Raw genomic sequence first — 57,336 nt, forward strand, 5'->3', positions numbered from 1 at the left:
CTTAGACAAAACTCTAACTGACTTCAAAGGAAGTTTTTCTTAAGGAAATACAGATCAGACCCATAGAAAGACTAGGCAAAAACTGGGGACCACACATTAGGTTAAGGATGGTTAGGAGGGATGATTGGAATGGACAATAAGCTTACAAGGATTCCTGGAAGAAACAAGTTTAAAGTGATATTTGGATGGGAAAAGAAGGCTCTTGGTGGATGAAATCTGAGACGCTGCTTCAAGAGAAGGGAACAGCATGAATAAGACTAGAGGATAGGGGTAGGAAAAAGATGAAAGGGGTAGTGGATACTGGGAGGGGGTGCAGAAGGAATTAGAGCAGATAAGTTGGTGGATGGATGAAATCATGAATATGAAGATCCTTCAGTTTGTGTAAATACAGTCGGCCAAATTCACCTTTGGCATAAGTGGGTATTACTTAACTGAAGTCAATAGAATAAGCAGCCTGTTTAAGCTAGTGGATAATTTGGCCCGGGTGTCTTGTACTTGATCTCTGTTGGTGTATGTCTAAGATAACTAGCTATACTTGGAGCTTGCTGTAACTTATTTGACAATGGCATCTTCAACACATTGCTTTGTTGTTGTTGTTGTTTTTAAATATTTATTATATAATATTTACAGTGCAGTTGATTTTTCTGAGCTAAACTGAAGGAGGATTTGGTATCTAGTAGGTATCCAGGCTCTATTTATCTGGGTCATTTTGCTTCATACTTTTAGTTTCAAAGTTTTGGTGCATACTATAAATTGAAAGCTGAAGAACTGGAATCTGTCGGCTGGTAATGTTCCACGTGCTTTATTACCATTTGTTAGTAGACTTTCTGTTTCTGCTTTCTGAGCCTGCAGATTTCACAAGTATGATTCTGTCCCATATCATGTGGTTGAGTCCAGTTGAACTCTTGACAGGTGGATCCTATGGCGCAGTTAAATGTGAAATATTACTTTTTTAGTTCTCTCAGTTGCGCAGTCATATTCTGAGCATCTTTGTTTGAAAGGACTCGTATAACTGTAGCAACACAATAAAAGTGGAAACCCACGTGTATCAAACCCTTATTTTCATTCACTTACATTTCTCAAAATATTTGTTGTATTTAAATTTCTCATACTTGGTTTCACCCTAAAAGGGAGTTTATACATTTTTTTTTCCCCATAAAAGCCTGTCAGCAGTATTTCAGTTCTGAGTAAACTGTTTGTGCGAATCAGGAGCGAAATATTTCATCAGTTGAAATTTTTTTCAGAATCTGTTTTCGTGCTCAGGTAACAAAGAAATGGCTTTGTTTTAAACCTTGTCCCCTCTGAATGAGAAATGCAAATTTGTGCTTGTTTTAAAAAAATTGTTTTGAAATAAAAAGATGTGAATATTTGAAAATCCTGTGCTGACCACTCACAATGTATAGCTTTTCTCTGACTTAAGCATGCACCAAAGTATGACATTCCAAATGTTCCCAAGGCAGATGCTTGTTTTTGCAATTATTCTCACTAACAATTCTAGCTGATTTCACAAGTGGAAAAGGGGTGGTTTGGAACTGACAGTTTTTCAGATCTGTAGATATTTCTTGGCCTCATACAAGTTTCATTCATTCATTTATAAAGAGTTTTCCCCTTTGACTCAGAGTGAACTCTGCTTGACAATAGCTCTTTTAAATTTTCAAATAATAATTTATAAAATGTTAAAACTGATAATTTAACAAACTAATTTATTTAGCAGGTGTGCATCTGAGGATTAATTTTTGCAATAATTAAGCCATCTTTCACTGTGATTTCTGGGATGACTCAAATTATAAGTGCTACAGGATGTTGTGGTTGACAAGACATTTGCTGGCTGTTTTTAAGAACTGATAAGGTTTGAATATGCCTCATCTGATCTGGCCTGCAAGGCTTGGCCTGGTTAATACTTGGACTGGGGACCTCAAAGAGAAGTCTTTGAAACGTGTATCTTTTGTGCACCATATTATTAATCATAGCCATAGGACTACTACTGACAGAAAAAGAAGATTCTCATTTAGTTCAATATGTAGCCCTTCTGCTTCTAGATGTGAAGGTCTCTGGTTCAATTTCTTGCTGCAATGGATTCCTCACAAATAAGGATAATCCTTCATTTGATGTTTGCTCACTTGGAATCCTTTCAGTATTCTGTCCTGTCCACATCAGGCTTTGCAACTCTTTTTTTTTTCCTTGCCAGAATTCACTTAATCATTAGCTGTTTTTATTAGTCATGGTTGAAGCAAAACATTTAAGAATATGCTGTGAGAAATAAATCTGCGTTGGCATAAGATGGTATAAAGGCTGGATCTCCCATTTCTGATTTACGTCATTCTTAGTGGTTTATGACTTTCCTGAATTACTGCCTTTTGAGTTGAAATTCCTCGTGATTATTCTTGGGGCCCCTAAGTGAAATAGTGTTTTAGAAAGTTTGGAGAAACGCCCTTTTTGAGGACCAGTCATTAAAATAAATGCAAATGTATCTTCTGACAAAATATTTATTGAAATGCATTATAAAAAGGACATTTATACAGATTTTTTTTTAAAGCCACAAAGTATGTTAAAGTGACAGTAAGGATGAGGCTTTAATTGCACAAAAATCAAGAAATTCAGAGATCAAGTTTCCACAGCAACCTTAGCTCTGACCATTTCTATCATCTTGCCATGAAAGACCTTATTGTAAAGCATACATGCAACAATGAGCAATGTGAATATTCAGCAAGTACAATATAATGAAAAGGAACTACTGTTGCTCCAGTAAAACTCGGTAACTATGTTGAAATGTATTTACCTACATTGTTAATTGCTGTAGGATTTCGGTGCCTCACATTATTTATAAATATAATAAACCATCCTATCTGATACTATTTTAGCCTAGTTGCCAATCTTTATTGGTTGGTAAATTTATCCAGTGCACCTTTCAAGAATTCATGAAAATTTAAAATTTTTCTTGCATTTGAATGCACTTTTCTATATAACCTTCAATATGCATGTATAGCATTTAGTATTGCATATATATTTTGTGGATCGTATAATAAAAAGATCCTATTACGGGACCAAATTATGGCCTCCTGTTCTTCCAGGTATGGAAAACCCTTAATGCAGCAGAATCAGTCAATAGAGTGCTGCTGCTTGAGGAGGGAATGGTAGGATTGTGGGAGCCTGTGCAGAGGATTCATGCCATGCAAGCTGAAGAGCACAGCTCCTTATGCTTCACTGCAGAAAGGAAGATTTAGGGTGCAGTTTCAGGGCTGGAGGATGTGCACCTGTGTGGAACTACTGCTCTCTTTTTAACTTGATGTAGCACACACTGTGGCTATCAGTATGAATATCAAGTTTTTCTTTGGGGGAAAAACAAGCCCAGACACACACACCCTCTGAGAGATTTTTGTCTCAACTGCCCTATTGTTGACACACAAGGTAATTAACAGTTCACCCTCCTAAACACTTAGCCACTATGAACAGCCTGTTAATTTGATTGTGGTATGCTCCCCCCTTATTTCAGTGAATGGAAGATCTCCCTTATTAGTATAAAAACTTAAAAGATTTATTGTTTTGGAAAGGGATGGGCAGTGATTTTAAAATTTCAACTGATTAAACACAAACGAATACATTTTTTAAAAACAAATCCTAGTATATTTAAAGACTTAAATGTACTGATTGTGTTGTATAAATGTGTACATAGTGTATGTAATAAAAATCCTTAGGTCTTATATAGCACTTTACATCCCTTGATCTGGGAAATACTATCGTCGTAATTATACAGATGGAAATTGACGGATAGGGCGGTGACTTGCTTACATCCTAAAGGCACAAACTGGTTCAGTGCTAAACTAGAGATACAACACAGAAATGGAGTAGAAAAGAGTTGTGTATTGGTCTGCTTCCTGCGCGGAAGAAGGCAAGGATACGTGGCATGGGTTTTATCCAGGCTGCAACTTTATTAGTCAAATTACAGCCAAGGTTCCCATTGAGGACAGCACAGTGCAGTCACTTGCATCCCATTGATCCTTTGCCAATTCTTGGGGTGCTCCCACCACAGAGGGAGCCAATCATTGCAATAGGAGGTTCTCTGGGCACCTCTACCTGCCCACTAACATTCCGCATACCCCTGAACCTGCTGGCTTGCCTTGGTATGCTCATTCTCCATGACAGCGACTACAAGACGGGTACCAGGCACATGTTCACCATATGCTCCGTAATAATGGTGATGGCGTTGCTGGCCGTCGTTAGCCTCTTCACTGTGGTCTGGAACAACGCAGAACTCAGGGTGCCTAGTCCACAGGGGCAGAATGAGCTGTCCTCCCTGGAGCTCTGATCACGTGCCTGGCACGACTGGCACCCCCCGCCACCCAGTACAGTCCCCAAAAGCTTAACACTTTGAATACCATGACTCTGGGCTAGAGGAGAGGACTCTAAGTGAAAGAGACTCTGTGGCAAAGACAGCTGCTCTGAGGACTGGTCTTTGGGTGTTGGGGCTGGTCCTGTATGTTCCAACTTTCACTTAGAAAAACGTATTTTGTCACACAAAACTTGTATAAATCACAAGCAGCCTGGTGTGCCCCCAGCAAGCATCGTTTGTTCCTACCCACATTGGAGTGCCTGCATCCAAAACTTCCTAACCCGGGCTTTCAAACCCTGGGAGCCCCCCGCATCCTCTGTTCTGTAGCTGCCACGTTTGGAGGTGGCGGGGAAAGGCCAGGTGGTGGGAGCACATGTCACAGTTGCTTGGCTCCTAGCTTTTGCTGGGGGGGCGAACAAGGAAAGAGACCTTCGCATGTTGGAGGTATTGACCCCAGTTACTGCATGAGCCAAACTCCAAGCCCCTTTCACTCCATTTTTTTTTTGAATAAAAAAGAAATAAAACTCTTTCCTTGGGGGTGGGGAGGAACAAAAAAACCCCATTCCTCCCCTTTTCGAGGGTTGAGGTGAGAGGGGGCCTTGACCCCAGCCAGCAGTGCCATAAAGCACATTGGTGGGCTAGTGTCCCAGCCCCTGGTTTGCATTTGGCCCCAGGGGGTTAAAAGTGTTGCCCCTATCCCTTAAAGAGATCCCCTCGGGATGCCCCCTATGTTACCTTTTTGGATCTGGAGCCTAAATCAGTGAGTTCCTACCTGGGCACCTGCCAGAAGCCGGTGCCAGCATCACCTTAGCTGCCTCCACCCCACCCCTCACTTCCAGGCTACCTGGAAGTTTGGCAAACCTAATACCAAGATCATCCAGGAACAAATCGGTACCTATATCAGAGAGGTGTATTCAATCCTCCCCAGTTTGAGCGTGGAGCTGATTCCCAAGAGAAGAATGGTTTATTGTAATTGAACTGCATTTAAAACATGGGCTGTAAAGAGTGTTTTGAAGTAGGAGAGTGAGGAAACCTCACATGTTTATACCCAGACTGTTCTAGGCATAAGTGGTGGTATAGAAAGCACCTTATTGTTGGGAGGAGTGAGTAGAGAAAAATGGACCAAACAGGAGTAACACTTGGATGGAGGGGGCATAGGGAGAGATGAGGGTAGAGATTTAGGCAATGGCATGCCTTAGAGAGAAGAATCTTGTATTTTATGTGGAAGAGAAGAATCTTGAAATAGATGTTGGGAAGCCAGCAAAGAGATTTGAGATGGTAATAGTCATATTTGGAGCAGCAGAAAAGAGAAAGGATGTTGGCAGCAAGTTGGATAACTTGGAGAGGAGAAGTGATAGAAGAGAAGTTTCTTTCCTTGCATTCCAACTGCAGAACATAAGAATATATATCCCAATTCTGAAAAGTGAGGCCAGTTATAATACAAAGGGTAGAATATGGATCTGTTTGCAACCCTACTCTGTGACAGTGACTGTATCTTTTTGGCATCCATTTGGCTAACTAGCAGTTTACACTTTTTAATAGTTCTTCTAACATGTCTGTGGCCAGGTCTGCACTACAGACTTACCTCGGTATAACTATGTCGCTCAGAGGTGTGAAAAATCCACACCCCTGAGCGACAGAGGCATACCGACCTAGCCACCAGTGCAGACAGTGCTATGTCAGCGGGAGAGCTTCTCCTGTCAAAATAGCTACCACCGCTTGCGGTGGTGGATTAACTATGCCGATGGGAGAAGCTCTCCCATCAACATAGGAGCGTTTTCCCTGTGTGGAAACATCTGGTACTCCAGGTATAGTTGCAAGAAAAGCTGCTGAGAGGGGAGGGCAGACACATGTACTCAGGAGTTTAAAAAGTTTAACCAATGTTGTTTTACTAATTCAGAAGCCAGCTGGGGTGAAAAGTGCCATGTTGCCATGTTTCTTCCCCTCTCTTCCACACACAGTGCCATGACTTTGAAGCCATGCTTCTGGGCAATTTAAATAAATAAAACAGTTGTGTATTGTATTTAATTCTAACAATGTCAATCATCTTTCTAGTTAATACATTTTAAAACGTAACTTACAACATCTCTTATCTTTGTTATATCTCTTTACCCTTCTTTGCTTTCCTCCATTTTCTTTTCTGTAACAGATTATTGTGTATCTTTTCTTTTTTCACACATCTGTCACTCCTTTCCCTCCTTTCTAATCACACCCCATTATTTATGTCACTGTCCCCACATTCTATTCACACTTCTCACTTATATTTTCTCCTTTCTTTCTTCTTCCCAACCACAGAAATTTCTCAGTTCCTCATTTCTTTTTTGTAACTTTTCCCATCATTTTTTCCCACTCAGCCACCCACACTGGTGCTTGGAAATATTACCAGATGTCTCCTAGTCAGAGAGGACTAAACAATGCCAGGCTAAGATATAAGATGGAAGATGAGTGGCCCTGCTCTTTATGCCCAAGTCAGAAAATAACCCTCACTTGCCAGATGGAAGGAAAGGGGAGGGTGCTGAGATTTCTGTGAGGTTGCTGTCTCTGAACCCTGCTCAGAAGCGCTCTCTCTTGGTCTACTAGATGTCTGATAAAATTTGAAACACCTCCCACATCCCTCTCCTTGCTGGTCAGTCTTAGGTCGAAACGATGCAGCATAGGATAGCAGTTGGAGGACTGCCAAGTAACTGCAAAATACAAATGTGTCCACGCAAACCTTACTCATTCTGCAATGAATTTACTCCACTTTCAGAGTGGATTGTCTACTTCATAATAATTGGCCAGTTAATTTGCAAGAAGGGATTGCATTGTGTTGATGCACATCATTTTAATTAGAAAAAAACAAACCCCATAAAAACCTCTGCATGTAGACAAGTCTTTAATCTGTTTCCCTCTGGAACTTCCTGGCTGTTGAGGAGACAGACCTCTCACTACTTCTGTCATTGATCATCTGCCCCAGTGAATATCTCCAGTGCCTGCCTCTGCTGTGGTTCATAGCTTTCACAAGCAGCCACAGAGTGAAATAGACCGGATTCTTGTCAGTTCCATTGTTGCTGTCAGGGTTCAAAATACCAGGGGTGAAAACAGACAAAATTCTGCTGCAGCTTGGTAAAATCAGTATTGTTAGCCCTTCAAAAATGAGATTGGCTTAAAAATCATGATTTAAAAAAAGAAGAAAAGAAAAAAAGAAAGAAAGAGACAGAAACCCCCAACATGTTCTGTTTTTTGTGCCTTTAGGTGAATTTGGATAACGTTTTCAAGCTCCTCTCTCCAGTCACGAGGGCTAGAAACTTTTTTAAAAATGGAAGTTGAGCGTTCTCATGTAATCACATGCTTCCAGGAGCTGAGACTTAAAAAAACCAAAACACCACACCAAATATCATGACAGTTGGCAACATTGTGACTTACTTGCCATAAGGAAGTAGAATTTTCAGGCTCTGCCAATAGATTCCATGGCTTGTACAGTGGAGAGTTCTGGGCTCCCTGTGATGAAATTAATTCTTTTTGTATTTGAAAACTCATTTTGGAAAGTGCCTTGTGCCAAACACAAGGCACTTTGCAATATGAACTACAGTGCACATCCAGTGTGTTGGCATAATGGGACACAAGTGGTGTCATAGAAACATCGCCAGTGTAGTCAGTGCCGTAGAGGGGATTAGGAGGAGGCATGGAAACATTTTGCCAAATGCAAAATTTTAAATTTGTTTTGAAATTATTTGGTGCATGGAGATTGGAACAAAGAGAGTGGGCATGGAGAAGTAGGGGTGGGAGAAAGAGGAGGAGAAGGGCAGGAGAGGGTTTTATTGTTTATGTAGGGAGATCCAGGACTTTCTGATGTCCTTTGGGTCATGTTATTCTTGTGGGAGTTAGCACATCCAAGAATTATCTAACTTACCACAGTGGTATGTAGAAAATTCCCAGGTCTGGGGTAGTGGATCATCTGGATAATCTGTGGTCCAGATATAAAGGATGTGTGACATCAGAGGGAGAGGAGAGAAAGATTTGAAAGGTCTTAGGTTTGAAAATAAAGAGAGGATGTCAAGATTGATGAGAACAAAAGTGCAGTTTTTTGGGGGGGGGGGGGGGGGGGGTTAAACTGACCTCATGCTTATCCCGAAAAATCTGTTGGTAGTCCCAAAATTAGAGCTGCAATGTAGATAAAATCTTCACTTTTCAAATTCAGCTGGGTAACTACTCTGAGCAAATATGGGGCTTTCGGTTCCTTTGCAGTTACTGGTGTGCCCCCATGCCCCAATGCATGGATATGCATATGTCATGTACTGTGTTGTGGATGATTTGTAGGAAAGACGATCTACAAAATGCAGTTGTATTTGCTTGCTTCATTCATGTGAGTTGGCAGTATTGAAATATAGAAAAATGGAGATCAGGCAAGATATTGAAAACCTTAGAAAAAGATGAGGCAACTACTATGTGCTATAGAAACTGAAACAAAGGTGGTAAGTTTAATGTCAAGCTCCCTACTTTTGACACTGTCACCCTGTGATAATTTTCAGATTGCCTATGATGAGCTCTTTGTGCAGTCATGATGTTTAACATCACCATGCAGTATATATCAAAATGCAAAATCAAATATATTTTACTGCATTGCACTCAGTTACTGTTTCTTTTGAGAAAATCATAAATTTTTGGCAAAATGTGAACATGTGATTAGTATCCCTCTTTGTTTTACTTCCTCTGTGTGGAGAAAACTCACTGCTTTGTGATAAGTGTTGTTCATCAGTTTTTGTTCACAGCATGGTAATGAGTATACATTAACTGTAACACCTACAGTATATTGGCAGCCAAAGATCAGAGTGTGAAATCTTTGAGAAAATGGAATACTTGTTAGGGGCACCTCTCCAGCAGTCAAGACATTTTTAAGAAAGCCTACTAGATGGGTTTCATTAATTAGGTAATTATTATGCGATTCAGGGAGAAATCTGTCATTTTTACCCCTGAAATGGCAGAAGCATTTTCCAGTATCTTATATTTCTCTGCAGAAGCTCCTGTGTCCCACACTACCCTGCTTGTATAATTCAAGAGTGTTTCCATATACAGAGAAAGAAAATTGATATATTAGATGCTGTTATCTCAGGAATAGTATGAGTTTTTTCACTTGAAATTTTTCTTGTATAACATACAAATCATAACAAACACTTTTTTCTGGTGAAGCATCCTTTTTTCATTTCAAAGAGAAAAACCACTGTCAGCACCACAAAAAAGTGTTTCTTTGGGTGGAATTTTTAAAAATCATGTAAGATATCTAGACAATTTTATACTGTAGGAATTAAGGGGGGAAGTTTCTTTTTAAAATAAATGCCTTAACCGTAACTTCCTCCATGAGATGTTGGTGAATATTTAAAAGAATATATAAATAGTACAGTTTAAGATATTGTAAATTGAAATTCAGATTGTGATGTTAGGAAACCAAGAACACCTGAGCAAAAGCAGACGTCTTGCCTCTTTATGGTGCGAGCAATGAAAGCTTTTACACTGAACACTTTATCATGTGAATAAGAAATAAAGCATTCTCATGGTGAATCCAGTGAATATTTTGAAAGAAGAACTGATTTAATAGGGTAAATGCTTTAGTGCATTTGTGTTCTTTCAGTCTTTTCTGTGGAAGATCAAGTCAAGAATTATAGGCCACAGCTGTGTTCTTCCATTTAGAACTTGTATAGGGTATCAGCTGAGCCAATTAAAAAATGGTGACCACAGCCTTATTCACTTTGAAAGGCAGATCCCTACACTTGATCAAGAAGTGCTGCCTTGCAATCATATTCTCCCATTCAGTTTCAGTGGGTGGCATTAGATCTGATTAAGAAATACTGTCCTACAGTTGCATTCTCTCTCCTCTCTTGTGCATACTATGAAAGGGAAAGCCTCAGAAGACATATTCAAGGCTTTTATTTAAATTAAAAAAAAGGGGGTGGGGGAAGCATTCTTGCAGCCTTTGTAAGTGGGTATGCAGATGACCTGACAGAGAAGTGCCATTTGGTCAGAAATATTAAATGAATGTCTTGAGAAAGGAAGAGCAGTGCTGGTTTGTGTTTCTGTCCCACTAGCTGCTTTGTTCCCCAGACTCCTAAGAAGGATCAGTGGCTCTGATTCCATATTCTCCTCTCTCAGTTCTAATAGACTCATAATAGATGTGTTCTCTCCCCCCCCCCTTTTTTTTTAAAGTGTATTTTATACTGATGCTTTCATTATTACCATAAATGTGATATGAACTGGTTGGCTTCTTGACACTGGTTCTGCAACCAAGTTTACTTAATAAGAATAGAATTTAAAAATAATTTGGTTAGAATTTCACATTATACTATTGCACACTTAACATACTCCAATTGAATTATAACAAGGGCAGTGTGTTTTAAGGGAATTACATGGCATTTGTGGTTGACTTCTAATTAGAGCAAAATCTGTCTTACTGAATATTGAACTGTGGTTATGAGAACAAATCATTTTTCATACACAGCTCTTGGGTAAATAAACCTTTTACATTATTATATGCTAGCCTGGGTGGGCTTAAGAACAAAATAATTTACACTTTCTCTAATGTGTATTTGCTTTGCTACACCTTTTTCCTTTAATATAAATCTGTCTTGGTAGATAAGATTTTTGGCTTCATTTGTTGGTGTGTTGTTTTTTTTTTTTTTTTTTTTTAATTTTGTTTTTTTTTTCATGGCACTTAAATTTATTCTGTTTCAGTGTCAGAGTTTCAAATTTAACCTGTGTTGTAGTTTGTCCTTTAACATGTTTCTGGTGGTTGGCAGCTAGACTAAATTACAGTTGGTTTTTTTTCTTCATCAATATATGATTTGCTGCTTTAAGAGGAATTGATTTGGTGCTGCACATAAGGAAAATGTCATTTCTTTTTTCAGTTCTTACAAAGGTCTTTGAAATGCTACTTCCCTCGATTATTGTACCCTCAGTTTGTGTATCAGGTCATGAATCTCTCAAATTCGTCTGTGCCTCCAAACATGGGGAGATCAAACTCGTGTGGAGTATCCTTTTGCTTGTTAGTATTTTTTGGCTTGTTTGATACATTACTTTTCAACCTAAAGAGACAGTTGTAGTTTTGACCTTTTACTTTGTTGGAAGGTTTCAAAGTTCTATTACATGAAGCTGCTTACAATTTAAACACGTTCAGTAGTATTTGATTGTGGTTTTTCAATATGTTCCCACTCAATTAAACTATATTGGCTCAAAGCCGCCTCCCCCTCCCCAAATATTGATGTGGCTGTTAAGCTTTGTTCTCCTTACTTGATAGTCTAGAAAGTAAAAAGGTTAGATCCTGCAACCATTATTCACTTGAGTAATATCTACTGATTCAGATAATCCTATTTACTCTAATAGGCTCAGAATGAATGTTTTAAATAATAATATAGCCATTTTGGCAATAGAGATGTCTTGAATGAAAGTGTTAATTTTATTTGGTGTAGTTTGTTACTAGCACCAAGTATGGTCCTGACTCCCGAGTCTGAAAACCTTTTCTTGTGCGAGGCACGTACTTTGTTTCTTAGTTTAAGTATTACTGAGTGCTGTCTATATAAATTGGTGGCTTTAATTTTTTTAATCTTCTCTACCTCTTAATTTAATTTTGGTTAAAAATGCCAGGCAATTGAAGGCTGATGAATAAGGAGTTGAATCCAATGTCTATTTGATTTCTATATTATTTTTTTTCTTTTCCTTTCTAGACCACAAATTTAGCTGAGAGGCTAGTGGCCTGCTTCTTAATGCCCACAGCATTTTGGGTGTTTTTATTTACTGTGGTTGTGATGTTCTACATTCCAATAATGTTTAGAAATGAGCTTTAAACAAAACCATTCTGAGGGATGTTTGATAAGTTTCAGACAAAATAAGAATTGGAAAATAAGAGTTCACAATGGAAATGCCAACACAGCTTTCAGTACAGAATAGTGTATGTTGCCAATCTCTTGAAACAGACCCTTCAACATCCATAGACGTCAAAGGAGGCTGAGCACTTTATAGGACTAGGCCCTGTACATTTTTTTTCTCCCCAGAATAGCAACCATCTCTTCCTGAAGGTGGCAGACATATAATAGCACTTAGAGATTTAGTTATACATTAGATAGAACAGGTGGAATCCATTCAGTCCTCTTGGAAATGTGTCAACACCAAAAATATCTCCATGACTGGGCAACACTAGCTGCTGTGGGATATTTATCAGGGGGTAGCCGTGTTAGTCTGTATCCACAAAAACAACAAGGAGTCCAGTGGCACGAAAGCTTATGCCCAAATAAATCTGTTAGTCTTTAAGGTGCCACCGGACTCCTTGTTGTTTTTGTGGGATATTTAGGGGTTTTTTACTGATTCATGAACAGTGAAAAATGAGATGTTCTATTTTGGAAACTGTGGTTAACTTAATGTGAGCCAGAGAAGTATTTAATGATAGATTAACTGAATTTTGATTGGTTGTCTGCTTCAAAACACACTCTTCACTGTTGTATAAATCAGGGGTTTGCAGACTGTGAGATAGTGTTTCCAGGTGGCCCAGCTTCCTCTGGTCCCTGGCTGAGTTCAGCGCAACCTGGGAATATGGATGGCAGCGGGCTTACTTAGCCTCTCTCTCCTTCACCTGGTCTCCAGCTTTGCCTTTTGTGGCTCTTGATTAACAGATATTGGGCTCTGATTTATTTTTATCTTTGAGGGGTGCTCTTCTTTCTGAACCCCCCACTTTTCCTAATGCAGGGGTAGAGAAGGAAGAAGAAAAGAATTTAGAGAGAAGCATTATTTGAATGATTTTGACTGTCATTCTATTGGACTGAGATAATTAGATTGATAGCTAAAAAATGCATCTATAATACTGAACCCAAACATAAGCAATTCACTGTTGCTCAGATATTCTCTGCCTCCCCACTCCCCTGGATTTTATGGGGAACTCATCACCTCTTGTCTGTCTCTGCTCTCTTGTTCCTTATATAGTCTCTTTCCCTTTTCAGCCTCATTTTGCCCACTCAAGCTTTTGGTGGTCTGTTGCTCCCTCCCCTTTGGGACTTTGACTTGAGGCAAGGTGCTTAGCTGCTTTCCTTCCCTTGTGAGTTTTCTTTGCCCCCCGCCCCCTTCCTCTAGAAGGGTCTCTTCTGTCACCCTTGTTTGCCATATTGTTCCCTGGAGATGTCTGTTTCACCCCTTCCCCTTGTGCCATTATAGCAGTTCTGAAGGTTTCCTCAAACCTCATGCTTTAACTCCCAGTAGCTGGCCTCATTGGCTCAAGAGTTGAGGTACCTGCTCAGAAGGCAGAGTTTCCTTCCCCTCCCATTGCTGCAGGCTCATTGGGGAAGAGAGGTTCTAGTGAAGTTGGGACTCTCCTGCTGTGGGGGAAGTGAAATTGTGAAGGCATTTTAACAAAACTGTGAACCCTATGGTTACCCAGCACATTTCAAGCCTGAGTTAATGTGGTGGCGGAAGGACCTGTCTGTTTTTCACACACACGTTCTGACTTGATGGAACATTACTCTTCTACTTGGTCACTGCATTGGTTGCCCATTAAATTCATCATCACAACATTAACTTTAAAGATGATACAACAGTGTAGCTCTCTTTATGCTGCCTGACTGACCTGCTGCCTTCCTGTATGCATGGTTGCCCTCTGAGATCTCTTGCACTACTGGCTTCCTGACAGCTCCCAGCTTTATATCGAAGTATTTGAGATGCCATGCTTCCCAGCTGCTACTGCACCTCTTGAATTTGGAATTCATTGCCTGTGGAAGTTTGACATGGTCTGTTTAATTCTGTTTTTCAATCCAAACTCAAATTTCACTGGTTTCTTTTGCGTACTCTGATTGACTGAGCTTTGCTTGTTAGACCTTGGTCTGCCCTTGTGAAAGGTGCTATATAAGCACAATTTCTGTTACTGCTTAGCTGAAACCCATGAAGTCAAACTATTAGTTGACAAACTGTAAACATACTTTACTCACCATAACTCCATCAGACTATGAGAATCCTCTTAATGCCAAACTTATACTGTCAGTGGTACTCAAATCTTATGAAATGTTTGATCTCTGAGAATGTTGGTTTGGCTTGTGATGTACAAAGCATGATTCCTTTCCATTAAACTGAATTAGACAGAATTTTTCCAGCTAAACATTCTTTCAGTGTCTTTGTGACCTGCAGTCTCATTTTTCCATTGACCTTAATTCTGAGTTGCAAAAACTTCTGTTTATTTTGTTTTAATGAGTGTAAGTTATGTAAATGCTTCAGGAATCGTTTGCAATATGTACAAACTTTGGAAATGGCTAATTAGAGGGGAAGGATGGCCTTGGAAAGTAGCAACTTTGGTACTTCATCTAACAGGTGACAAGCCTTCAACCTTTTATGAATGCTTCTTATTCACAGTTGTCCTAGAAATATATAAACTTAAAATTTATTTTACTGTTATTAGGAAACTTAGTGCTGGTGAAAAATGTCAATATGACCAATAGTTCTGAAGTCTTTTATCCCCCTTTTGGAACTGATCCTGTCATGTGTTGAGCACTCTCAGCTCCTGTTGAAATCAGAAAAAGTTGAGGACACTTAGCACCTTTGAATAGTTGCTCAGCACCTGATCGTATAGGATCTCAAATTCCCAAAACTGGCATAGCCTGGGAAACAGCGTTGCAAACTTCCCCCACTAATGCATCTGGAGAGAATACCTCTGTGGGTGAAAGGGTAATTCTGTTTTGATATCTGCTTAATCTTTGACTTCTTTGCTGACTCCCCTGTTGGCAGTTGTGGTTTTGTGAAGTGGAAATTTGTCCACTAGGAAGCACGCTGAGAATTATTTAATTTTATATTTTTGCTATTTAATATAAACAGTATTCCTATTAATATAAAATAAAAATATTTTAAAATCTATTTCAGGTTGGCAGCTGACGGGTTTTCTCAGTAGAAAGGAACCATTAACTTATTATTGAATGTGACTGCCAGGTCTTCAAGCTTCATGGAATTAGATGGTCATTATGTTTTTAGGCCGATTGTAAAGGATAATAAAAACAGACTGTTGAGTGAAAAGTAGCAGGTTGTGCTGGCTAGCCTTTTAACTCTGGGGAGAATAGTGAAGGTTGTTTATGTGTAGAAAAATGTATTCTTGCTTTCCTAATGTTCAGGATTTGAGGCATATGGTTTCATTTTTTGAGGGGGTGGGGGAGTTCTAAGATTGAAAATGGTATTAAGTGTTTTGAGAGGGAGGAGCTTGGGTAAAATTGTGGTAGGCCTTTTGCTTTTTTTTTTTTTTGAGCATGTCATTTATTTGGGCTTTGGAGAGGTTGAGATTTAAAGTCACTAAACATTTAATTTAGTCATTTATTTTGTGAAAATACAATGAACAGGAAATACTAAAAATTGTTCAGCTAAGCTTTAAAGAACTATAAGTTGTAATACAGATACAGAAGTGATTTAGCCTAGGAGGTAAATCTATGTAATCCTGCCAGTCATGGGTTAATCTGTAATCAGACCAAGATTGTAAGGAGGTCTGTTTATTTTAATTAGTTAAGAATAATGAGTACACCATGAACTGAATATCTGTCTCACAATTTTTTTTCTTTTGAGAAAATATGGCATTCATGATGAAATAAAGAATGAAAATAACTGGCAACTATTTTTTTAAAAGGGCAGGCTGAAAATATGAAACTATAAAACTCTGCTTTTCACCTTGCTTTTGTGTATGCTAAGATTTGCTCATACATTTTGTTTTTCTCCCTGGGCAGTGGGTTGAAGGGAAACCTAATACATGAGTTTGGAGTAATAGGAAAGAGAGAGCACATTTAGTGGGTGAGAAAATTTTCCTTTGGGTACGGTATACACTCGAAAATATGTTTAGTGAAACTCTGTCCCTGTGGTGCTGCCTTATGAACAGCTGCTTGTTATGGTGGGACTGTGACATCACAATCAAATCCCCTCTTTGCCTTTCCTCCTCTTATTTTTTCTCCAGTTTACCAGTCACCTGATGACAAATTAACTGAGTCAGTGAGCTCTAAAACTCTGACTGAGATCATCTGTTAAAATGACAGACACTACAGAATCAGATCTCAACTGATTTTAAATTGTTCAAGGAGACCAATTGCCTGTGGTGTCATATCTGAGACAAAGCTCTCAATCCCCGCCTTCTGCCTATATAATCACAAATATCTAGGTGTATTATTGAGGGGGATTGTCTTTCTCAGAGACATCTGGTATAAGCCTTCAGAGAGGATTCTAGCCAGACTAAGATGGACCCATAGTATGCAAGCTAGGAAAACCCTATGGTCAGGCAGTCTGTAACAACAACAAAAACAGGTCTGAACAAGTGAAATTGTATTACTTTCTGCCTACCAGACAATCTGCTGATAGGGACGCAAAAATTCTGTGTGCATTGACAGTCCAGCCTGCCAGACCTGAGGTTGAGATTGAAAACTGGCCTGCTGCCTCAGTTTCCTTGTAAATGCCACTGAGCAGCAATTGCATTTCATTTTATACTTCAGGACAGTGCAGTAAGCCATATACATTCTCGCTTAAGTGGGGCACAATGGCTGAACAGAGCAAAAGGAGGGAATTTAGCGAAGTGCCAGGCAAATCTCTGTTTTTCTACTTTTTGATGTTAATTAAAAAACTATGGGGGGGCCTCGGGTCAGGCATAGCAGTAGTTCACCCAGGATTTTTAAATGCGGATCAGATCAGGAGCCTGCCCTAGAGCGAAGAGATGTACAACATCCATATAATATAGTTTTTTTACAAGCTTTATACAAATAATAATACATGGGGATGATGATGTTGGAGAAAACATTTTGAAATCCAAGTTGTCCTTGGACAAGTTGTCTCAGTCATTTTCCTGTCATTTTCTTTTCCTTCATTTGCCAATTAACAACAGTATTTCTTTTTAAAAACTCTTAGAGGATGTAAAAGAAGGCAATGTGTGATTTTTTTTTCCCCCCCCCTTACGGGTTTTAAAAAGAAATACCATTATTAATTGGAAAATCAAGCAAAAAAAGATGGAAAAATGACTTAGATTACTGAGGATTTCTACTCTCTTGTTTTAATCTCTAATATGTTTCAAACAACATGTACTGAAGAAGCCTTTGAAACCCATCTCTGTTTGACTTTACATATGTCTAATACTGTAACTATGTCTAATATGGGTTGCCGGTTATTCATTGTGGCTGTGAAAATAATGAAACCACAATCTAATAGTCTTTGGAGGGGGATATTGTTGTTATGTATTATTATTTAAAAACAACATGAGTTATTGGTCCTGGCATGCTTATTTGGGTTATTAACTGACTGTTTATTTTATATGTTATGTCAGCTGTGATGTTATTTTAGGAGATTAGTTAATAGTCTTTCTAAGATTTTGCCAAGATGAATGAGAATTAAAATGAAGGAGGAAAAGCAGAAGAAAACTGGCCATAATTTACCAAATCCTCACTGTCTAGTATAATTCATCTTTTGTGTCTGTCGTGAGGAGATTCTTGAAGAGAATGTTGGCCTGCTTGTATGTATGAGGGCTGTTAAATTGATCTGTACTTCAGCAATCAGTTGAATGTGTGATCAGCACTGAGAGAATTCTCTGTGATCTAGCTATAAAACATACTTCTGCGATGGTTGTTTCTTATAACTCTTACATATACATATTTTAATACTACAGTAGGAAGTAATTATCTGTTATAACAGTTATTAAGGGATGAGTTAAGACACTTTCTGCAGTAGGTCAAAATGTGTGGCGTTCAAGGTTTTTTCGTTTTTTGTTGTTGTTATTTTTTTAAGTGTTTGTTTCCAGTATTGGAAAATAATTCAATCATCCTGTTAATAAATATTGATAAAACAGCCAGAGGGATTCTATTCAAATTATTCTTAGAAAAAGTGCCTGTGAAATCCGGAAGTATTTTTAACATAATGCCTGAGCCATGAGAATTAACTTCAGCTTTGAATGTATGCTTTTCACAGCAGATGCAATCATTGATATCTACATATGTATATATTTAAAAATCTATCTTCCATCTTTCATTCTTAAAACATCTGTATATTTTCTGTTGAAATATAGTAGGCCGTGATTAAAAAGTGCAGAGTATCAAGGAAAACGGCACACTGCAGAAATACAACATGGCTCGTTTTGTTTAATTTCTGTAGCATTTTACTATTGTTAAGGCTTTTTGTTCACCAGGATTTCCATCAAGAATTTAGGTCCTGACTTTGTAAACACTTACATGCATCCGACGAAGTGGGCATTCACCCATGAAAGCTTATGCTCCAATACATCGGTTAGTCTTAAAGGTGCCACTGGACTCTCTGTTGCTTTAAACACTTAGGGACATTCTTAATTTTATCAAACTCATATATTTGCAGGATCGGGGCATTAGTAAATGCAGAGGGAGGCAGAAAGTCATCTCTTTCAGTCTGAACCCCGAAAGTTTGGAGAATGTGGGAAAGTAAAAACTGGGGGGCAGCTCTTTAGCTGGTGTAAATTGGCATAGTTCCATTGACTTTTCTTTAGTGCAGTGACACCAATTTACACAACATGACATTCTGGCCCTGTCTGTTTTGGTAGTTACCATTTTGGTGTGTAAGGGAAGGAGATGTTAAGGGAAGAAAATGTGTAGAAAACTTAAAGCTCTTAGGGGTAGGGACTGTCTTTTTATTCTGTGTTTGGACAGCACCTACTACAATGGGGTCCTGGTCCATGAATGAGTCTCCTAGGTGTTACAATAATACAAATAACAATTATTAAAGAGTGGTGCGGTCTCTACACTGGGGAGCTTCTAGAGAAACCTTGTTTGTGAATCAGGATCTGTGATGATGTTGGCATAGGTTATGGAAATAGAAAACACTGTGAATTTATAGATTCTAAAACCTGGTTGCTCTTATTTTGAGAGGCGCAATTATTTCTTTGTATTGTACAGCTAGATTTAAAATAAAAAAATGTTCCAACTCAAAGCACTTTTCCGTATCAGATTCTGATCATTTATCTCTTTTGAAGTCACTCCAGGTTTATACAGGGTAACTAATAGCAGAATTTTGTGCCTTGACTTTTCGCCTTTAATCCCAGTGATGGAGATTATAGGAAACAAGTGAAATGTTTGTATTTAATGCTTACTGAGTATATCTGTATATACATCTCAAACATGCAGACTACTCTGACATGATTCTCAACTTGATGCTGATTTAAAAAACAAAACATCTTAGACTCCAATTAAAATTAATGGAAAAGGTTTTATTTATGCGAGTAAAAAACAGTTATAAGCTCTAAATTGCCGTAAAATGAGAATTACACAGCATTCCAATAACTCAATATAACATCCACAGTTGATGCACAGTTAACTTAAGCATTTTCAAGGACCTTTGGAACCTGTAATGGTGTTTTTTCACATTTTACACTTTCTTGGTAACCCTGTTAAAACAAAACTAAGGTACTGGTTCACTCCATGATCATATAGCATGCCATTGGGGCAACCCAGTTTCTCAACAGCCATCCTCAAAGTTGGTGAGTTCAAAGTTTGATCATTCCATTAAAATGTAGCTATTTTGTGAGCAAATCCTGAGGTCTTTATTCATTTTTTTACTTATCCATTACTCAGGTAAAAGTCAATGGGAGCTTGACTGAATAAGGACCTCCAAATTTGACTGTCGGTGTGTTAAGTATTTGAAACAGAAAATATTATTTTTAGGGTGAGTCAAAATTTTGAGCCAGTGAACCTTGAGGGGAGTCCCTTTCTAAACAAACTTCTAGACTTTTGTGATCTTTTCACTGCATTAAAGGTTGCTTCCCAGAACTCTGTAATTTGAGACTCTTATATAGAGAAAAATTACTTAGCTCATTAGTTCGAGTCAGAATAATTACTTGAAGGTTTAACAGGTGTAACCATCAAAACCTTGCTTAGCGGCCAAAGTTCTACCTCATGGCTCACTGAGTTCAACAGTCTTTGAGTTAAATGGAAAACAGAAAGTTAACATGGAGGCTGTGATACGAACGCAATAAAACCCGCATGAAATTCAAAAGTAAGGCTGATTAGTAAGGTTGAATTTTCTGTTACAAATATTACTTTTGTAAGAAAAGTATGTAATGTGGTATGGAGAAGGATAGTTAGTTTTTCCTTCACAGAATGGTAGAAAACTAATTAGAAGACTTGTAATATTGAGTCTGAGCACAAAAAATCAGACGGTATCCATGACCCTTTCCTCTCATAAGAGAGTTGTGTATACTTGATAGAATGTTATGTTGTGGGTTTTGTTTCCTCCCCCAAATCCCTTGTAGGGTAGTTACTGCACATGCGGTAGGATGGAGGAGCTAAAGTGAAGATATGAACCTGGCATTTTGTTATGAAGGGGGTGAGATGCATGATGAGCGGGATAACTGGTATGAGGGCGTTTGGTAGCAGTGAGCCACTTGCTTGGGATCTTTGAGTCTTACCTAGAAAGTAAGCTCCAACATGGCTGATGAATGTATTTATCTTGAAGGGTCACAGTCACAGAGAGAGGCATCCCCTGAGATAGCCAGGTTCCAGCCTATTAAAGGCCTAGAAGATCTGAAAGGTGGTGATTTCTCCAGCAAAAGAAAGGAGAAGGGACAAGTCTGCAGTTTGGTCTTCCGATTTGGGAACAAATTCAGCTCTGTTGTAAGCAATAAATGGGAGTTGTGCCTGTATCTATTTGGCTCTGTCTCTACTGCAACAAGAAGCAGCATGGAGAAGTAAGTCATCTAAAAATAATTAAACAGCCTCCAGCCTCATAAGGTAATATCATGAGTCGTTTCTGCCATGAAAAAAAGGCTTCAATGACCTAGCCCTATCACTTTCTTTCTCTTCCCCACAGGAAGTTGGCATGGATTGCTGTTGGTTTTATTGGCCCATCCTCTGACTGATCAGACTTGGAACTCTTCGGTCCCTCTGGTATTCTCCAGATCATAATGGACAGTTGAGTTAGACTCCGGCTATGGCAAAGTGAGTTAATCAGATATTGAATCAGCTAAAAGAACAGGCTCCTTTTTGTACGAATTTCTTCTCTAAAATGGAAGAGCAGTCTAGTTAATATTTAGTTCCAGGGACAATTCCAGGGCTACCTCCACCTTTTGGTACCTACATTTATTTCTCTACCTTCCAAAACCATTTTTAATCCTCGGTTTTGCATTATGGGATGCATCTTCGAGTGCAATATGCCAAGAGACGTGTATGATGGAGTACAGATAGTAGGCTCTTCAAGCTAAAGAACTTAATTAAAAAGTTCAGAAGTTGATACTGAACTAGTGGTAACATTTTGCATGGCCCTAAAGAAGATCTGAGTTTGATTTCAGGTCTGAATTTCCCTTTCGGAAGGTGTTCTGCAAGAGCAGTACATTCAGGCATCATTCACACTAGAAAGGGTTGATGATATAGCAATACTGGCAAGCCCTCCTAGTGGAAACGCATCTTATACCTGCAAAATTGTTCTTTTGCTGGCATAACTGATACCAGGTCCTGGAACAAAGTAAGCTTTGCTGGAAAACAGACTTTTTTGCCAGGATAACTGCATCTACACTGGAGCTTTTGCCATCCCCGCTTTGTCAGTTTGGGGTGTCTGTTATTTTGTTCACACTCAAATCACTATAGTTACGCTGGCAAAACTTTTAAGTGTAGACCAGGCTTCAGTCTGCATTTTCATTATGTTAACAGCAACTTCTGGCTAAGTGGGCAGCATTAATGGGCTCCAGTGGGGGTTTAAAGAAGGTGTGGAGAAAATCTTTGGGACTCTAAGGGATGAAGAGGCCCACCTCAAATAAATGGGGGGAAATACCCTTCTCCTCTATGTATGATACCTAGTAGCTTGAAATTAAATGAGGATTCAGATCCTGACAGTAGCATGATATACTTTTCCTTGTTCAGGAGGCTGTTGATAAGCTAGCTGACAAGTGGGGAAAAGTCAGGCTGGTACTTTGCATGGCCACAAATATTTTAAATCTGTGTAATTTCAGCATCAAAAACTCATAAGGTCAACAGAGCAGTGTCACGGCCATGGGGAAAAAGACTATAATCCTGGTAGAGAGGATTCAGCCACCCAGGGAATCTCTTAAAGAGTAACAGATGCCTTGTGGAAAAACCCTGATAATTACCCTTCAGAATAATTCTTCCTGTGTAACATGTCTTCTGGGATTTTTTTCTTCCCTCAGTAGGGATCTTAAACAAAAAAAACCAGGATCTTTGTTTTAAACATTCATCTGCTCCTACTGCTGTTTCCCCACATGAAGTCAGAATCCTTTGTTTGTGACGACATAATTACTTACAACGAAGTCAACTGTGATCGCACAGAAGTTTATGACTTCATGTGGCGATAAATAGCAGGAGCAGATCAATTCTTAAATATCCTCTTTTAATGCAAGTATTCCTATCTGTAAAGGAAATAAGAGAAATACATAATTTTTGTTGAGACCATTCTTATGTATCATAAGATTTCAGAGTCTTTATTTGAAAAATGGACATAGCTCTAAAAGGGTGTCTGGAACAATAGAGGTTGGTTAGCAGCGGGACAGCCATGCAAAATGTGGTGTGCTCAGCCTTTAAGAGGGCTATATTGAAATGGATTTGAGAGCTAAAGGAATCCCCCTTTTCTGTTTGCCTTTGTGTGATTATTTTCAGCCCATAAACTGTCAGCTAAGTTCCTGATGGATATCAACTTTGGCCCATAACAAAGCAGCTGTTTCAGCAGGAAAAGATGTGTTATGATATTGTAAACTTAGAAGACAAGGTTTCTAACATAAGCATTTATGAGCTTGTGTGACCTCTTGTTCCATGAAGACACTGGGATTTTTTTAAAGCTCCAAATTTATCCTAGCATAACAAAAACAGTTAGAATTGTTTAGTGCCTTCCTCACATATAAAATAATTTCAGAGACAGCAATCCTTTTGTTAAAGTACTCTCAGCTTCCAGAGTCTAAGGAAAAGAGAGATGCTTTTCATTTTTGTCCCTCATCCGACGCAATGCAGTCTGCTAAAAGCTTTCTATGGCTCATAAGCCTGTCATTTGCCTAAAGGGGCACACAGGTGATATTTTTACTAAAGTGGAAATTATCAGACTGTGGGGGTATTTAACTGAATTCAGCCCTTTTTGAGTCTGTATATTTCCTAGAATCTTATGACTTAATAATTTGTCTGATAGAAATACACTACCTGCATGAAATCAGTTAACAGTCAATTAACTTCACACCTGAAGAATGGAAGTTGAGAGTGAGGAAGAAGAGGTAAATGTGTTCTGTCACTTATCTTTTAGACTCCAAAAATCTGGTGGACTTTTCCCCCCCTGGTTTGTAGGTTCACAGGGTCTCAGTATCTCTGTTGAGAATCTCTGTTCATATTTCAGAATGGAATCAGAATGATTATTCAGGAGGCTCAGCAGTGGAAGTTATTTACCTCTGTCAGTGTGAGGCAGGTTTTATCTCTATATCTCCATCTATCCTTCTCAAAAATATCTGCACTTTGTAGGGAAGGAGCATTGTTCCCAGTGTCCAGCTGTGCCTTTCCAGCTAGAATTTGAGTCCATCCTTAGAGCCTTACTATGTCCTTTTCTTTAAGGAGTAGGGAATGTTTGGAATAACTGTGGGTTTGGGATTTTTTGACTCGGTTTAATATTGATTTGGAATTGAATGAAAAGCACCTGGAATTCCAGTACCTACCCGCATCCCCTTCACTTTTAGCTTCTTTCATCCTGGTTTGTATGAGTGGCTAAATTCTACAGAGGCCATATTACTAACCTGAAATTCTCAGGTGGAAGTCAAATTAAATAGGATTTATTATTTTTTTTACACTTCCACACTTTTTTTCCCCATTTTGCATTGGCCACCTTTATTTGAAAATTCTAAGATACCAGCTTTCAACCCAGAGCAAATTTTTACAGCACAATATGAACTCCCAGAAATTGTTTAACACTAACATGGTTATAATGAACTCCTCTGAGTTAATGAAACAGAGCTCATTGTGGAAATTGGCATTAAGGTTGAGTTTTAGTCCATCACTCTTGTGTTTATGGTTTCAGACTTAAGCTGACTCTTGAAAGCAGAAAGATGTGCATTAGGCCCCAAGGTTTGCTAAAGAGTTTTGTACATTGAAATTCAGAGGTAAGATAACACTTGCGTGAGTTTGTTGCAACTCAGAAAGAATAAATAGAGAGCACTACTCATCTTGAGAGCCTCTTTGTGTGTGTTATTAGCAAAGTATGTTTCAGAATGGCATAAGCTCAGCAAGTACTAGGGGTTTGAGTTTTATTTACCAGACTTTTTTGGTGTTTTTCTACTCTGAGTCACAGCAGCTATTTAATTCTCTGGTCTGATTGCCCTTCCCCTTTCAAAGATGCAATATATTCACAATCTTCTGATGCTTTTGCTAATGTGTTTTTTCTTTTCTTTTTCTTTTTTATTTCTTTGGCAGTTGTATTAATTTGCCTCCAGGCCATTTACTTAATAATTTGTCGTCTTGAATAGAGATAATCCAGCAACTTTCGAACATAGAGCAGACAGCTTTTGAGAAAATATGCTTTAGATACAGACTAAAAAATTGCTAGGACTGTTACTACTTGTTAGAGATGGGATTTGAAAGCTTAAGAATAGCAAGTAAGAGTCTAACTGGGAGAATGGATTTCTGTGCCAAGTGACTACTCCATGGATAGAGAGAAAAGCTGAAAAAAGTGCTTGGTTTTTAACTGAGCAGCCACGTACTATGGGCGCGGAGTCAGCAGATGATTCTGGTGGACAGTACGACAGTAATTTCAGAAAGATGGATCATAGAATCTGAACAGAGAGAAGTAAGGTAGTGCTAGCACTAGTTTGTCCGTTGGTATGTATAGCACTTCCTTCTCCTGAATGGAATGTTAGATTTACTTAACTGTTTATTAGTTTGTAATAGTCTCACTCTCTAGTGGCTTGAGAACAAAATAGAGGCTATAAATTCTACTGTAGTTGACTGCTGGGAGGGACTTTCCTTTAGAGATTTGTGACTTTTTGGAGCAGAAGGTTATGAGTTCTTTCCCCTTCTTCCATTTATGCAGCTAGCTGATGACCTTGTCTCTATCCATGTGGCCAGAGATTGTTACGGAGGAAGGGAGTGTGTTGCTCCTTACTTTGGTTGATTTAGACAATCATCTATCTCATTTCTGTCCCCTGTACCTGACTCTGAACCAGGTAGATGGCTTTTTTTTTCTTCTTTTTTTTTTAAGCTACTTGTCCAGAAGAACAGGTCAGACAAATGTCAGGATACTGAGGATTGCAGAAATGAGAACACACCTAATAATAATCCTGTGGTGTATTCTTGTTCATGCAGTTAAATTACACTTGGACATTAGGGGATGCAAGCAAGTTTAAGGCTGGAGGAGAAAAAAATGAAGCAGAATTGTAGTGCCCAAACTATAGTACTAAAAATAAATATAAATTAGTGCAATAGAAAGGGCTAATTTGCTATAAATACCAACAAGTGAACTGCATGCATGAACACACGCAAATGCCTTAAGCAAAATAATTCACTAAAGAACACAGTCTAGATCAATTTCACTTGTAAAATGACTAACAGAAACACCATCTCAGAGAGACTGGTGTTTTTAGGAAACACACTCCTGCAGCATTTTCCTATGAATAATTAAATAAAACCAAGCAGTCCGGTCAGCAGAGTTAAAACAATAAGAATATATTGGCTCACTTTCCTTCAAGAAAAGAAATATGTTACTCTATTGCATTTTACAGGAGGCTATCACAAAACTCATCCTTCCTGCTCTGTTTCATTTCCTTTGCAGCAGTGAACAAACAGAATGGGTATGCTTCTCAGTTTGCCAATTACCATTTTAACTGTGAGATGTTTGATACCTACATGCCCAGTTTTGACGGAATGATAGATTCAGAAGTTCAGTATCCATGTACAATCATAGACTCTCGGCCATTGTATGTGATCCTTGCAAAAGGATTGGTTAAACAATCAGCAGTTGAACAAAGTTTGTGAGCAATTGCACACAATTTTAGACATGTTTCTCTCTTTTCTCGCTATTGTCAGCTCCAGTTTGAGAACTTCTGAATGTATGCAGCAGAGAGAAAATTCTGCTGTAAGACTAAGGCTGTATGTTTGAAAAGTAGGCTCCTGTATCAAAATAAAGGGACAAATTAAAAAAATTTCCATCAAAATTTTAAAATTAGCTGGCCTAATTAGACTCAAATTGAGCCTTGTTTTTCTATTGTTGGTAGGATTCAAGGATGTTTCCCCTCCCTCCATTATTAATAAAAAAAAAAAAAGTTAGTATTATTGTAATTCCAGCTCATAGTAGACAGGTGTCTGCAACAGCAAAGCTGCCACTGTTCTTTTTTCCTCTTGCCAGTTTCAGTAGGTGGACTAAATCAATGAAAGGGCCATTGAAGGCGAACTTTCCACCCACCATTAAAGATGGTCTCCAGGTTGTGGATGAGGGACTTTGCTAGGTTGGTATGGAGGAACCTTGCTGCTCCCTGTGCTGTACCTTTCCCATGAATAAATGGAGAACTTTCCGTTTCCAGGGCTATCAGTTTCTGAATGTTTCTCTCACACACATGATTAGTTAAAAAAAAAAAAAAAAAAAAATGTCCATTGCAAAATCTCTATAGATTTTTTCAGTCTGTTTCCAAATATGTGACACAAACAGGAAAGGTACAGTACAAAGGATAATAATATATCCACATGTTCATTTATAAACACTTCTTACATCTAGTTGCTGAAAAATACTTCTCAGATAGTCAGTAAACATTGTTACAGCAAAACATGGCTAAATGGCTTCATGTTTTTGTATGCTTTAGTGTTACCAGTTAAAGAAACTTTGTTCATTTCCTGCCCTAAATGATCACAAAACGTTGCTGTCATGCTTTACCCAGAGGTGGGTGTATTTCAGTGGTGGGTGAAGTTTGTTTTGTCCTTTTAAAAATGCATGAGCAATATCCTGCTCACTCTACATGAACTGTCCAGGCTAGTAAGCGTTATGGACTGGACAGTAAAGGTGAGATCCTTCCCCCTACTCTAGCCCTTTACAGTGGAGTGGTGTGGTAGGAGTCCCTTGGTGCAGGCACTGTGGAAGACAGCTATCAGGCAGCCTCACAAAGAACGTCTCTCAAGCTCCAGCGTGGAGGGTGGAGTGTTGGGGGTAGCGGGGTATGTTGGGGCTGAGACACTACACTCAGTGCTACAGCACTGGGGAGGTAGGGAAGCCCAGGGAGGCTTCTGTAACTTAGACGGGACCCCAGGGTTGTCTAAATTACAAGCTTAGAGTGCTTTCCAACCCCTGGAACAGCTCAGGGTTAGTATAGAGCAGGGGTGGGAAAACTACGGCCCAGGGGCCACATCCGGCCCTTCAGACATTTTAATCCAGCCCTCGAGCTCCTGCTGGGAAGCAGGGTCCGGGGCTTGCCCTGCTCCAGCTCTCCAACTGGGGAGTGGGGTCGGGGGTTTGCCCCACTCCGCGCGTACTGTGGCTCTGCGCGGCTCCCGGACACAGTGGCATGTCCCCCCCCGGCTTCTACGCATAGGGGCAGCCAAGGTGCTCCGCATGCTGCCTCCTCCTAAGCGCCACCCCCGCAGCTCCCATTGGCCGGGAACTACGGCCAATGGGAGCTGCAGGGGCGGGACAGGGCAGTGTGCAGAGCCTTCTGGCTGCGCCTCCGTGTAGGAGCTGGAGGGGGGACATGCCACTGCTTCTGGGAGCTGCTTGAGGTAAGCGATGCCCGGAGACTGCACCCCTGACCCCCTCCCGTGCCCACACCCTCACCTGCAGCCCTGATCCCCCTCCTGCCCTCTGAACCCCTTGGTCCCAGCCTGGAGCACCCTCCTGCACCCCAAACCCTTCCCCAACCCCACCCCAGAGCCCGCACCCCGAGCTGGAGCTTTCCCCCTCCCCCCCCGCATCCCAACCCCCTGCCCCACTCCAGAGCCCCCTCCTGCACACTGAACTCCTCATTTCTGGCCCCACCACAGAGCCTGCACCCGGAGCCCTCACCCCCTCCCGCACCCCAACCCCAATTTTGTGAGCATTCATGGCCCGCCATACAATTCTATACCCAGATGTCGCCCTCGGGCCAAAAAGTTTGCCCACCCCTGGTATAGAGCAACTACAAAAGTGGCTTAAAGCCACCTTAGCCCCTGTTTCCCCGGGACTGTGGGTTTTATTCTACGCTTCTTAGTGATGCAGCACAGAATCTCACCCCAAGTAAATTACAGGGTTAGGAGGACCCATGTAAGTAAGGAAAGTGGATTTGGCACCATTTTTAAACACTATGGGATCCTTGTAGATTATAGTTGCTCAAGCAACAGTTCATTGAACCCTTGCTGGTGGTCCACCAGAGAGCTGGCTGGTTGCATGGTGTTGGCTCTTTCTTTCTTTCTTTCCATCTGTTTAATGTATTTTTAGCTGTATTTTAATGCAGTTTAGCACTTCCCCATGTATCATATCTCCATCCAGAGCAACCACTGCTTTTCAGCTATTCATGAGGTGGGAAAATAGCCCAAGCAGTCAGCAATTGGCAGAGGAGGTGTGTCTGTGAGATAATCTTTGTTAAAATGAGATCCACAGCATGGAAAAGTTTGAGATGTCCCATGCTAGATAAAAGGTGCCCGTAAAGGTAAGTTACTGTAATTTCAACAAAAAAGAGATAACCACTTAGAACAAAAAGCAAGTTAAGAAAACATGCTAGGATGTTAACTTTCCAGTATTAAACCCTGCCGTTATTCAGTTTATACTAGACCTACTTATTCAACCATATGAACTAATGTTTGATATGCATCCGAAGAAGTGGGCTGTAGCCCACGAAAGCTTATGCTCTAATAAATTTGTTAGTCTCTAAGGTGCCACAAGTACTCCTGTTCTTTTTGCGGATACAGACTAACACGGCTGCTACTCTGAAACCTGTTTGATAGTTGTGACATTTTAAATTACTTCAGCTCTCTACAGGCTTTGCAATAAGATTAATTATTTTTCCCTGGAACTATTTTCAGCTTCCAGTTTTCTTCTCTTTTTTGTGTTCCTTTAGCTCTTGCTCTTTCTTTTTCCCCATTACTTTGGTCCGTGTTGACTTCATCCTCTCCTCTGAAAAAGGAAGTAGCTGGCAGTTGTTTGTATAGTTGCATAAAAACAGAGACAGGCCGACCTCTGTCTTCAGTTGTGTGCATACAGCTCTTGCTAACTTCATTAATGAGAGTTACCTGCATGTGTCTGTGGGCAGAATAGGAGCCACAGACATTGGTGGGTTCCTTCATTACACTCGTTGCTGAGAAACTCGTACTTTGAGAACTCAGAGCTCAGGAGGAGCATGGCTAACATGAGTCACTAATCCATGATCTGCTCTGAAGAAGGGATTCAGCTGCTTCGAGGAAGCAGTTGAAGCTCAGGTTGTAGTATCTGGCAAGGCGACGTTGCTTTTGGAGATGGGGAGGGCATGTTTAGTGAGCAATGCAGACTATTCCGACACCCCAGCTGGCTATGCACACTGCTCTTTCTGCTTTTCAGTTTTGACATGAAAACCAATGTGGTGGAAGAGGGAAAGATTTCATCTGGTGACAGATGCCGAAGGAGGAGTAAACCTGAAAGATAATGTATGTTTAAGTAGTTTTGAGTAAATAAAAACTGTTCCTTTGTTGTCATTTCCAGAGTACTTCTATGTAATTGGGGTATGCTCCTAGGCCTGCACGCGCAAGAACATGTGCGGTATAAGGAGAAAGAGGTGGGAATATTACATGCAAAATTGAGGATATCTGTGTGCCATGAATAATTGAATCTAGCTCTCCAAATGCCTATTTTGCTAAGTGACCAAGATTTTAAAAGAATAAAATTCTTTTAATAGCAGGAAATCTTACTAGTCCACATAGGAGAAATAAAAGGAACTGATAAAGGCCTTGTAATTTGAACACTGACAGCATATTTTTATTGTTAAACCTGTAGAATGATGCTGTATCTTATTTGTGGCTGTTTTGTTTTGTTTTTGTTTAAAATGAACAACCTACTGGGATTTCTTGCTTTCTTGGAAAATTGAAGTAGTTTTTAAGCCTTTTAAGAATACTGTCTTTTTGAAGCTGGTGAAGCATTTCACTGCTGTTTATAAGAAGAAATTCTAGATACGGTTGTAGGGGCAGTTCTGGGTACCTTTTGTGAGACTTAAGGGTTAAATTCCCAACACTGTCGCATATGGCAGTGAGCAGAATTGCAGATGTTGATGATGCAACATAATTAGTATTCTTTTATGTAAATGAAGGTTGTCAATGTTAGCTGGAATCACCACTTAGTCTCACCAAGACTAGATAGGATTATTCCCCAATTTTCAGACAAGATTTGAGAGGGAACAGAGGGAAGGAAAGAAAGACAGAAAGAGAAATAAATGGTGGTGGTGGGGAACAGTTTGATCTTGTTATAAGTAGACCATTTCCATTCTTTGTTTTTCACTTTATTTCTGAAAGTGCCTTACCAGTTATTTGGCATGTGTGAATGAACTAGCATAGCCCAAGTAAAAGGCACAGTTAAATCCAGAGCAGTTTTAAACAGCCGGGGGGGGGGGGGGGGGGGGGGAGTTACTTTGATGTTTAAATATCTCTGTTGCAGAGACATAAAAATTCTAAAGATGCCACTTCTATTGCTATTTTCAAATAGAGGAGAACAAAAGACAGAGTGGAAAAGGTTTAACTTCCTCTAAAATCTTCCATCTTTAATATGGTGGTACTAATAAGAAGCTAGTAGTAAAGTTTAAATTAAACTTGCATAATAAATTTAAGAGAACCTAAGGCGTATTTTCATGGACTTGTCAAATGTGCAATCTGCATGCTATTTGTAGTTGGCTGTTTCAGTGCTCATCTTAAAACTCCTGGAAAGTATGCTATTTCCTTAGTTGCATTTCAATTGTATTCCCCATAAAATAGCATTCTGAATTTTGAAATAAGGCTTTCTGCATGCCAGTTCTGTAACTGTGTTTTGAATGGTATGATGACAATCTGTAACCATATTGTGCATATTGCTAATCTGGCTGGATATTATTACTTTGTGTTGTATTGGGGTACTGTGGTCACACAATATGTGTATGAGGTGAGATAGTCTTTTCTTAATTATTACAATAAAGAACAACCCTCTTTCTATCTTTACCTTTCCTCCTCCATTATGGACAGAATGCAGTTCACAATCTCCCGCACCCCCCATCTTTTTCCCATTACGCTTGTTTTATTTTAATATCATCTACATTTGACAACTCTCCATTTCTACATTTTTATTATGAAAAACATATAGGAAATAGAGAGGTTCCCCCCCCCCCCCAAACAGATACCTGCTGCATAGCCAAAATTAAAGTGGTCACAAGAGGTGTATAAGTTTGCTTAGTTTTCCTGTTGAGATTTTACTATGCCATATGGTAGGTCATCCACTATGAAAAACTTTTGAAGAGGCTATGTGTGTGATCAGCAGATTTATAGATAATCAGAAAAATGAAATTCTGGAGTACCCCTTTCCATTTGACATTTCTTCACAGCCAATTATTTGGGTTGTTAGGTGCATTAATGTCATGACTTCCAGCTAATTCTGTACCTTGTTATGAATATATTCTCTGCGGTAGCTCTTATTGAGGGGATTAATCGTGTTCTAAAGCAGCTCCACTATGTTTTGTTTTTTTTTTAGTTTGTTTACATGTATCACAGGAATATTCTCTTTCTAGGGCTTTGAAGCTGTGCTGCTTTATGTGATGAAGACCTAAGTAGTAATTAAATTCCTGAAGAACTGCCAAGTCTCCTATTGGCTGAAATGGGGATGTTCCAGGCTCTGGTCATTGAGTTGCGAAAAAAAGAATGTTTAAAGATGACACAGTGAGTAGTGAATTGTATATGTATGTATGTATGTATCTGGCTGACACGTCTTCATCCCGATTTTTTTCCATTTGTGTCCGATCACTGACTGGATTATACTAAAGAAACCATTTTACTAGCATGAAGAGCTCTCTGTGGTTGTGTTCTTTGTAGAACATAAATGAATCATTTATAAAACATATGGATGTAGAAGACACAAGTGGAAGCATGTGGTTCTTTAGAATTCCAGTATCCCTGCTTTGCACTTTCTTCATCTGGGATTTAAAAATAGAGTAAATTGGTTGTCTTTTCTTTTGTGTGCAGATATACTCAATTGTGCATTATGTCAGAATGCATAAGTGAAAAATCCTGGAATGTATTTTCTACCTGCAGTTTCTGTGCAAGGATGTAATCTGCAAACAACTTTTTAAAAACAAATGTATTGGCCTTAGTTTAGAAGTACAGAGGCAAATCTTTAGCTGATGTAAATTGTTGTAGCCCTATTGAAGTCAATACTGCTATGACAGTTGCACTAGCTGAGGATTTATCCCATTGTTTTTGTAAGGTGAGTCTGTGACCCATATTGCTTGCAAGTCTTCCTTTAAATTAAGTTTGCTGAGGAGAATTTGGTGAAAGAGCCAAAAACCAAACCCATATCTGCTCAAATACAATCACATACACAGGTTTCCATAATATGACTGCATAAACTACATGAGATCTATAAACGTGATGGTTGCATTTCATTTTTTTTGGTCATGGCTGAATTTTTATATTCAACTTTAGTGAAATATTTGAAACTCTTGCTCCTGCACCCTGCCCAGCTCAGAAAAAAAAATATTACATGGTGGGAAATGAGAGACTTCAAAAAACCAATAGTGTGATATACAGCCTTTACCTTTCAGGTTTTTTCAAATATAGTCCAGTTTGGTCATGACAACTATCTGGTATCTGTGTGGCTTTTATGGAAAAAAAGTTCATAATCTCAATCCAGTTCCTAGTGGACAGGTATGTCTGTCACAAAAAAACATCTTCAATATTGGCCTTAAATTAGTGCATCTTAAGAGTGCAGGCTCGCTAAGGCATGTTGTCAGCTTGCAGTGGCACCACTTGGGCTGTCGGCAGTAGGTGGATAGACAGCTTCATTCTTCGGAGTTTGTCAACCCAATATCTTTCACTGATACTAAAAATAGCTTTTAAAAATTGCTACCAGAGGTATTTCAGTCTGTGAAAGGAAATACTGTAATTGGAGTTGGCAAGACGTGACACATCTGTCTTTTTATGTCTTTTTTAATATCTTTACAAAAGACAAATGATTTTAAATTTGTACTATGGCTCTAAAATCCTTTTTCTTTTGTCTTGCAAGGTTAAAGCAGTGGAGACTTCTGTAAGACATGGATAGATGCAAACATGTTGGGCGGCTACGACTCGCCCAGGACCATTCTATCCTGAATCCCCAGAAGTGGCACTGCAAGGACTGCAACACCACGGAGTCTATATGGGCTTGTCTGAAATGCTCCCACGTGGCCTGTGGAAGATACATTGAGGAACATGCACTTAAACACTTTGAAGAGACCAAGCATCCCTTGGCTATGGAAGTTAATGATCTGTATGTGTTTTGTTACCTTTGTGAAGACTATGTCTTGAATGATAATCCTGAGGGTGATTTGAAATTGTTAAGAAGCTCTCTGTCTGCTATTAGAAGTCAGAAGCATGATCCATCAGCACGAAGTGGGAGGACATTGCGATCAATGGCTTTGGGGGAGGATGTGTATAGCCATCAAAGGACCCCTCAGGGACAGCCTCAGATGCTCACTGCTCTCTGGCACAGACGCCAATCTTTGCTAGCAAAAGCACTGCGGACCTGGTTTGATAAGAGTTCTAGAGGCCGGCTAAAACTAGAACAAAAGAAACAAATGGAGGAACTGGAGAGAAAGAAGGAAGCAGCCAGGCAGAGGCGGCAAGAGATGAAACGGCGACTTTTGGAGGAACTGGCAAACACTCCTCCTAGAAAGAGTGCGAGACTTCTGTCTCATGTTCACAGAGAGAATCTGATTCCAAGGAAGTTTAGAGAGATGGCAGCAAGTTCCCCTACCTCAAGGCGAGTGCAGAGCAGCAGATTCAGACAGTTTTATTCCATCCGGCGTAAGCCCCTAATGACTCCTGGTGTGACTGGCTTAAGGAATCTGGGAAACACATGCTACATGAACTCAATCCTTCAAGTGCTAAGTCACCTCCAGAAGTTCAGAGAATGTTTTTTGACACTTGACCTCTGTGAAACTGAAGAACTCTTAGCCAAAACCGTGAATGGAAAGTCTAGAATGTCTGGCAAGTTGGCAAATGGATCTGCTGCTAACGAGTCAGGGAGGAATGATAAAATGGGGTCATATGGCAGGCAAAGCTTGCCAGCTGGCTTAAACGGTGGGTCCTCAATAAGCAGGAGTTTAGAACTAATCCAGCCCAAGGAACCGAGTTCAAAGCACATTTCTCTCTGTCATGAACTGCACACCCTCTTCAGAGTCATGTGGTCTGGGAAGTGGGCATTAGTGTCTCCATTTGCCATGCTGCACTCCGTGTGGAGTTTGATTCCAGCATTTCGAGGTTACGATCAGCAGGACGCTCAGGAATTTCTCTGTGAGCTGTTGGACAAAGTGCAGCAGGAGCTGGAGTCGGAAGGAACGAAGCGCAGGATCCTCATCCCTTTCTCACAGAGGAAGCTCACCAAGCAGGTCCTGAAGGTGGTGAACACCATTTTTCACGGGCAGCTGCTCAGTCAGGTATGCACATAGCTCGTCACTGAAACCAGCTGCTGCTTTCAGTGCCAGGGAGCAGAGGTTCTGTTTTCTGTGGAACCACTGGATACTCAACAGGACTTAGGTAGGTGACCCTAATGAAGATGGAATTTATTACAGCACTGTAGTAGAGCTATTAGGGGGTCTGTTGCATTTCCAGCATATAACCCACATCTAAAGGTATCAGAACTTAGCTATATTTTATCACTTTAAGATGACAGTTGCACACAGAATAGACAAGTCCTCAGCCCTAGTGCAAGGTGGGTTTTGTTTTACACAATATCTTTATACTTAATTTGGCTTTTTTTGTTGTTGTTCTTTTTCTGTGCTCAAAAAAGGGGAGGGGAGTTGTGGGGAGAGGTCCAGAGAATCCAGTCTTCGTGTCTCATAAAGAATAAAGTTGGTTTTAAAATGAATATTTGCAGGCATTTTGAGACTGATCGCGAGAGGTGCTGAGCACCCATAACTCTTGTTGTTTTCTGTGAGAGTTGCAAGTGGTCTGCAACTCTCAATATCTGGTCCTTTGGGTATGTATTTTCCCCTTGAGTTTCTCACGTTATTCCCCAAGGGTCTGATAATAAGAGCTGCTGTGTGTCTGTGCAAGCCCTCAATTACCATTGACTTTGAAGGGCCCTGAAGGTGTTTAGCACCTTGCGAGAGACACTTTGCAGGACTGGGCCATAAAAATGAACACATGACACTATTACTATTACTACCATTTTTTCCCCAGTGCTGGTTATCGTGAATTAGCATTAATAGAAACTATGTGCATATTAAAGGAGAATATATATACCCTTTAGTCCTCTATTTAGATGTGGGCTTTGGGTTTTCTGGGAAACAAGGGTTAATTTAAAATCACTGTTCATTTTGAAAGGTGTCTACTGTGCACGTGTATCGGGGGTAGCCATGTTAGTCTGTATCCACAAAAACAACAAGGAGTCCGGTGGCACTTTAAAGACTAACAGATTTATTTGGGCATAAGCTTTCTGTTAGTCTTTAACAGAAGTGCCACCGGACTCCTTGTTGTTACTGAGCACATATTCTTCATATTTTTTTTTTTTTATTTTTTTTACTAAATGTTCTGTGTTCAGAAACATCATCCTAGTTGTTTAATACTGTTCAATACATGTCTAGAGTCATAGATGTAGCCAGAGTGTTAAGACTTTTATATTAACAACTCTTTATGGAGTTATATGCAATGTGTGTGATGGAATATATTTTGAGCCATTATAGTATGTTTGTTATGCTTCTCCTGCCAAGAGGTTTATTTTATGTATGTGACAATGCAACTCCCATTTACACATCATGTCTTTCATCCAAGATTCCCCCAGGGTGCTTTACAAACATTCTTTCATTAAGCCTCATCTGGGGCTGTACACTTTATGGATAGGTAAACTGAGGTACACAGCCATGTAGTGTCTTGCCTAAAGTCTCTCTCAGCAAGTGACGGAGCTGAAAATAAAACACCAAAGTCTTCCCTCTCAGTCCCTTGCTTTAACTACTAGTCATCACTTCCTCTGACAATTACATTTGCCCTTCAGTAAGTGAACATACCTCAAGATCAAGAAATCTTGTTTTTCATAAAGGTCATTTTCCAGCTCGGTAGACTGAGTAGAACCCAGAGTAACACCAAACCTGCATGAACATACTCTCCTCCCCTTTCTCTCTCTGCATGCCCCTGCCTGCTGCTGCCTTAGTTTTAGTTTTAACTTTGCTGCAATTTGTTATTGGTCAGCACCATTTTGCAGGCCATGAGGAACAGTGTGCATTTGAGCTCCCTCCTCCACACTCCCAGAGCAGAGCATGAGTGATTTCATAGGGCTAGTGCGTGAAACAGGAACTGAAACTGACCATAACAGCGAAAGTGAGTATAGATAGTATTCTCAAATACACAAGCGAACAAACTGAAGAAATGGTGAGAATTGGGCCCTAAATGTTAATATGAATTCTTCGTATTGTTATGAGCTGGGTGAAAGCTTATTATGGGTTGAGTTAAAACCCCTTTAAAATGATGAGTGACTGTGCCCTTCCCTTAAGTTAGTTATAAGAAACACTTGAGGGGCCACACCTAAAACAAGGCCTAATAGAATCTGCTCAGAAACTAACACCATGTGTGGGGGGTTCTACTGGGTATTGTGACCAGGAATAAAGGAGTGGGTGTGTGAGTGAGTGAGAGAGAGAGAGAGAGAGTGTGAGGGAAAGCAGAAGATATGGGTACTAAGAACAGAGAGAGAGGCAGAGGCAAAAAGCACGAAAGCCAAGAGGTAGCTGGCGAGCCCAGTGTGACCCTGGAAAAGCTAGAGAGCGCTCTTTTGGGTCTGTTGGCTAGAGAGGTTTGGGGCTGTAAGCTAAGGGCATGTCTTCACTAGCCAGCGCTTTAACGTGGCTGTGTAGTCACGGCACCATGCTGGGAGAGAGCTCTCTCGGCGCTATAAAAAAACCCACCTCCACGAGGGGAATAGCAACCGGTGCTGGGAGCGCAGCTTCCAGAGCTGGTGCACTGTCTACACTGCCACTTTACAGCATTGAAACTTGCAGCACTTGGGGGTGTTTTTTCACACCCCTGAGCGAGAAAGTTGCAGCGCTGTAAAGTGGCAATGTAGACAGGGCCTAAGAAACTTGGCTTGTTTTTGGTTCCTCCTGCATTTGGAGAAGCAGAACTTTGTATATTCTTTGTAAATAAACAAGAACGGATCAAAGAAATACCTGACTACCACTGATTTCTCCTCCTAATGGGAACATCTCCGGGGCCCTGAACTTCGATTAGCCACTTGGGTCAAAAAGGGGCGACAGTATTAGAAAATAGTTCAGAACTATTGAGACATGTGTTAGCAAGAGTCAGGCTAACTGTATGTATAATAATACTTTGCAGTTATATAGGACTTTTCAACTGAGGATCTCAAAGCACACTACAAAGATAAGTATCATCCCCATATACATCATGAAAGAGCCGTAGAGAGGTTTAATGACTTGATCAAAATCACACATTGAGTCATGGTCAATATTGGGAATAGAACCCATTTCTCTGGACTGCCAGCCCAATTTCCTGTCCACTGGACTGGATTGCCACACGGGCATAACCAAATGATTCTTTGGCCCACGTGAATATAAATGCCTATACTGTAGGTATGTGTACACATAACATCATTTGTATATAAACCTTTCCTTTCCAGGTCACCTGCATAACATGCAACTACAAATCCAACACCATTGAGCCCTTCTGGGATCTTTCCCTGGAATTCCCTGAACGCTATCACTCTATTGAGAAAGGGATTGTCCCCGTTAACCAGACAGAGTGCATGCTGACAGAAATGTTGGCCAAGTTCACAGAAACAGAAGCTCTGGAAGGGAGGATATATGCGTGTGACCAGTGCAACAGTAAGTGAAGTGCTGATGCTTTACCTGCAGCTTAGATACACTGTCCATTGTTCCTGGTAAGAGATGTTCATAGTGCACTTTTGTGTGTGTGTGAAAATCTATATGTTGGTACCTCGATGCATGTGTGAGAGAGGGGTGTGTTTGTTATGTTTAAAAAAAAAAAATAGCCACACCCTTCATCGCTACTCTGTTCTGGTGTAGGTTCTTCCTGTTGATAGCTTCTGCACCTTCTGTGTACGAGTTCAGAACTGATCAGGTGCTCCTTTTATCATTCCTTACATTCAGCAGCACAGATTGCTAAGAATATATTTTGACCCCATCTGGAACTGCTCCCTCCTACTATGACTTTCTTTAGTTGGTTGCTTCCTCTGCCCCATTTAAAACAGTCACAGTAATTTGGTGGAGGGGAGGGGAGATTGTGGAGGTGGGTACAAAAGGAAGTTTATCATCTTCTTTTCTTCCCTGTCATAGCAGAGATGAACAAACTATCCTGGCCAGGTGTGTTATCATTTGTCCTGCAGGATGTGAATTTTAGTGCAGTCTTGGTGAGTTGCAGTGTAGGCTTAGCATCATGTTTCCTTCAGGCACTGTAGACTTGAGCATTTTTGTCTCTGCAGCTGTAGCTTTCAGGCAAAGAGTTCTACAGAGCCACCATGTCAGAGAAGAGGTGCTCATCTTTCTTTGTTACTAGTAGGTGTCTTTAGCAATGAGCTGAAATTGCTATTTGACTCTCAAATTAGTGTATTACCTGTTAAGTGAACGTGTGCATCTCACTACTCTCGTTTAGAATATATCTCTTGTTAGCTTTCCTGGTGATCTGAGGATTAATATTAGGGCTGGATGAATACTGCAGAAAACTTTCCAAGAACATTTGCGTACATTTTCGAACGAAGTAATTTTGAGCTTCTGAATAATCATGCGGTTTACTTGTACTGGCACCCATGTTCACCAAAACTGAATTTCAAATTCTGACACGTGATTATTTATGATGACGTCATTGTATGTTCATCCAGTTGGGAGGAAATAGTGTGACTTATTTGACCTGTCACAACTAATCAGCACAGCTGAAATAGCAAACATTTGTGTGGCATGATTTGCAATCAGTATTTTTAATCACAAATTTATTAAATACTTTCAAATAAAAAATCTGAGGAAATAGCCATCTGCTTGTGGATAGTCTATAAGCAAAAGAGGGAACTAATTTCATCAGATTCACAGCAAATAGTTTATCATTCACACAAATCTGATCAGTATTGTTCAGTTTGGCTTGCGTCTTAGCCTTGTATTCTGCAGTTCTTGTTTGTGCAGATCTAAAGTTTGTTGATGTAGGTGCTTTATAAGTGCATCGGATAAGGAAGCATTAACTGAAAAAAAGCAAGTCCTAGCGGGAGGCAGCAGTCCTACCAGTAGATGCCAAAAATCATTGGTGGTACTGCCTGTCAGAAGTGAGAAAGAGAAGGAGCAACCCATCTGTTCTGAATTGGTACAGTGAGATGCCGAAATCCACTTAACAGGTACATTTCTTATTGGAAGCTCTGGCTGTCACCTGTCCATTTTTATTTTTTTTTTCCTAAGCTGTGTCCTCTGTGCCCTGGAGAAGTTGACAGGTTCCGATTAGGAACAAAAGACTTTCCCCCCCACACACACACTTTTATCCCATCTTTTGTTGATAAATTTTAAACAAAGTCTTTACCATGGAGTAAACTTGCTTCCTTATGCAGGCACACTTCCCTTCTGCACTACCAGGACTTGGTATCTTGTTGAAAGCTCTCATCTTTAACTTGATTCATGTGAATCTCCTCCTCCCTCGCCCCCCAAAGATAGTGAAGTGCAGGATTACTTGCTCTATCTATGCAGTATGATAAGTGGGTCAAGTGGGTCAAATCAGTGTGTCAGTAGAACACAGTGCCAGATTTTGCAAGCTGATATTCAGTCCTTTTGGATGGAGGTAAAAATGAAAATGTTGAAGACAGGAATGGATTGTGTAGGGTGTTGCATATAATGGTTTAGCTCTAGTGATTTCCAAAAACAAACAAATACACCTTTCCTTCCTCCCCCCCCCCGCCCCCCCCCGCCCTTGGTAATTCCTTCAGATTGAAAAGTTTGTTTCAATATTTGCTGTTTTACTTATTTTATGTTGCTTTTTAAAAAAAAAATCTCACCTTAGTCTCTTGAGAAACCACGTGTCAAACATTTAAGATTGTGCTGCATAAAGTCAACTAGCCAAAATAACTCTATACTATACTCCTTCCTTGTTTGAATGCTGAGTTACAGAGGAGGCTGAGTTAGCAAAGGTCTGTTATGAAGCAATTATCTCTGTCTTCTCTTTATGGAAAAAATGAAGCGCATCATTTCAGGACCTTTGCTTTCAATGGGTAGGGGTGGAGGTGTTTGCTAGATATATAATAGTGGCTTTTTATTTTATTTTATTTTTGATTTGAAACTACTTTCCCTCCACCTCAGTTTGTTAGCAACTTGCTTAAACATGAAAATGATACCCCATTGGGAAACATGTGACATTTGTTCTTTGTTGTTTATGGTTAAAAGTGGGATAGGTCTCTTTCTATGAGGATTAATTAGTAGAACACAAGCAGAGTTACTAAAAATTGGTTACTTTTTTAGATACAAATTCTGAACTCCTTATTTGGCTTTTACAAAGTCCTGATGCAATAAGGGCAACAATTTTGCCTGAGCAATTATGTGAGTAAAAATGGAGAGGCAATCATCAGGATTTGCCCCTTCATTGTAGTTTAATTCAAACCTGTTTAAGGTGAAGTATAGAATTTTTCTAAGCTTTTTCTAATTTTGTTCTCTCCCATCAAAGAGAGCTACTTCTACAGGGTTTATGGGGACGGTTATATTTTTAATTTAATAACAAATCTGCTAGTTGATAGAATGTAAATAGTGGCTAAGAATCCTTTTGATTCTTTCACTGTTCATTCTCCAATTGCTTTCATTGTTGGCAAAGTTGATTGTGGCACCTTCATTGTACTGTAATCTGTGCTCTGCAGTGGTAGCTCCACTCAGCGCTGTAACGAATCACTCCAATTAGAATAAATTATTTTATTCTTGTTGATTATACTTTATGGCATGGATTACAACACTCCAAAATGAGAATCCATGCTCTGCAAACCCTCGGCTCAAGGCAGCGTAAGGAGCCACCTCTTAATTTTACATTCCTGTTAGTGATCAAAATTTTACTTAAAAAATTGCAAATAGAAGTGGACAGTGAATGGTTGTGGAGATGAGAACTTAAGGGCCTCTGTTTTCCATTTGCTCACCCAAGCCGCACACCTTACTACCCCTTTGCTTTTATTCTCCCACTCTCACCTCCATTCTTTCCCTTGTGGACTCCTACACTTGAAACTGCGTCTTTGATCCGGGCTCCAGGCCTTCACCCTCTTCTCCTTCAAGTGGCTTCTTAAAACACCCCTTTTCCATTTAGCCATATACACCTTACTCTCCCCTCTCACAGTCACAAGTGAAAAATCTTCCAGATACGCACATTGCTAACCCACAGTAACCACATGATCTTACCATGGTAACCCTTGTCCTCACAATATTTGTTGCAATTTCTTGTCAAACTATCATAACTTAGACTATCAGCTCTTCAGCACAGGAACACTGTCTTCTATCTGCCTGTAAAGCTCCGTACACGGTTCTGGTGCTGTATAAAAAAAAATATATCCACAATGTTTTTCAATAACTTGGGGACAACTTAGCATTATTTAGCATTGAAACTAGCTGTATGCTCTATGGCCCCAGCCATGTCTTTATCAGCCCTGTTGTACATCGCAGTGTGAAATGTTAACAGAAGCGGCTTGAAACTGATAACTGAAGGCATGAAGATTATAAGCAGCACAAAATGTGAAGTTGTGAATATTTTAAACAGCATGGTTTCCCGTTCCAACAAATTCATGGGGTTGGAATCCTCCTGCTTAGAAGTTGCAGATGCAGGTGTTGTAAGCAAAACTTCCCCTGCTGTACCTCTATCCTTATTCGCTTTGTATTTCACTGGTAAGTCTTTGCTGTGAGCTGACCTGACTCTAAAAAGGAAGAAGGAAGGGTTTGTCATGTGCCGCTTCCTCTTTTGAAGACAGTTTACAACCCAACCTATGTTTTATGCCCTTCTTAAACTTTTTGTAGGCAAACGACGGAAGTCTTCTCCTAAACCTCTTGTTCTGAGTGAAGCTAAAAAGCAGTTAATGATCTACAGACTACCTCAGGTCCTCCGGCTGCACCTTAAACGATTCAGGTGAGTTTTGTGGGCCACAGGTAATATTTAGCAAGTGAAATAATTGCATGGAAAATATGTGATACCTTCTTTTTGGACATGAGTGGTTCATACACACTATGAAATTCTCTTATTTCCTGCATAGTGGAAGCAAATAAAACATCTTACACGCAGCAAATGTTTAATTCACAGCAAAGAAGGCTTGTGTACTCAGTGTAGTGTCCTTATTAAGATGGGTAGCTTGCTCTTAGGCTACATTTCTGCTACAAGCTAGGGGTGCGATTCCCTGGCCCATGTACACATGCTTGTGGTAGCTCTCATTGAGCCAGTGCAAGTATAAATAGCAGTGCAGCTGCAGTGGCACAGGTAATAGTGGAACACCTGAGCTATGCCAAGTACAAACCCACCTGAAACTGGCAAGTTATGTACTTGGCTCGGCTCACGCGTGCTTCTACTGCCACTACTCATGCTACTGTGGCTGAACCACTGTTTATATTTGGACTATCTTGATGAGGGCTAGCGCGAATGTGTGTACACGAGCCGGAGAACCACACCCCTACCTCTGTTGTGTAGACATAGCCTTAATGTTTTTGAGAATGCAAACACTGGTCAACTTGTGTAAGTATTAATATAGTACAACTGTGTATCCTTTGTGCAGTGCATTCAATGCCTGCCTGAGTTTGCAGCAGCCTGAAACAGTTCCGAAAGGTTCAAATTGACTCTCTTCATTCAATGGAGTTTCTGATTATGACCATTTAGATGTCAACCCTAATATCTATTAAGCGCTGATAAAAGCATGCAAGAAAAGATGGGGATAATCCTGAAAAGTTGCAGTCTATTGAGAGTAGCATCTCATTTTGGAAACACTATGGTAGGTCTTCATCTATGGAACTTGCTCCCCCTGGTAATTTATCTGACCCCCCACTTTTGCCACTTCTAAGTCCTATTTTTGTTCTGTTTTTTTTCCATAATATAGCAGATGCTGGAACTATGGTTGGAAAGTGTCTTTTTGACTGATAAACCCAGCCCTAGTGTAATTGTTATGGGGGAGTATGCTTCATATTTGGGGAAGTTTATATCCGTAACTGAATCTCGTAAGTGGTGCTCAGACAACACTTATATGGGGCTATATTACACTTAGAGCATTTCCTGGGATTATTTCACACCAGTCTACAAACTATAATAGACTTCAGAGTGGGAGCAAGAAGAAAAACATATTTAATGTCTACCTCTCCCCAGCAGTGAAAATTCTTCAAAATCTCTTAGTAGCAGCAGGTTACTGGTCCCATCCCCACTTTTCCCCAGCTCCTTACCACTTTATTTCTTTGTAAAGTCCTTGAGTGTCTGGGGGGGGTTTATTTTGATTGCATGCATTTGTGTTGCAGGTGGTCTGGACGTAATCACCGTGAGAAGATTGGGGTCCATGTCCTCTTTGACCAGGTATTAAACATGGAACCTTACTGCTGCAGGGACTCTCTCTCCTCTCTTGACAAAGAGACCTTTGTCTATGACCTCTCCGCTGTGGTGATGCATCATGGTAAAGGGTTTGGCTCAGGACACTACACAGCATATTGCTACAACACAGAGGGAGGTGCGTGTGCCTTATTACTGGGGAAACAGATTTTAAAAGTCTGTTTAATATTTTGTTCCATAGACTTAGTGTATTTTAAAGGTTTATAGTCAGAGTTGTTTTAAATAAAATTTCTTGTCATTCCATAGCTTTATTTCCAGAGCGTATTGCTAGTAGCATGTATTTGCATAAGGACCAAAGACTGCTTTTCCTTTCCCTCCCTTGTAGCCCACTGGGATGGCTTTACTGCTTGCTTTGTAACATCAGCGTTTCATTTTTCTTGTGCTATGTAACTTGATTGTGCTGCTCTGATTGGCATCTTTCTGACCCTACTTGGGAAGGGAAGATAACAACACAGAAAATGTGCTGAAACTGAAGCTGGACTTTTCATGAATAACATCCACAATGTTTTTTCTAAATTCCTGAACACTTATCTCTTTCCACAGCATGGGTATTGATACTACTCTTCCCCACCTTATTATGGAGAATTGTAACTGTGCCTGTCTTGAAAGTTTTTAGTTTTCATTACTTGAGGAGGTTTTTTAAGGATATAATATAAAATCAAGTTACAGCTCAACTAGATAGTGGTAAACAGCATAGAAATGCTATGAAAGCCTGCTAACCTCCAGGTTAAAACACCCCTCTTCTCCCCCTCCCCTGAAAATTCCCATTTCTTGTGATATTTTTTTTTTTTTTTTTTTTTTAGGGTTCGTTTATAAGAGACAATCAAAAGGATTAAGGTCTTGTTACTAATGTCCTCTTTCTTCCTTTGGTTCCTAGGTTTTTGGGTCCACTGCAATGATTCCAAACTGAATGTATGTAGTGTGGAGGAGGTGTGCAAAACCCAGGCCTACATTCTTTTTTACACTCAAAGAACAGTGCAGGGCAAAGCAGGAATCTCAGAAACACAACTCCAAGCTCAGGTGCCGTCCAAAAACAGCGATAAGGACAGAAGACTGACATTCCCATGATGGGAAGCATTAATAACTCAACTGACTCTCTCAGTTTTTTAAACCATTGGTGTTCACACATCATTCCTCTTTGTAGGAATAAAGGCTTACTGCAGGAACAGATCAAATCACCATGTTTGCCACCCCAGGGTCCAGAAAAATGTGCATCAGGCTGTGCAATTCCATCATATAAAATTGTGGTCAGAATCTTTTTTTTTTTTTAATTGGTAAAACTCACTTTCCTCAAAACAGCCACAGATGCCTAGTATCATTCATCTTATTTCAAACAGAAATTAAATTAAGCATGTAAAAGTAAGTACAACCCATTTGTTCAACCAGAATACAAACCTATCAAACAACTGACTCCCAAATTCGCTAGTAATTAATACTGATTACAAAAAAAATCTACAGAAAAGAGGTACAGTAGAATCTCATTTAAGCTTCATTCCCTTGTTGTCAATTATATTCTCTGGTTTGAATCACTTACCCAATCCCTTCCCACCTGTGTTTATCTGAATGACTTCAATATCCCCAAAATATCTTGAATAGGTGGAGTTGTACTTTTCCAAAAGGCATTCTTGCTGGAGAGCCTTCTAAGGCCCTTTGCCCTAGGAAAACGTTCCACCAGGCCTTACATTGTCTGTAACAGTGTTGAAAACATTTTGAAAACAGATTAGTGCAGATAGGATAACACCAGTAGAGGAAGGGACTAGCAACGGATCATTTTCTTAGTATTGACAGGGCCTAAATATAGCATTGGTACACACATGGCAGCATTTTTCTTTAACTGGACTGAATGGACTTGGAAATTTAGTGTTACTTCTGATATACAATGTGATCAATGTGGTTCTGCTCTGGAGAGAGAGCATGTAAAAGTGAAACCTTCTGATTGATCAGATCTGCCCCTGTACATGTTCAGAATCCTGTCTGCAGACATTAGCAGCAAAAATAAGTGTGAGTTGTTTTTTACTCCTGTTAGCACTAAAGTGCCAACACAGCTATAGGGGAGTGGGCTGGATTTTGTTTCTTTTTGTGCATAAACAGAATTGCTTACTGAATTCCAATCTGTTACACTTCTGCAAGTGTGAAGACAATGAGGTTGCATAGATATTATGGAGGGTAGAATTTGGCCAGCCACATCTTTATTTCAAGTGATAGCTTGGCTCTCAAATCCCAGTTTGAGTTTGCAGAGCTGCAGACTTATAAAAACATCTTTATACTTGCAATCTGAGCTTGATATAGAAATCATTGAAACACAGCAACCATAGGACCTCACGGTACCATTTTTAGTCCATTTTCTCAGTAGAACCACACTTCAAACATTTATTTAGTTTGAGGATTGTGCTGTCCATGTTCAATTTTAGAGATCAGACCTGAGAGTTTGAAAGAGGTTCTCTTGTTCCCTGTGCAGTCAGTCTTGTTTGGTGGAGGTGGCTAAGGTGGAAACAATTTAAAAATCCAGTGTTCCAGTGGGACTTTTTAAACCTCAGAATTTTAAACTTAGAATCCAGGTAAAAAGTCCTGAAATCATTGGTTTTCCTTCTTTCCCTATTTCCTTTTATTCTTGCCAGCATTTGCCCATCATACATAAACTAATTGGCAGAGCCAGCCCATCCTATTGTTCTAGAGGGTGGGATAAATTTCCTGAAGTAATACCCTCTTGCCATTGCCGCTATCGTGACAATTAACCTCCTGTCTTAAGAGCAAAACAGACTCTCTTCTCAGGTTGTTGTTAAACACTCCAACTATCCAGAAGGGAGGGAGGGAGCACTACGGCAGGGCAGGCAACCAATTCCTTTCCTGTCACCAGAGCAAAGACTGAGTGTGTCACCTCAAGGAGACACTGGTCTTGGTTGTCCTGGGGAGTGGGAGTTGCTCAGGAATCCATGTTTCCTGTATGTCTGAGCAACATGTTGCTTTGGAGACTACAAAAATTGCCTGGTTTTGTTTTGCTAGTAACTGTAATTTCAGAATTCTACAGTTTTACTCACTGGAGGCAAAGCAATCTGAGGCAGTCCCATAGGTGCTAATGAAATTGTGCGTGGGGTTTTTTTTTTAAAAGCCTTATCTGTAACTAGGCTTGGAAGGAATTGATTTTTATTTCTTATGAATTCTGACAGGTATTTGTTTATTTCCTACGTGTATGTACTGATTTTTGGGGGGGCAATTCAAGGAAATAAAAACAAACCCCATAGATAATAATAACTCTTCAAAATGTAATGGGCCAAATTAAGACAGAATGTAAGCAGATTCAACTCCACTGAATTCACTGCAGTCCAAATTTGGCCCAGGGAATGTAAAAGTTGAGCTCCGTAAGATTTTGAAACAAAATCATGCAGTTGTGATTATCAAATATTTATAAGCATGATTGGTTCTTTGCTAATACAAAAAGTACATACTTATTAGTCCAAACAATATTTGAAAGAAAAAAGTAGAGAAGAGAAAGCTGAAGCGCTAAAATACCTTTTTAAATCTTTTTTTGGGGTGGAGGGAGAAATTGATATTTTCCAAAGCACTGCTTATCCTTCCAAGCCTATCAATACTTTTAAGATGAAATTGGATCTGTTATTTAACAGAAAGTAGATTATTTGCTTTTAAACTGCAGTCACAGTTTACCATGACTGATGACCATAATGGCAAATTTACTTTCTGAAAACTCCTGCCATGGTAACCCTGTTATAAAAAAGTCTATGATATAAAGGCAAACCACAATGCAACATTACAATTGTTACTGCAGTGAGCCTAGACTTATCACTATGAATGCTCATCTTTTGACTGAGTGTGTTGCATTAATATTTGAATTCAGGTAGTAATACAGTTGTCACTTGAATTGAGTAGGTTGCAGAGAGGGAAGGGAGGCTGGAAGGAGGGTGTACATTTAGCCATCAATGTATCAGATTTCCCAAGCAGATTTGTAGCATTTGCTGTTGACATCTTTTGAGATTAGTGGCCTCTCCATATGACATTAACCCAGTAGTGCTGAGATGTGGTGAAATTGCAGTCCGAAAAAATGACTTACCCTGGTAGAGAAGGAAATAATTATACTTTAAATTAAACTTGCTTTTTCCAACACTGTGAGGTTTCTGTAATATTTAGCTTTGATTTGGAAGCGATAGCGTATAGCATTTTTTATGCTGTTTGGTTTATATTTGTCTACTGCAGGCTTCTTCATATAAGCATCGCCCAGTGCTCCTGCTGCGCTGTACACTGTTTTATAGTGTCCTGGTTGCCAGAAATTCTGATTGGAAGTTACGTGTCTAGGTCAATAAGATGAAGATGTTACTTGCAATTACAGTGAAGTCCACTTAAGTGAATGCTTGACAAAAGTGTAACCTATAAAATAAACGTTGTCCCTCCTTAATCCTATAAATCAAATTATGCTCAGACACTGGCATATATTTAGAGTAGCTCAGCTGAAGTCAATTAAATTACTCCAGATTTAGGTCCCTATCCTGCAAACACATAACATATGGGAGCTACCTGAATCATGCAAGTAGTCCCATTTACTTTAATAAGACTACTCATGTGAGTAGTTATGTACATGCTAAGTGTTGGCAGAATCAGCTCCTTAAATTGGTGTAATTAAGAGCAGAATTTGGTCCTGTATGTGTAGCTAAAATTCTTCCATTTAAAAAAGAAAGAATTGTTGGAGCAGGCTAATATCTCAATTCTTTTTTAAATGACTGGACGCATAAGAAATTATGCCTGTTCCGTACCAGTTTATTAGCTTGATGGAAACCCTTTGCAAGAGGTCGCTGCTGCTGCAAAAACAAAGATGTCAATGACCAAATTTGTAGGGCTCTGGAGCAGCAACTAATGCTAGCCTTAAACCTTAGAGTGCTACAGTAGATGAAAAATAATTGTCACCATTTTTTCTGTCCTACCTTTGCTCCTGTGGCTTTCTAGGAGCCCAATCCTGTCAGGTGACTAGAGCCTCCCGAGAGGCTTGTTGTGCTGAGCAACAGCCAAAGCTAATGGGAGTTGAACGTGATTGGCACCTTACAGGATAGGGCTCTAGAAGCATAGGAAGCTGCTGTAAATTAATGAATTATACTCGTATGTATGTGCAACCTGAACTATGGAGGCACCACCAGCACCTCCTTAATATATTTAAATCTTAAGTAAACCAGCTTTATTTCACTTAGTTTTTTAAATATGAAAATCTTAAAATTTACAACTTCATGGTCAGGTTAAGTCCCAAGGTCTGCTAAGGTAGTTGGAAAACATTGTTTTAGGCTAACTTCACCACTAGCAAGTTAATTACAACTACTTCCCAGTACGTTGCTCTCTTACTGCCTGCACTGCCAAGTTAAACTATGCACTGGGCGAAGAGAAGTTTCAATGCAAAATATTGAAAGCTGACAGAGTTTTTTGTAGTCTACTGACTACATGAACTCTGGTTTGATAACTTCAAACCTTGTCACAGATGAGGCAGTAGATGGAATAATGCATATTAAACAGTCTGGGACTGAGCTGTCATATTGGAATTGTTCCTTCCGGGTGACAGGACCACCTCCACACAGTTAAGAACTTCCAGACATCTTTAGTGTAGAAATAAAATTGGAAATGGTAAAAATGTTAAATGTGTCCTATGGACTCGTAAGCAGAGATTATTTTTGTTTTTAAAAGCCAAGGCTTCTAGTATAAATAGTCTCTCTGCCATACAGAAGCTCTGTTTCTGATAGAATATGCTTAGTTACCTCCCAGTGAGAGAGACAAGCAAGTGGGTGTTGGCTGCCATCAAAATACCCCAGCATAAAATGGGAGAGGTCGACAGTATTACAGAATGAAAAATTTGAAAAAAGGGGGGTGGGGATGGGAGACTGGGAAAGGGGTTAGTTTTACCTACTGATAAAGCTTTGTGAACTAATTTTTATATGATTCATTAAATTTGGTGCCTTGTATCCAATTACATTTTGCATGGGACCGAAAAGTTGGGAGTTTTAAGAGAATTTCCCCTCTCATCATTCAAGTGGCAGACAAGTCTGTATGTTTTTTACAAGTACTTTTCAGTATCATTGACATTTTTACATTTCATATCTGTATGTGAATGAAAAAAACGGTTCTTACCAGCAAGTTCAGAACTTGGTGTATTTTGGTGTACATGTCTGAAATCTCTGTGTTTGTAATAACTCAAATGACTACTTGTTCAAAGGCAGAACATGTTTGTTTTTTTAATTTTCTTTCTGTGTTACTCAGGCCACTTCCAATCAGGTCAGTAAGGTTACTCCTCTCAAAACAATAACCTTATTTATAAGAAGACCTGTGTTATATGAGGGATAAAAACTCCACTTGTAGCATTTTGGTAGAGTAGTAGGAGTTTTGGAAAGGCCTTTCTGATTTAAACATATTGACTGATAATTGGAGACTTAAGAGGGGGAGCGGGGGAGAGATAGTTACCTTTGCCATGGTACTATTTGCACAGATTTACAGTTAGCGGTGTAGCAAACAATCCCACAATACTGCAGTTTCATATGCAAGATGCACGGTTGTTTAAGGTGGCTAAATATCTCTACTTAAACAGTAGATGGTAAAACCCAACGCCTACTCTAAACGCTGCCTTCTTTTGTGTCTAATCTCTGCCCCTGGTTTGAGATTAGGCAGGGAGGAAGGAGTTGAGTAGGAATTTCTTGCCTGTGGGAATATAAAACCTAAACTGGGAGGGTTTTTGGTTTCTATTACATTAATATTGATATCCATTTATTTACAAGTGGGAATGTGAAGCATTCTTGCAAGTTTTTAAATTTGTAAAACCACAGCACAGTTTTCATGATCAAAAACTGCATATGTTAGTTACCTGTACCAATTTGTAATTAGTTGTCTTAGTTAATTTTAGGGTATGCCTTGGGCCATCCCTTCCATTGTGCTTATTTTATTTTGTGTGTATGTATGAGTTCCAGTTGTTCTAAGAATAATTTGTATGGTTGGCCAAAATGCTTTCAAAAGGAATTTTTAAACTGGAACAAGTCTTCTTAAAAATGTTTTCAACTTACATTTCCAAAAGGAAAAAAAAAAATTACCAACCCAGTGGGCCCAAGACTGACTTTAACCACTGTTAACTATTTATTGTTTGAAGCTTGTGCATGATACAGAATGCATTGTAGTTATAGGGCACTGTCTGAACAGCCCTTTTACTGAATTCTGTTCAGGTTGGAGTTTGGGAAAGGGAAGGAGTTAAAAAACGACCCATGGACAAAGCTGAAGTTACCACTGTAAAACGTTTTGGATTATATGTGGATGAGGCAGGAAGAGTTTAATGACAAAGGGATCCAGCAGTGAATGCTTTTTTTGTGGGTGGGTGGTGGTGGCAGCGGCGAAGGGCATAAAATCCAAGAATGGAATCTGATCAGCAGCAAAATCCTAACCCTTGAGGGCCTGCCACTTACTTTTTGTAGAATGAATGGTTGTGAATTTAATGGAAAACTATTCCTTCTCAGAAACTATCCACTCACTTCTCTGGAGACTTAAAGAAAAATATAAAGGAAGTCCTCTGCTTAAACCCCACAATGGTCAACTGTATAAACATGTTGTGAATACTTGGAGGTAAGAAAGGAATGGATAGACACAATTAAAAGCTTGTACTTGAATTTAATATTCAAAAATCATGGTTATGCATTTCAGGGTAGAAAACTATTGCCTTAGATAAGAGGGAGAAACTGACTTCTTTTCATGTTAAAATTAAACTCTGTAGAGAACTTTCTGATGCTGGCATTTTGCTTGATGAGCAGAAAGAACATCTAGGGCCTGGGATGGAACAGCGTTTAGTGTACTTGTAATTAGATTGAGTCTAAGAGCTTGTCTACGTGGTGGGGTAATACATGCTCTGGGAGTGTAATTTTTGAAGTGTACTGTATATTGCACATTAATGGGCCTGGTCTGCACACATTTTGTATCAGTATAACTTTTGGTTAGGGTTGTGTAGTTTGGGGTTTTTTTTAAAACAAATAACTAAAGTGATACGACTTCCTACTTGTGGCTGGTGGTGGTGCTTATACCAGTATGGCTTATTCCCCGTCTCATTTGTGGAATAAGCTGCAGTGGTATACGTATATATCCGTATAACAGCAGCCACACTAGAGAGGAGGGGGGATTGTACCACTTTAGCTATACCACTATAGTTAAACTACTACAACTCTTGTGTGTAGACAAGGCCTAAGAATGTATCTTATCAAAAGGGACAAGCTAGAGCCTTAGGTGAATGACTTTTCTGCCAACTTTTGCTGCACTCTAGTCTAGAATCTGTCCCTTAACTTAAACTGTTGCCTAGATACATCTTGGCACCTTTCTGACTGGATAAGTAATGTCGCCTTAAGTCTGTCTAACTCAGTACTGCTGGTCTGGCAAGGCTACAACTGTATACACTCTTGCCTAATCTTATTAGAAAGCCCTTACCACTTGACAGTACCATTCAGCCCAGCAATTAAAGTTCACATAGGTACAGATTTCCTCTGGCCTCAAATAAACCACACAAAAATATGTGAAAACTCACCTTTGAGTAAGTGTTTGAGGGGCAATCAAAAGTGACCTTGATACTGGCACCATGAGGAGCCCAAGGTGTGAAGTAGAACTGACCCATTTTAACTTAGCTTTAAATAAGCATTTACAAATTCAGGGGGAAACACTTACTCAATGCCATAACTATGAGTGTCCATTAAAGAGGGAGTTCATATGAGAGGAAAAACAAGTTATAAAAGTTAGCTAAGTTGTTTGCCCAAAATAAAATCCCCCTCGATGTTTTTCCAAGAGTCTTCCCCTTCTTAATGTTTTAAAATCTGATTTAAACAAATGTTCACATAACAGCTAAACTTAGTTTACAATTTCTGATCGTGGATTTCCAAGCTTCTTTATGGAATGGTGATTAAGGTTGGGATTTTGAAGAGCCCTTGATTTGGCCTAATTCTTCTCCCATTAAATCAATAAGAATTACACCATTGACTTCAATAGGAGCAGATAGACCAGGGCCAAGTACTTTTGAAAATCCCATTATAAAGTAACACTTTGCTGACTGTTCCTGCAGCCAAGTGCTTGGTGATCCTTGGAAGGCTGCTGTCCTTTAAATATTTGCAAAGGCTGGAAAGAACAGAGTTTTCTTTTAACACTAAACATTCTCTTGAAAGCAGAAATGAAGGATGGATGTTTATTTTGCTTTTTAGAGTGAGAAACCCGAAGTGTGAGGGGGGGGGGGGGGAACTTGGCCAGGTTGTTGACTTTTCAGTGACTTTTGTGAGGGTTTTAAGTCAAAGCTAGGTGTAGCTGTACTACAGGCTTCTGCTACCTGATCAATAATTACATAGGCTGATACACACCATGCTCTGGTAATTAACAAGGCTGTCTTAGCTGCAAGGACTTTCATAGGTGATAGCTGAGAATCCGACTATTTCTGGTAGCACGGTCCTGCTGTCAGGCCAGCTCAGTGCACAGATGTATTGGTGAAGGACCGCTCCTAATCTTATGTAAGTTAAACGAGCTCTGTTTCAGTCAAAGGCTTGTGAAGACAACATCCAGTAACTCATCATGATAAAATTATGATGCTAGAGCTGCATAACCTGGCCCTTGTCTGAACCCAAGTCCTAGGAAGAAGTTAACACCCTAAGTCAAAAACCTTTAGGAATCAAGTTTAAATCTTATCTATTCAATGTTCTTCGGAGGCCCCTTTTTATTTTTGCCAGAAGAGGATATGTCTCCAGTTTAGTGAGCCTTAAGTTCACAACGAGAATACTTGTTCTGAAAATTTAGGCAGAGATTATTTCCAATTAACTTACTACTTGATAAAGCTGAAATTGACTTATTTCCTCCATCCATTCTTAAGGGCCCTCACCAAAAAACAAAACAGAACCCCAAATCTGTAGGCAGTGCTATGTAGGACTCCTTTGAACACAGAGTAATAGATGAACTCATGCATAAAATTCCAAAGGATCTGAAGCCATGCTGCAGTGGTGCTGCAAAATGCTCAGGGCTGGAACATGTGCTACTGTTTGTATAGCTGTAGCACGACAATGCACGTGATTAAAGCTAGAAAGTAGCAGTGCTTCTGAGCCTGTCCTCCATATCATCACTTTCACCTCCCATGGAATAGCCTCGCCACTATCAGCTGGATTCCAACAACTTCTTAATGGTGGCAACTAGTAGAACCAGTCCAAGGCACTAAAATGCTATGCAACACCAAACAGCTTCTTCCCCAAGTATAACATACAATCATCATTCCTCTAAGATAAAAGAAATGCACCAGCTTTATCCTGTCTGAACATTTATCCGTGTACATTTATGGTGGTTAGAGTTTACCTAGGGCTTTTAAAAAAATTGTTTTCCCTTTGAATAAATAGCTGACAAGTCCTGCTTACAACACAGGATTGGGACTTGTTCCTTTCTCTTTTGGGTGTGAAATATGAATCATGTTTTTATGATTTTTGTAAATCTTTACTCTTTTTTACACCTTGTTTTGTAAGCTGAAGTTTCCTATTAAAAGAATAAAATTCCAGTGCAGTAGAATGTCATTATTTCACACATTTTATGATAATTTAATAAGAATCTTCTAGACATGGTACAGAATTAAACTCAATATGAAACAGCTTCACAAGTCTTGAAAATATAACTGATTACTTTAGTATACACTGAGCTCAGTGGGGTGAACTGAACATACAACTAACATCTCACGAGTTAAATGGCTTCTCCTCACTTATCACTGTTCATTGCGGCATGATAGCTATGCTTGAATTAAAATACAATTTTAGAGCTGCTGCTGAACTTTAAGTTACCGAGAACAAAAGCAACAAACACCACACAACTCTTCTGATCATCATTTTGGTCATCCTGTCACATTGGGACGAGAAGCTCTTCAGACTTGATGCAGGTACACTTTATTCCCGTCTGCAATTAAAGATCAGACAAAGGATAGGTTAGAGAGTCTAGTGTATTAAAATGGCATTGGGTGAGAAGTCACTGAGGTACCCCCTGACACTTGAGGTAATCATGTTTTCCCCTAGAATGCCACTTTGAGTTGTGAAACACCTTACTTAATGGTAATGCCTGGAGGGTGTTCAGTCTTGTATCTGAACACTATTTTAGGGCACAATATAAATACCTGTAGTTTTACAGGACCTACCTTTTTTGCATGTTTAGTTGGTTATATAATTATGTAGATCAAAGAAAAATCTATGTAATTTGAATTTCGCTGCCCCTTTGAAGGGCATTTAGGAGCTTAAGGTAACCTTAAAAATCAGCTGGGTGGTCAGGGCTCACTGTAATATCCATTACTGACCATAAGGCTAGGTTGAGACTGTGCCGTACATTACATTAATCACAATGTCTTAGATACCCAACATATTTACTAGTACAGCTTTGCCAAAGTAGGTGTGAAAAAAGGAGGGGAGAGGAGCTCAATCCACAGGAAGTGGAAGGCTGTTGACGACTCTAAGGGATAGTATAAAGCAGTGGCGGGGGGACGCCTACAAAGGACGCAGACACAGATTTATGCAAGTCTTTGAAACTGAGACGTAGGCCCTGGAACTTTAAAGAAGTCTCTTGCGCAGCCCCTTAGTCCACTTCTAACTTGCACGCTCCTCCTCCCCAAAACAGACTTGAATATTGAAGTTTGATGGCTCCATACAGTGGAACCCCAATTAGCCAGAAGTAGTCTTTTAATCCTGCCACGTGCAAAAGTTCCAGAACTTCCCATATCTATTGCTGCTCCTTTATCCAAACCCTTGACTATCCTGATTAGTTTGTCTCCTCTCGTTATTCAAATAACGACTGTATTTCCACACCTTCACAACGTCAGGTACTCACTGGCACGGCTATGCAACTGGTGGAGGAGACATCAAATCAATGTCTGTCAAGTTTCGGGCTACCCAGACTCCAGCAGCAAAAAGCCCCAGGTTAACTATGAGGTTTCTGAAACAAATACATAGTAAGTTAGATTTGTTGAAGCAACTGGTGGTGTCTGGCCTACATTAAAGTGTTTCCTACCTAGAATACCAACTGTAAATGTACAGAGCGAGACCTCCAGCACTTACAGCTTTAAAACAGTAACAAATATTAAGTCTCATTGCCAAGCCTATGCTATAGCTGGAAGAAGCAACAATGTTAATTTTGGGTGGAGGTTTCCCTTTTTTGCTGCCTCCTCAGGAATGGCCTGCTGTTTAGAAACCATTCTGCTCCCATCTATATTCTGTATTTCCCCTGCTTCATCCTATATTAGGGAGATTTCCATGAAAACAGGATGTTTATCTTAAGAACTCATTTGCTCCTGCTGCTTATCCCCCCCTCCTATGGTAACTAGCGGATGCCACAATTATGGCAAGCAGCATTATGACTTCAGGTAGGGAATAAGCAGCAGGATCAGATGAACTCAAACAGATGTCAGGTTTTTCACATACCAGCATCTCTGGTAACAGAAAAAGGCAAATGCAGAGAACAGGATTTTATTTTTTTTTTAATTTGATTTTTTTTTTTTTTTTTTTTTTTAAGTATTTCAGGAGTGTATTTTCCTCAACACCTGCTTAAAATGATTAGATATGCCCTGGGATGATTATTGACTTATGTTAATGTAAGAGGATAACTGTTACCTGCCTCATCTGTGGGATCTTTACCTTAAAGTACCAAACTCTTACTCTGAATAACAATATGTATTAAGCGCTTTAAATTTGAAAGGAAATAAACAAACATACATCCTCAACCTCCTTACTAGATAGGAAAGGTTCTTCTCTCCCCCCCCAATCCTCCTCCCTTTTACAGATGTGGAAGTAGAGGCCCAGGAAGGCTGTCACTTGTCCAGGGTCACAGAGCAAGACAGTAACAAAGCCACAAATAGATTGCAGGACTCCTGATGCCCCATCCCCTTCTCTAGCTGCAACACCACAGTCTTCCTCCTCCCAGCTGGAGGGGAACAGAACCCAGGAAACTCTTGACTGCCAGGCCCCAGTTCTGGCTACCAGACAACTGCTTCTCCTTACAATCTCACACCTCTCAGTGTATCACTTAGGGGCCTTGCCCTATTGAAAACAATGGGGCAGACATAGCACCGCTCCAGATACAGTTTCCACAACTGCATTTTTCACCAAATCCAATGTTTCCCTTTAACTTGTCTTCATCTTGCCCTGACCCAACTTTGCCACCACCCCTTGCAGTCACCCGCCCCCGAGCCAGGCTCGCCCTCGCACCATTTGGCTTAAAGACCTGTGTGTACTTCCCAGGCTATGGGGGCCCCAGCCTATGAGACCAAGGCAGTTCCCTGGCACATGTAGAGCCAAGGGCCTCCCCCATCTCAGCTCCAATAAGTGCCACAGAACCAGGCCTGACTCCTGGGGGGAGCCACAGGCACCCAGCTCAGATCCCTGCAAGGGC

The 57,336-nt window shown here is 39.9% G+C and overlaps 1 protein-coding gene across 1 annotated transcript; it reads left to right on the forward strand.

Moving 5' to 3' along the window:
• The first annotated feature begins 32,033 nt into the window (after positions 1 to 32,033).
• Positions 32,034 to 45,188, forward strand: LOC113407177 (ubiquitin carboxyl-terminal hydrolase 49-like). The gene is made up of 6 exons (XM_026655307.1): positions 32,034 to 32,094; positions 33,437 to 34,847; positions 38,036 to 38,240; positions 42,387 to 42,495; positions 43,860 to 44,065; positions 44,825 to 45,188. Exons 2-6 carry the CDS (start codon positions 33,465 to 33,467, stop codon positions 45,013 to 45,015), a joined length of 2,094 nt encoding a protein of 697 aa, XP_026511092.1. The 5' UTR covers positions 32,034 to 32,094; positions 33,437 to 33,464; the 3' UTR covers positions 45,016 to 45,188.
• The last annotated feature ends 12,148 nt before the right edge of the window (positions 45,189 to 57,336 follow it).

The sequence above is a fragment of the Terrapene carolina genome, unplaced genomic scaffold, assembly GCF_002925995.2.
Source record: "Terrapene carolina triunguis isolate 2854851 unplaced genomic scaffold, T_m_triunguis-2.0 Scaffold199, whole genome shotgun sequence".
NCBI classification, from domain to species: Eukaryota; Metazoa; Chordata; order Testudines; family Emydidae; genus Terrapene; species Terrapene triunguis.

Excerpts from the sequence above, each read along its gene's own strand:
- LOC113407177 (XM_026655307.1), top strand. The coding sequence starts at position 33,465 with ATGGATAGATGCAAACATGTTGGGCGGCTACGACTCGCCCAGGACCAT. Across the intron at positions 34,848-38,035 it reads ACGGGCAGCTGCTCAGTCAG|GTCACCTGCATAACATGCAA; the intron begins GTATGCACATAG and ends TTTCCTTTCCAG. Across the intron at positions 42,496-43,859 it reads CTGCACCTTAAACGATTCAG|GTGGTCTGGACGTAATCACC; the intron begins GTGAGTTTTGTG and ends TTTGTGTTGCAG.